At 32.3% G+C, this 72,089-nt stretch overlaps 1 protein-coding gene and 1 long non-coding RNA gene across 2 annotated transcripts; one reads left to right on the forward strand and one right to left on the reverse strand.

Annotated features, from left to right (window-relative positions):
* The first annotated feature begins 3,438 nt into the window (after nt 1-3,438).
* LOC139504854 (orexin receptor type 2-like) lies at nt 3,439-47,894 on the forward strand. Its single transcript, XM_071294772.1, has 7 exons — nt 3,439-3,985; nt 16,664-17,036; nt 25,590-25,713; nt 41,614-41,732; nt 42,651-42,731; nt 46,134-46,161; nt 47,675-47,894. Exons 1-7 carry the CDS (start codon nt 3,623-3,625, stop codon nt 47,757-47,759), a joined length of 1,173 nt encoding a protein of 390 aa, XP_071150873.1. The 5' UTR covers nt 3,439-3,622; the 3' UTR covers nt 47,760-47,894.
* Nucleotides 47,895-66,384: 18,490 nt separating this feature from the next.
* Nucleotides 66,385-68,903, reverse strand: LOC139520501 (uncharacterized). The gene is made up of 3 exons (XR_011663899.1): nt 68,384-68,903; nt 67,714-67,853; nt 66,385-66,582 (listed from the first exon to the last, which is right to left on the reverse strand). It is a non-coding gene; the product is annotated as an uncharacterized lncRNA (long non-coding RNA).
* Between the last annotated feature and the right edge of the window lie 3,186 nt (nt 68,904-72,089).

Below are 72,089 nucleotides of genomic sequence, written 5' to 3' on the forward strand. Positions count from 1 at the left end.
AGAGTAAAGCGTTATGGTAACAACGTTACTATAGCGTAATGTGTGTACTTTGCGTATTTTCCGACCAGCGGTACTGACTCGGGGATAACTATTTTCTAACAGCGGTACTGAATCGGGGATAATTATCTACTAACAGCGGTACTGATTCGGGGATAATTATCTGCTAACAGCTGTACTGACTCGGGAATAATTATCTACAAGCGGCGGTGCTGACTCGGGGATCATTATATTCTAGCAGCGGTACTGACTCGGGGATAATTATCTTCTAGTAGCAGTACTGACTCGGGGATAATTATCTACTAAGAGCGGTACTGACTCGGGGATAATTATCTTCTAGCTGCGGTACTGACTCGGGGATAATTATCTTCTAGTAGCGGTACTGACTCGGGGATAATTATCTACACATAGCAGTACTGACTCATGAATAATTATTTACAAGCAGTGGTACTGACTCGGGGATAATCATCTTCTAGTAGCGGTACTGACTCGGGAATAATTATCTACTAGCAGTGGTTATGCATTGGGGATAATTAACTACTAGTAGCGGTACTGACTTAAGAATGTTATCAACTAGCAGCGGTACTGATTCGGGGATAATTATCTACAAGCAGCGGTACTGACTCGAGGATATTTATCTTCTAACAGCAGTACTGACTCAGGGATAATTATCTATTAACAGCAGTACTGACTCAGGGATAATCATTTACTAACAGCGGCACTGATTCGTTGATAATTATCTACTAGCAGTGGTTATGAATTGGGGATAATCATCTACCAGCAGCGATATTGACTCGAGGATAATTATCTACTTACAGCAGTACTAACTCAGGGATTATTATCTACAAGTAACGGTACTGACTCGGTGATAATCATCTTCTAGTAGCGGTACTGACTCGTGGATAATTATCTACTAACAACGATACTGACTCGAGGATAATTATCTACTAGCAGCGTTACTGACTAAAGGATTATTATCTACTAGAAGCGGTACTAACTATCGAATAATCATTTACTAACAGCGGTACTGACTCGGGGATAACCTTCTTCTAACAGCGGTAGTGACTCGGGGATAACTATCTTCTAGCTGCGGTACTGACTCGGGGATAACCATCTACTAACAGCGGTACTGACTCAGGGATAATTATCTACAAGCAGCGGTTCTGACTCGAGGATACTTATCTACAAGCAGCGGTACTGACTCGAACATAATTATTTAATAACAGCAGTACTGACTAGGGGATATTTATCTACTAACAGCGGTACTGACTCGGGGATAACCTTCTTTTAACAGCGGTACTGACTCGGGGATAACTATCTTCTAGCTGCAGTACTGACTCGGGGATAACCATCTACTAACAGCGGTACTGACTCAGGGATAATTATCTACAAGAAGCGGTACTGACTCGAGGATACTTATCTACAAGCAGCGGTACTGACTCGGGGATAGTTATCTACTAGCAGAGGTACTGACTCGGGGATATTTATCTTCTAGCAGTGGTATTAAATTGGGGATTATCATCTATAGTAGCGGTACTGACTAAAGGACTTTTATCTACTAGCAGCGGTACTGACTCGGGGGTAATTATCTACTAGCAGTGGTAATAAATTGGGGATAATTGTCTTCTAGCAGCGGTACTGACTAGGAAATAATTGTCTACTAGCAGCGGTACTTATTGATATGTTCATAATAATAATTAAACTGTTAACAAAACTTTGAATTTTTGAAATACTTATCTTCCTCAGGAATAGATTCACCTTAGCTGTATTTTGGCAAATCATTTAAGAATATTTGGTGTTCAATGCTATTCAACTTCGTACTTTGTTTGGCTTTTAAACATTTTTTGATTCGAGCGTCACTGATGAGTCTTTTGTAGACGAAATGTGCGTCTGGCTTATATATACAATTTTAATTATGGTATCTATGCTGAGTTTATATACTACCACTGGGTCGATGCCACTACTGGTGGAGATTTATTTCCCCGAGGGTATAACCAGCCCAGTAGTCAGCAACTTTGTGTTGACTTGAGTTATCATTGGTATGTTCATAATAATAAATTAACTGTTAACAAAACTTTGAATTTTTGAAATACTAAGGCTTATCTACATCAGGAATAGATTATTTTAGCTATATTTGGCACAACTTTTAGGAATGTTTGGTGTTCAATGCTCTTCAACTTCGTACTTTATTTAGCCTTTAAACATTTTTTGATTCGAGCATAACTGATCAGTCTTTTGTAGACGATACGCGCGTCTGGCGTATTTTTAAAATTTTAATCCTGGTACCTATTATGAGTTTACTAACTCAGGGATAATTATCTGCTAGCAGCGGTACTGACTCGGGGATAATTATCTACTAGCAGCGGTACTGATTCGGGGATAATTATCTACTAGAAATGGTACTGATTCGGGATAATTATTTTCTAGCAGCGGTACTGACTCGGGGATAATTATCTACTAGCAGCGGTACTGACTCGCGGATACTAATCTACTAGCAGCGGTACTGATTCGGAGATAATTATCTACTAGCAGCGGTACTGGCTCAGGGATAATTATCTACTAGCAGTGGTAGTAACTCAGCGGTAGATTGACCACTAACAGCGAAACTAACTCGGGGATATATATATATCTACTAGCAGCTGTACTGACTCGGGGATAATTGTCTACTTACAGCGGTACTGACTCGGGGATAATTATTTACTAACAGCGGTATTGAATCGAGGATAATCATCTTCTAACAGCGGTACTAACTCTGGAATAATTATCTACTAGTAGCGGTACTGAATTATGAGAAAAATGATATGGTATTCTGTTAGAACAATGAATTTGTCTGCACGGTATATGTCATGCATTTGTTCCGGGTTGGATTGGAGGATAAGTTGTAAACTATTTTGATTAGTGCAATAACATATTTTGTTTTATTAAGTTGTAAAAGCTATAAATAAAATTTGATATGCAGATGCCGTAGATCGAATGCTAATTACATACATTCAATAAAATATCATACGTAAATAATTCGCATTACTTAGTCTTTAATGTAATTGAACATTGACATATGCAATTATAGTAATTTTAAAGCAACATATAAGAAGAAAACATTTTATAATATGTTTAAGATATTATTTTTTGTAAGATGAATCTCATTATGTAATGCTGGGCTCGTTTTATTTCAAATTTGAAACTACATTCCATCATATTGGGTTTTTATTCAAGCTTTTATAGCAATTAAACGGTTTTGTGTTTCTAAAGTAATTTATTTTACAGAGTATTAATCGAGCATATTTCAGTTCTAATGTCAGAGGTAGCCTCGATTCACATAATCTCGACTCCTTGTAGTAATAAGTCAATATGCGTGACAGTTTGAATACTTCTTTAAGTGAAGTATCAATTATCGCAGGGTTCTGAGAAGATACTCGGCTATAACATTTCTGTAATTTACAAAAACATCTGATTTACTCAGTTGATGAACATGCATGTTTTATAATTATTCGAAACAGAGGTAATTTGTTAATTAAATTCCTGTGAAGCTTAAAATGTGTTTGGTTGATTGATATATATATATATATGACGATTAGTGTGGGGGTATTTAAAGAAGGAAGTTAATCAATACGTAACATAATTCAGAATGAACGCCACGAATGATACCACGGAGTGTCATTACTTTGATCTTCTATGTTTGGACAGACATAATAAAACAGACCAGGCATACACAATTCTTATGAAATATATTTTTCCGAATTTTTATGAATGGATTTATATTGCCTTATTTAGTATAGTTTTTTTATTTGGTTTAATTGGTAACATTTTAGTATTTTACGCTGTATGGAGTAATGTTCACCTACGGAATACGACGAACTTTTTCTTGGTTAATTTGTCCATAGCCGATTTTTTAGTACTACTTGTATGCTTGCCACCAACCGTTATACATGATATTGCCCAGACATGGTTCCTTGGAGAGACGATGTGCAAGATCATTACATATTTACAGGTAAGACTTATCATTTCTCTCTCTCTCTCTCTCTCTCTCTCTCTCTCTCTCTCTCTCTCTCCTTACATATTAACCGGTAAGTAGTTGTTGTGTTAAAACAACTAATCTCTTTCTATGCAAGAAAAAAGAGGGACATAGCGTTGGGGAAACACCTATAACTGAATAAATATAACTTTGCTACTACCGTTTCGATTAAAAAATATCTTCTTATCGTTCTAAACGTATAGATTTAATTCTACAGTTTTTTTTACAACAGATGTCAACACAAAAGAGTAAATAAATTTCTTTTCACAACCTATCTTTATTACGGAAATGATTTTTATCTAAACATTTGTATATATTTCTTTAGTAATGGACTATATTTTTACAACAATGATAACTTGTGCAAATCTTATTAAAGGAATAGAAACGATCATTAGGAGGAGCAAATGTTTGCATATTATACAAATCCTTATATAGGGTATAAAGAAATGTACTAGTAATAGGTTCACTAAACACATTCGAATTTAACCCCAAGCGAGTCTTTTCTTACATATGACCCATGTAATTCCGTTGACCTTGCTGATTTTTTTTATTTTTATGACCATGATATTTTGCTGAATAAGTTCGACAGTGATTCGTATATTATGAAAAGTTCAAATTGGTTCAACTGTTTACACACATATTTAATTACGCCGAATTGGTTCAACTATTACACAATTCTTTTATGATATTAAATATTGTAAGAATATATTTAGAATATTTTCGTTTTGCTTAAATATACAGAGGGGAAAATTTTATCGGTTCTACTGCTACACATACATTTTGGAAGCTGAATTGGGTTGACTGTAATACGTATATTTTAGGAAATCTGAATTGGTTCCACTGTACTGTATATTTGGAAACGCAAAAAAGGTTAACAATTCTTCAAAAGTGATTTAACTTTTTTTACCCCGTGTATATAATACGCATTTTGGTACATTTTTAATTAGAACTTTAAAGACTTGTTAATTACTGTCACGTTATCTTTCACGTTAATGGTTGTCATATAAAATAAACAATCATTAGTTGCTGGCACGATGTTAGAAATAGTTCGTTATCAGTGAAGCCGGTTTCTCCAGTGTATTAGAAAACGGGTTGATTTCAGAGATTTGGAATTTAAACAAATTCTATAAGAATTTACAAAAGACACTCTCTTCCTTCCGGGTCACCTATATTTATATATTGGTATTGTATGTAAAAGGGTACATCTTATAATACTGCCAATAAGACCTCGATATGGCAAAGATATGATAAACAACAAGTCACCATACGGGTACAGGTTACATAACTTAACACACTTTTAAATGTATTCACTGCCGACTTTATATATTCTTTAAAGTTGTATATGTATGATTTTCCCATGACGCAACAAAAAAGGAAAAAAAACTTCCTTGAAATAGATATGTTTCACAATGAAATAAGATTTTGTTCATTTGACCTTACCCTATTTGATTTTCTAGTTATAACAATACTATGAGTATCCATTTACTGAGAAGTATGTGCATATTAACTGACATGCTTATAATTCATAACAGTAGACAATTTTTCTCCGACACATTTTTAAAGAAACGCAAGTTTTTTAGAAAGCTTCTGAACCAAATAGGTTTTTTATTTTTTAAAACCAAATGTCCGGTATACCAATTAATGCAATGTTATTTTTATTCCGTAACACATTTAGTGAATACACACAATTACTTACAAACATGTGTGTTTTCTGATGTTATAAAACTATTTATATGAAATGGTTCATTAATGCATGATTTTCTACAGCTTATTTTAAAATTCGTATCAGGAAGAAATTACCAACAACATGATTAGATATTTCCCTTTGATTTTTTGGAAAATCAACAACATTTCAGTTTAATTATAAATTTTGTAACATTCGAACACTTACACAGAATGAAAAGGCTGTGTTTGTTATGTGAAGCCAATTAATTGTCGCATCGAATGAATAACTGTGTTTTTTAAGTGAAGCCAATTGATCATCGCATCAAATGAATGCCTGTGTTTGTTAGGTGAAGCCAATTTATCGTCAAATAAACGATTATAGAGATTTGGATATGATATGATAATCACATTGGATTACGTTTGAAAGTTTTTAAAGTTTCTGAAACAAGCTCAACTGTTTTACTGTCATGTTTTATGTATAATCAAGGTAATGACCAGTAATGATGGCCATATAATTTTTCTCAGGCGAAAACAATGACCATTTTTATATGGTTAAGTGGTCACACATTGTTAGTGATCGAAGTATTATACGTTTATTTTACGTGTATTTCACTCTATTTGTTTTATTTAGTTTATGTCTTAGACTTTTAGCTTGGTAACAGCGTTCAGTAGAATACGTTTATAGATATCTAGTGGTTTTTCTGAAGTACGTCTATCTTTGAATTCAGACAGAAGTTGATTAAACTTGTGATTTGATGTCTTCGAAGCCATTGAAAATTTGAAAAGTCTTAATTGCAAAGTTTTGCTATTATGTTTCAAGATTCTTGTCAAAAGAATGTTTGTAATAAGTCCATTTCACATTACCTTCAGCTTGCAATGATGAAAACTTTGAATAATCTTCATTAAGAAGTAAGACTTCCAGGTCATGTTGAGATAACCAAATCAATTCAACAATTAAGGTATTACTACATTAAATGGCATTTGAAATATTGATTCCGATGCAAATTAGAACACATTTGATTCTAACCACAATGATGATTAATTAACAACATTTTCTTGTTACTTGCACTGCTTGTTAATGTCAGCGATGGTTGTCTGTCTCAACATGATAAACGTTTTGGTAACATTATATCCTTGAAACTACAAATACTTCATAAAAAGTAAAATCACAAAAAAAACTGAAATCCGAGGAAAATTTGAAACGGAAAGTCTATTTAGATATTCATGTCTCCTTCTCTTCGGCCTGTATAAAGCAATTTTAATTATAGCTTATTACGGAACTGAAAATAGAGAAGATGCTGTCGGAATTCCAACATCATCTTTTGTTCTGTTTGATACCCTTCATGGATTTGCTGGAAAAGTAATGTCTATATTGCCCTCTGATCACGTTCATAAGTTCCAAGCGAGAGGTTTAGCTAACTATAGAACCAGGTTTAATCCACCACTTTTTCGGTCCCATAATAATATTGCTGCTTGGTTCATCTTGCAGTTTGAATCTGAACCACGGAACTTGTTTTTAAGGTTCAATTACGACAATAAAAGAATTAGAAAATGAACTGAAAGCCACTAACATTTCTATGTACATGTTTTATTGCAATAGGTGGTGTAACCAAGCTTGAAACATAACCAGGCATATTAAATGTTTTCTATCTGCTACAAATTGTAACAATAAACATTAAAAAAAAGTATTTGATTTAATGTAAACTTGAACGATGCTTGTATTGAATCGCAATAAAAAATATACCCATATCAGTCAAAACCCTAAACATGCTTACATATAGATATGTAATATAGAAACGGCATCAACAAGTACACAAATTGTACTTCAAGGAATAAATGAACTATTTTTAAACGTAATAATAAAGTTTAAAAATTGATAACCTCCTTGTCATTTACTGGATTTGTTCGAAATTTGAAGTTTTTTTAAAATTGTGTTCATAAAGTTTGAATAAATTTTCCTTCAGATTCAAAGACAGCAATGAGAGTATTTTGTTTTGAGATTGCAAGGTCGATACGAGGAAGATATCTGCTTTAACTCAAGTGTCAATCAATCAGCTAATGATGAATAAAGCTTTAATACAATAAAATGTTGACAAATCCTTAGTGCTGATTGTTGTATACCTCTACTTATACTAGGAAACAATTAACTAGAAAATACTCTCATGTTCATTACACGCCACTCAAAGTACATTCCTATCATTGGTATTACAAGTTAATTTCTGTAAACCCGAGAAAAGTCAACAGCTATATCCTGTCATTTGGTCTAACAAAGTTTAAAAGTGAAAGAAAAAAAGTAGAAGAAGCCTGAAATAAATAATGGTGCATTGGCAACAACTGTTCAATTTGTCCGCCATATTTGATACCAGACATACGGTCTAATTGATTTAAGTGTGCTCGTTTTTTCACAAGTACCTAAAGTTATCTCATTATTACTGCATCAAATACCACGAAAATAAAACCAGCATATCATACGAACATTCTTAAAGATAAATAAAATATGAAAAAGAGACATAACATTTATTGAACACTTGTTGTTTTTCAATAACTTGTAATCCGAAGAAACACGTAATCCAGAAAATATAAGCTAAGTCTTATCAATATTTCATTATCGTAATGTTAAAGGGCAGAAACTATCCTGTTCATGTCTTTGGATCTTATTTTCTACGATATCATAACTGTACATAGGTACTTTTAGGCTGTAAAAAGATGATGCAGTATTTCTAACAAGATTATACTTACTTTATCATGGCTCTAAACAGAAGTTTTAAAAGAACTAGTTAAATTATGAGTAGTAATTTAGAACAATGAATATGAAGGTAACTCGTTACTTAAACTTATGTTATATTATAACTTGCGAACACCCATAACTGTTATTTAGGAAAGTTTTTAAACTAAACATACATTGTAGATTGTTAGTTTTTAGAACCACCTTAAGTATGATGCAACACAACAATGTCAGTTCATGGTACACTTCATATAGTTCGAGGCTGAAATGTTTTTATAAGTACTAATGTTTTATATGATTAACTCGGTCCAATTTAGAGTCTGAAAACTTTCTGATTTTCGTAGAAGTGTTCATGATATGTGCATTACAGTTAACCACTAGCATATAGTAATAGGAGTATTTGTCAAACATAACTGTGCCTACAACTAGCAAACATATGTCATATACTCGACTTTCATCATTAGATTTTTTGTATTCTCTAAATCAAAAACAGATTCATACAACTCAAATGTTTCTTCAGTGGTTCAATGGTGTGAAATTCACTATCCAGTTAAATTTAAAAAGTCAAAAACTTTTCGGCATTCAAATACCGTCACCAGTCATTATATTTTTTGACAACTTGTGAAATTTATAAGTTCAATTACAATGTATACTGCAGGTGTATCAATTTTGATATATATATAGTTTTCGTTTCGACATATTAATGTTGATAGTCCTTTTAAAATCTGTTCTAAAAAAAAAGTAGATTTTGAGGGAGAATTTCAATTTCTTTCTTATATTAAAGGTCAATTATAAGAAGAAAGTCAATTGATTTAATATTTTATACTGCAACTAGTTGTGTTTATTTCCTAAATATAGTAACAGTTATATTTTGTATAATGTCAATTTCATCATGGAACATTTTCTCCACAATCAGGGGTTCATTTAGGGATGAAAAAAAGTTTGACAGTTGTGTTACGATTTAAAAAGCTATCATTGTATTTCTTTAAGTTGCAGTATAAAAACGATATTAGGTCAATGTCATAAAAATATAAACTTTTTTGTACTCGGCTCAAAACCGTGGAAAAACTCGGTAGAACCTCGCCCTTCCCCAGTTTCTCAGCTTCATACAAAAAAAGTCATATTTTTCTTTCATGACCTAATATTGTATATATAATTAGTCATTTATAAGAGGAAAAGCAATTGATATAGTTTTATAATTTTGACTGTATTTTATAATTATAAAATATTTTTAATCGAATTAATAAACTTTAATCATAACTCATAAGTACAAAAATTTCAGATATTCTCAGATTAATAAAGCAATAAACAGTAAAATATTCCATTATGTATTCTAGCAGGGAAGGAGTACAATTACCCCATAAAATTATTTAAATTTCATTTTGTAATAGCTATCGTGTCTTTTTTTGTCATTAATCTTCCTATTTTGTCACATAAGTCATCATTATTTGTTTTACAGCGAATTCTTAGAAAATGTGTAAAATTTTCACAATCATTGATGCATTAAAATAACATGATCAGTGAGCTACAATTGTACAATTTTTATTTTATATTTGGAAATAGTAATATATATCATTATAATTTGGTTATGTGTCAAAAATTAAAATCACAAAGATACTGAACTCCGAGGAAAATTCAATCGGAAAGTCTCTTATCAAATGGCAAAATCAATTGACAACGAATGGACAAAAACTGTCATATTCCTGATTTGGTACAAAAATGTTCTGTTATATTTGGCTTAAACCAATATTTACTTTAAGATAGAAATACATTGTAGTAAGATGTGGTAAGAGTTTTATATAATACATAACCAATATCTCTTGTTATCCATGTATACACACAAGCAAAATGTATGGATAGAAACACTGAAAAAATGATGAAAACGTATAAATATTCATGTAATTGGTTTTGATGTTATATTTGTTATTCTCGTGGGATTTTGTCTGATGCTTGGTCCGTTTCTGTGTGTGTTAGTTACATTGTTGTGTTGTGTCGTTGTTCTCCTCTTATATTTATGCGTTTCTGTCAGTTTTAGTTTGTTACCCCGATTTTGTTTTTTGTCCATGGATTTATGAGTTTGAACAGCGGTATACTACTGTTGCCTTTATTTAACAGTTTGTATTGTAATCACCAGTACAAACAATTGGGGGTAATGTGGTTTTATTTAAAATGCTGTATGCATTTAAAAATATTCAAAATTACAACTTCGAGAAATAGAAATTAAAACAAATTATTAAATTTACATACCCCCCCCCCAAAAAAAAAAGGAAACACAAAACTACCTAAAATTATCTCAATTAAAAAAAAACACTTTTGGAATATTTTTTGTAATTGAAACGTTTCTAGATCGGTACGCCACAAATATTTTCGAGAATCTGTACATTACTTGGTTTAAAGTCTTGTTTTTTTCTGTGATTATTTCTTTATCCCAAAATATACTGATGACATATCAAATAAGCTACGTGAACTTCAAAACAACACAGAGGTTCGTATGAAAAGACGTGAAATTAACGGAGAGATATAAGGGTTAGGGCGAATACATACTATTTACTTTAAAAATACAATAAATAGCATTGATTCGTACTATCTCAAACTAAAATTTCTGGATCCCGTACGACAGTGTTGAATTTATAAAATGCAGCGACTTTTTTAAACGTCAAAACAAAGAGGGATTTATAGTGATGACAAAGTTTTTATCTCAGAGGTAAAAAAAACCAAACCAAAACAATCACATTGACCCCTTATATCTTAAATAAAGGCAATCAATAGTAGTATACCGATGTTCGAAATTCATAAATCGATTGAGGTCTCGTAAAAATATATGTTTTTGTTCAAAAGTCAATTTTCCTTTAAGAAAAATGTGAAATTTTGTTAGTAACTGCGATAACTCTCAAATCGTTATTTCTTGTTAATTTAACCTGTTGATACTATACGCAATGCCTTTTCGTTATTGAATGTTTACTTATGCAGGGGGTATATCTGTCGAAATATCAGCTTTGATAAGGTTTTGGCATTAGTGTAAATGTTCACGTCCTCATACTATGAATAACAAAAATATTTATTTTGTGAAACATATTCCGTTAAAACTGTATACCTGACAATACAAATATTTTTGTTGTGTATATAATAGTTATTTTGTTTTCTTGAAATTGAACATATCACAGCCGAATACTACTGTTTCTTTTATATATTCACCCCTTTTAATGATTTTGTATTTGTATTGTATCATAGATCATATTTATTCGTCCAGTGTAATATGTCTTTTGATTGAGTTAAGTCATTTCAATTAATATTTTATAGTGTGTATTTCTATGTTGAGATGTTACCCTATTGTTTCAGGTAAGGGTTAAGGTTGGTGCCTTTTTGAACGTTTAAACCTGTTTCAATTATTTGCACCTGTCATAAGTCAGGAATCTGATGTTCAGTAGTTGTCGTTTGATGATGTGCTTCATAAGTGTTTCTAGTTTTTTGTTTTTTATATAGAAGAGACCGTCGTTTTTATCGTTTGAATGGTTTAACACTAGTATTTGTGGTGGCCTTTTATAGCTTGCTGTTCGGTGTGAGCCAAATCTACGTGTTGAAGACCGAACCTTAACCTATAAAAACAATTTCCTTAATAAATTAGTTGAATATTGCCACCAACAGAAATGATTTTATTCATATGAATTACATAAATCATTTGTTTTATTCAACAGAAGTGAAATCATTTGCATATCAACAGTTAAACTGATGCAGACTGCTAGTTTATTTCCCTACATTGGAGATTTAGTTTTAGTCAAATTGTCGTATAAGTTATTATTTTATCCATTCACTACATAAATTGAACGATTTGTTGTTTAATCTTCGACATAATCATTAACACTTCACGAATAATGATATTTAATGTGTTATTTTGACAATGGTCCATTTGTAAACTAAACTGCATCGATATCCATTCTAATGAAAGCAATAAAAGTTGAAAGTTTTTTGTAATTACACCACATAAAAGATGTTATCTTATAAACTTTCATACTTTTATACAGTTGATTGTGATAAAATGTAAGTTTTAATATCAATAAAATCAATATAAGTTTCGTTTTAAACAGGTTATCAAATCACTCAATTAGAAAGTATTTATACAACTGACAAGTTCCTGCTGAAAATTGTTTTGTATCAGCAAATTGGTGATTTCGTTACCACACAGAAGTCCTTGTAGAAACGTATAACATTCAAATAATCACTGTGATTGTTTCTAAATATCTTGTCAATTCAGGTACGATTCGTTCAATTAACCAAATGTATAATTTCATTCGTACCAGATTTGATAAATCTACGCTTGCTATTTTTCATAAGGTCCTCTGACCATATTTATTTCTAAATAAAATTTATAAGATTACCGACTGTCTGAATATATCCTTGACCCATTTTCAAAAGAATTGCAGTTTACATTAGTTACAGAAAAATGTTAGCATAAATCAGTAATGTTTAACCAGGATTGCCAGTTAAACCATAAAAAATGACATGATTTAATGAGCTAAGTTTCTTCTATACAGTCAATAGTTATGTGGTCACAATTTCGATGACAGTTATAGCAAACCAAATAAGATTTCTGGTCTCAATTGATTATAAAAAATAACAGAGTGAAATGAACCAACGCCTGGTTGATTGTGTTCTAACTTCCCTAGAAGGGTATGTGAAATTCTATAATTCTACGTCTAACATAACTTTGGATTTTTTTAACCCTGTATACCACCATTCCCCATGTGAAATTATAATGTTTTGGAAAATACTTTAAACGACAAAATTTCTTTCTATGTGAAATTTACTTTTTCTGACGTCAAACACTTGAAACAATGAATATGGTTTTTTTAATTTGATAGATGATTGTTGTGCTTTTTTGTTGAATATGTGTTTGTTTTGAGAATGTGACACAGTGATGACTGCTGTACCAATATTTTGACTACTTTACTTATTATGTTTCTTTTGTTCACGCATCGTTGTAAATATAATGGAATTTGATGCGACTGTCATACATGTGAGAGGTTAAGCACTATAAAACCATGTTCAATCCACCATTTTCAACATTTGAAAATGCTTGTACCAAATTAGGAATATGACAGTAGTTCGTTTGATGTGTTTTATCACTTGATTTTGCCATTTGATTCGGGACTTTCCGATTGAATTTTCCTCGGAGTTCAGTATCTTTGTGATTTTATTTTTTATATGTATTATTTCCACGAAAAATAAACCATGGTTCTCTCATTCTATCACCGGTCACAAAAGTGATCTCAGATAAAATGAGAACCATTGTAGTATCTTAATTTAGAATTGAAAATGAATGAGTCCTAATGCTACCATTTTTCGCTTGGGTGATAGTTTCTTTTTTGTAAATGATTGTTTGTTTTGAGATTGCATCACAGTGATTACTGCTGTACCCATATTTTGACTATTTTATTTATTATGTCTGTTTTGTTCACGCATTGTTGTAAATATAACGGAATTTTATGAGACTGTCGTATAAGTGAGAGGTTTAGCGCTACAAAAACAGGTTCAATCCACCATTTTCAACATTTGAAAATGCTTGTACCAAATCAGGAATATGACAGCAGTTCGTTTGATGTGTTTTATCACTTGATTTTGCCATTTGATTCGGGACTTTCCGATTGAATTTTCCTCGGAGTTCAGTATCTTTGTGATTTTATTTTTTATATGTATTATTTCCACGAAAAATAAACCATGGTTCTCTCATTCTATCACCGGTCACAAAAGTGATCTCAGATAAAATGAGAACCATTGTAGTATCTTAATTGAGAATTGAAAATGAATGAGTCCTAATGCTACCATTTTTCGCTTGGGTGATAGTTCCTTTTTTGTAAATGATTGTTTGTTTTGAGATTGCATCACAGTGATTACTTCTGTACCCATATTTTGACTATTTTGTTTATTATGTCTGTTTTGTTCACGCATTGTTGTAAATATAACGGAATTTGATGAGAATGTTGTATAAGTGAGAGGTTTAGCGCTATAACATCAGGTTCAATCCACCATTTTATAAATTTGAAAATGCCTGTACCAAATCAGGAATATGGAAGTTGGTGTCCATTCGTTTGATATGTTTTGTCATTTGATTTTGCCATGTGATTAAGCTACCAGTCTTGTATTACAACTCCAGTTTCCGGTACATGTCAAAACATGGAGGGAAACAATCTTTTGGGGGATATCAATCCAGGAAAGTGGAAGGATATCATGTTAACTGGAAGTGGTGCGGCCTAGTAAAAACAGCAAACAGAAAGTAGAAAAAAAAGTTTTGACTTCAGGATTACGTAACTTTTAATTCTTCGTGGCATGACCCACTTTTTTTTCGATTAAATCACAATTTCACAATTGTACATACATGATATGAACATGAAAAAATTTCTATGTAACATTTTTTATTTTTTTTATTTTCAAAGATCAGCTGTTTTGCATGTAAGCCTATGGAGCAGTCAATTTACAAGACTGCAACCTTAAGGACTTTCTGATTTAATTTTCTTCGGTGTTCAGTATTTCTTGTAATTTTATTTGTATTGAAACATTATCTAAGTTGTTTTTAAAAGCCTGGCATCCTTATTTTATTGTTATATTCTATGGATTTTATAATTCTTTTCGTGATATTAATTACCGAAGCCTTGAAATAAGGATTGATGACAGATTAAACTTTTGTGCAGATTATATTATTGAAGTTTTTTTTTAAAACGGAGGTATAAGAAACATTACAAATTAATAAATTTCATTAATCTTTTTGAAGTTATATTTTTTAAATGATGATATTCAGTCTGCTCAATTCAGGAAAAGTTAACTTTAGCTGTATTTGGATAAATAACTTTCTGAAATTTAAGTCTGTGTTCCGCGTAAGTCTTCAAATGTGCATAAATAGATAATGACGATGTTAGAGATACTACCGACATAGATAAACCTGCTTCATATTTTAACCTTTTTCTCGAAATGACTACTGATGGTAGGTTTATGACAAACGCGATGATTTTAATTTTCCTGTAGTCAACTTTCCATTTCTGTGTAGCAACATCCCAGCGGCACCAGCATATGGAGTATATGTGTCTCAATTGATACGTTACTCTAGAGCTAGCTCAAAGTACGTTGATTTTGTTGAACGAGGTATATTGCTTTCTCAAAAGTTACTAAGACAGGGCTATGAATCAATCAAATTAAGGTCATCACTCTAGAAATTTTACGGTCGCCATCATGACCTGATTGGCCACTATGACAAAAGTGTGTCAGAAATCCTATCTGATATTCTTCCTCAGTCATAATAACCTTCCACTATTACCGAACTGTACAAAGAAATAACACGACGGGTGCCGTATACGGTGCAGGAAATGCTTACCCTTCCGGAGCACTTGATTTCACTCCAGGTTTTTAGTGGAATTCTTGTTGCATCTTATTTATTTTTTATAACTGTTGATGGAAATGTCCTTTGGTTTTGTGAGTCTTTTTTACTCCTTGGTTTTGATTGTTATTGTCTTAGTCTTAGAGGATTTTGTATTAGTTGTTATTGGTTTTGAAATAGCTGTCAGTAACTGTGAGTACTCTCAGATCTGTACTAAGTGTCTTTTTGTGGTGGGTATGTATAACTACCCTGCCATGTTCACTGTTTATTTTTGTAAAATGTATTTCTGGGTTTTTAATTTGATGAATCAAACCCTATTCTACTGATTTTTCTAGTTTGTTCTTTTGTTGTACTGTTTTTGTACTGTTACATGCATGTATGGGGAGGTTTGGTGCGTTCAAACTAAATGAATATAATGTGCCCGTCCTTATTCAGTGGTTATTGTCTGTTGCTGATAAAATATTTGTTTTTCGGTCATTATTTTGTATGTAAATCAGGCCGTTAGTTTTCTGAATTGTTTTACATTTGTCATTTTGATGCCTTTTATAGCTGACTATGCATTATGGTTTTTTTGCTCGTTGTTTAAGGCCATACGATGAACTATTGGTTCTGATTTCTGTGTCACTTGTGAAGAATTGTCTTATTAGGAATAACACCATATCTTCTTATTTTCATATTCAAAGGTTTAATGATTACTCATTTGATTTTTGTACAGAGTGAATTTTATTTTTTTCACATAGTGATCTTATCTTATCTCACTGTGTGGAATATCAAATACTCTCTTTTCTTTTTATTTACTTAATACTTAAATCTTGTACTTGATGTAATACACGTATATCTGCTTTGCAGGATAAAGAATACTGCCAATATGTACTAATACCTTCTTGTTATTTTTCAGTGTGTCAGTGTGCTAGTATCTGTTGTGACCTTGACTGCTATATCAGTTGAACGATACTTAGCTATCTGCCGACCATTGTCATTCCGAGGCTCCAGGTTCCGAACAGCTCTTGCTGTGATCATAATATGGATACTTTCTCTAGTGTCTTCGTGTCCATACCTGATGTTTATGACATCAATTCATGACGATTTAGTTCCTGTATCAATTGTATTGCTAACAAGTTGTGTATCATCCGATTTCAACCAGGAATACATATTCCAGATATTTTTGATGGTAATATTTTTCCTGATTCCATTCCTCATAATGACGTATACATACATTCGCATCGCTTTGTGTTTATGGAGAAGCAGTACATCAGGTTCTGTTGCTTTAGGTAAGTATGCATACTGTACTGAGAAACTTATTTATGAAAAATAACAGAATCTAAAAATTAGACTTGCTAATAATCGAAGCGAGTGAGTCTAAGCTATACATAAGGAGTAAAACGTCAAAATGTACGACAAAGATGAAATTGGTTAAGGGTTGTCAAAACAGAAAAAAACACCATTAGAAAAAGTTTCCTTAGCCATATTTGGCACACCTTTTTTGGAACTTACAATTTTGATCTGAGCTGTCATTATGACATTCCGTCTTTTAGAAATCCAAGCATAAGTATCCTTATACTTCGTTGATTTTACTAAAGTCAATTTTCATAACTGGAATGGAAGCATGTCCTGTACTTCCTTGATTATATTATCACCAGAAAATTAGTTTGAGTTTTAGGACATTTTGATCTAAACATTCCTGTTCTAAGTCAGAAATATAACAGATGTTTTCTATTTCTTTGATTTGTTACAGCTTTTGACTGGTATGTTTTGTTACTCTACTTTTAACTCGTCATCGGTCAAAAAAGAGTTATATTCCGTCATTTGAAAGGGTTACCTTTCTATCCTTACGTTTGCGATTAATAAGGAATAGTAAAACTATGTATCTGAATTGTTTTGGTTCCGAATGAGTCATAAATTAAAACACTTAATGAGGTAGTCACATTCTAGCTAGCTGATTGCAAACTTATCGTTATACGTTATTTGACATTATACTTTCAAATTTTCTGATACACTCTATAGGCATTTATTTTATCGAAGAGGGTAAATTCCTTATGCTGTGGTTAAACATACAAAATTTAGTCCTGGTATTTATTTACAACCACTAATTCGATGCCACTGCTGGTGGAGATTTATTTCCCCGAGGGTATTACAAGCCCAGTGGTCAGAACTGTTTGTGCTGAAATGAATTATCATGATATAAAATTGAGAATGGAAATGGGGAATGTGCCAAAGAGACAACAACCCGACCATAGAAAAAAACAACAGCATAAGGTCACCAACAGGTCTTCAATGTAGCGAGAAATTCCCGCACCCGGAGGCGTCCTTCAACTGGCCCCTAAACAAATATATACTAGTTCAGTGATAATGAACGCCATACTAATTTCCAAATTGTACACAAGAAACTAAAATACAAGACTAACAAAGGCAAGAGGCTCCTGACTTGGGACAGGCTCAAAAATGTGGCGGGGTTAAACATGTTTGTCAGATCTCAACCCTCCCCCTATATATCTAGCCAATGTAGAAAAGTAAACGCATAACAATACGCACATTAAAATTCAGTTCAAGAGAAGTCTGAGTCTGATGTCAGAAGATGTAACAAAAGAAAATAAACAAAATGACAATAATACATAAATAACTAGCAGTAAAATATAACTGACATGCAAACTCCAGACATCAATTAAACTGACTGAAAGATTATGATTTCATCATATGAACATCAGGCACAATCCTTCCCGTTAGGGGTTTAGTATCATACCATCATAACATATATGAGAAGAACATAACCCGTGTCATGCCAACATCTGGTTTTTGAATAAATGTGTTTAGTTCCGATGCAAAGACCCTATAAGTGAATCAATATTAACGCCAAAATATGCAATCTTTAATGACCTTACAACAGTATCGTAACTAGTTACTAATAAGTCTATTCAAAGGTTTTGTTAGTTTTTGAGGTGAATACTGACACCTTTGTGCTTTATAAAGAATATTTCCATAAAAATTGGATGTGAAATACCTGAACGTATAAGAAGTCTGCATGTTGAACTATATTTACGAATGATGTCCTCATACCGATGATAAAATTTAGTAAATGTTTTGACTAGTTTGTGATATGGTTATATTTAAAAATTAACTGTTTACGAAATTTTGAATTTTTTGAAATACTAAGGCATTTATACCTCATACATAGATTAAATTAGCTGTATTTGGCAAAACATTTAAGGATTTTGGTCCTCAATGCTCTTTAACTCCTTACTTTATTTGGCTTTAAAACTTTTTTTAAATCGATCGTCAATAATGAGTTTTTTGTAGACGAAACCAGCGTCTGGCGTATATACAAAAAATTTAGTCCTGGTATCTATGATGAGTTTATTTCCACATGTCTTCGCCATCAAAAATAAAAGCAACTATTACAGCACCGTTGAATTGTTAGAATCATTTTTCGGACACCACCCTCACATTTGCTTCCATAGCGGAATTAATAACGATACATGATAAATGGTATAAGTTATCTGTGATAAACGAGAAAAGGGTGAGACTTTACTGATTGCAATAAAAAGACAACCATTTTGATTATCATTGATTATTGACAGGCTATTGATAGAACAGTTTGACTGCTTAGACCACTGGACCAACGCTATCCGATTTTAATTGCGTTAAATTCCTTCAAAATTTGGCGAGAATCCTGCTGTTTTTCATTTCAACTTTTTGCCTTCAGTACAATCGTTTGACTTTATTTCTTTTAATAAAACTTATTTTAACCTGTCTTCAAGTTGGAAATCAGGAATATTTGTGTAAAGTATTAAGTGTGGAGAACTTAAATGTACTATTTTACGAGAAGACGGACTTAGATTGTATGCAAGATGTTTAAGAAGTCGTACTTTTTTAAAACTATGGCCGGGTTGTTGTCTCTTTGACACATTTCCCATTTCAATTCTCAATTTTATATGTAGTAGAGTTATTAAATAAGCTGGAATAATCATTTTCAGACCATTCCTAGAACAACGTTAATATTTGAACAATGTTTTGATTATATCAAAGTAAAAAGTTTCCTATCTTAAGTAGCGAGAAAAGTGTTTTTAACCAGTACTTTACCATGTGATTTTATTATCACTCCCACGAAGGCATCCATTCTGCTGTATTTATTAACTAATATGATCTAGCTACAGATAAATATTTCCACAACAATTAAAGTATTCTATAGAATTTGATAGCTATCAAGAGAAATCATTCAATTATGAATTTGATACCATTAAGGGTTTTTGATGTTAAATAAAATTATCAAATAATAGAAATCAGTTTTTGTTTCCAATTTCAGCAGTTAAAAATAAATTAACTTCAAAGATTCGATGTTGATATTTCAAATCAGATTTGAAAATTCTCCAACAGATGGAGATTGACTGTTTGTATTATTCCCTTTTGTGATAAAGTGAAATATAAGTTGTAATTATAATAGAATAAATCTCAAACAGATTGCTAAATACAGCGTTTTAAATGATAATTGCCGTGTGTAAACTTTTTCCCTAAATCAACCATTATACAAAAATGAACATGGATATAGGTAAAATCTTTAGTTTATATAATGTTGGATAATGTCTTAAAAATTAGTAAGTCACATAGTGTTAAAAAAATAAGGGTGAAATACAAATACATTTCTTTGCACAATATTATTCTCGATCATGAATATGTGTGCAGCTCTTCATAAACTTTTGTACATGGAATGTGGCTTGTTTGTGTGATTTGGCCAGCAACCAGTCTCGTTTTTGTATTTGCACGCGAGTATTTTTATGCCATAGGCCAACATTCTTTGTATTTAAAAAAAAACAACTAGTGCCTGCCTTTTGGTCGGGTTGTTGTCTCTTATACATATTCTCCGTTTCATTTCTCAATTTTATTTTCCTTATTAACTTTTAAATACACTTTCATTTATGTTCAATCATATACTACGTAAAATTAGTTTTTCTCTGGACATTATGTCTTTAAAACAGGTAGTGGATACCGCAATAAAAGGATATGTTGGTATAAAATAAAGGCAACAGTAGTACGCCACTGTTTGAAAGTCATAAATCAATTTGAGAGAAAAAAAATCCGAGTTACAAACTAAAATTGAGTTATACACATCCATTAACAAAAAGGAAAACATCAAAACAACAGAACGTTGAAGTGGAACGAAAAACAAATGACAATGCAACATACATAGAACGCACTATGAGATAAAAATAACCATATTCCTGACTTGGTATAAGATATTTTAAGAAACAATTATCGGTTTTATGGCTTCCCAAATCATGCGCTGTATGCCAATGTTTAATATACCGCTAAAATACAGTATAACATAACGGGAATACAGTATACATAAATGAAGAACACTCATGACATTAATAAATAGTACATTTCAACATCACAGATGTTAATCACAGAATAGCAACGAGCACTAACATTAATTTAGGATAGTTCACAAATATATAACACAACAGAATTAAGAACTGTGTGTCTGTCATATGAATGTAACAACACCACAAAAAGTGACGTCACAGGTAGATTTCTAAAACTGTAATTATGTTATTGTCAAGCTTTGTTTGTTGTCATGTTAAAGGTTTAATAAATAAGTTAAATTAAACGAAATATTGTTTGTGGATCGAATCTCTCAATGAAATTATTACTTTCGTTTCACTTTAAATGTTGACGTTCTTTTCCTTTTAATGGCTGAACACGCTTAATGTGTTAGATTGAAGGGCGCATGTATACTGATTCTATGAGGTAGTACAAAACTGGCTGCTGAAAGCGAATCAATATTTTACTATATTTCTTTTACTAATGAGTGTAAAAACAAATATATATTGCCCCTGTAAGGGCATACGATACAGTTACAGGGGAGGTAATGACGTTGCTCACGTAAATTGTTATTTTGGCGACGTCAAACGGTGACTTATCGGGAAAAGGTGCAGTTTTCGGCTGATTTTAATCATTCAAACAGATTCAACTTGAAAACGATTTCTTGACCCCTCTTTTTTAAAATTACATTTGGTTTGATTATTTAAGAAGATTATGTGTACCAATTTTTATGAAAACGTAAATAGTGCAATTGTTTTTAACTTTGATTAAAATTAAGCAAATAATGACGTTATTTCCTACATTCATGAACATTTGATAAATTTGTGTTATTTGTAAAAATGAAATGTACAAATTTATGCAATATGTATTTAACACATAAATTACATATAATTTAACAAAACACAGATCGTGTTTATCTTTTAAAACAAAAAAAAATCTATATTTCTATCGAAAAGAAAAATATGTCCAAAAATCCGTATTTTGAAGAAATATTTGAAATTTGAACCGGAATTTACTAAAAAAAAGTAACATATGAAGGTATATTTTTTATTACATATTTGATTTAATCAGGTAAAAAAAAAGCCTACATGCAAATTATCATCAACATTTAATACGGGATCAAAACTGTATCGTATGCTCTTAAAGCAAACTTTAGAACCAAATTGATTGAATCTTACCCTAACTCTAATCCAAACCAGCCTTTTAAGACAATCTTAAATACCTTCAAAATTTACAAATAGTCCATTGAACTATATATTACACATTTTGGTCGATCAAAAGCTAATCTTGAAACTGTACGTTTCTTGGTGTTATTATATAGTATACTCTGTGCTCTCTTAACTCAGAGTAACATGAAGACGATTTTGATTCCCTAAAAAAGATAAAGTTCATCGAGAAAGTTAAGCAGAAATGTGAAGCTTCATATGAGAACAAAGGAAATGGAATATATTGAAAACCAGCATGTTCAAGAATAACTTCCACTTTTCCGGATTTATGAACGATATTCGCCCCTCTAAACTCGTTCTGTTTAAATATCATACGGACTATAAAATTGAGAATGGAAATGTGGAATGTGTCAAAGAGACAACAACCCGACCAAATAAAAAACAAAAAAAAAAACAGCAGAGGGTCACCAACAGGTCTTCAATGTGGCGAGAAATTCCCGCACCCGGAGGAGTCCTTCAGCTGGCCCCTAAATAAATATATACTATTTCAGTGATAATGAACGCCATACTAATTTCCAAATTGTACACAAGAAACTAAAATTAAAATAATACAAGACTAACAAAGGCCAGAGGCTCCTGACTTGGGACAGGCGCAAAAATGTGGCGGGGTTAAACATGTTTGTGAGATCTCAACCCTCCCCCTATACCTCTAAACAATGTAGAAAAGAAAACGCATAACAATACGCACATTAAAATTCAGTTCAAGAGAAGTCCGAGTCTGATGTCAGAAGATGTAACCAAAGAAAATAAACAAAATGACAATAATACATGAATAACAACAGACTACTAGCAGTTAACTGACATGCCAGCTCCAGACTTCAATTAAACTGACTGAAAGATTATGATTTCATCATATGAACATCAGGCACAATCCTTCCCGTTAGGGGTTTAGTATCATACCATCATAACATATATGAGAAGAACATAACCCGTGTCATGCCAACAACTGTTTTTAGAATAAATGTGTTTAGTTCCGATGCAAAGACCTTATCAGTGACTCAATATTAACGCTAAAATATGCACTCTTTAATGACTTGACAACAGTATCGTAAAATATATCCCTTCTTAATAAGTCTATTCAAAGGTTTTGTAAGTTTCTGAGGTGAATACTGACACCTTTGTGCTTTATAAAGAATATTTCCATAAAAAATTGGATGTGAAATACCTGAACGTATTAGAAGTCTGCATGTTGAGCTATATTTACGAATGATGTCTTTATACCGATGATACAATTTAGTAAATGTTTTGACTAGTTTGTGATATCGAAAACCCTGGTGTAATAATTTTTCAGTAATACATAAATTTCTCTCGTTAAAATCTAAAACATTGTTACATACACGAGCGAATCGTACAAGTTGAGATATATAAACACCGTAAGATGGTGACAAGGGAACGTCACCATCTAAAAACGGATAATTAACGATAGGAAATGAAAAATCATCCCTTTTATCATAAATTTTAGTATTCAGCATACGGATTATGTACATTTGAAGCATATCATAATGGCAGTATAAATGAATTTCCATTGAATTTAGTTCTTGGTTCGAAAAAAGAAAAATCACAAAAATACCGAACTCTGTGGAAAAAAAAACTGAAAGTAGCGTATCAAACGGCAAAATCTAAGGTCAACAATTCTATGATGAGTTTAAGTATACCCATCAAATGAATTGATAACAGCTGTCATATTCCTGACTTGGAACAGTCATTTTTTTTATGTAGAAAATGTAGAACTCATGTCTATTTATAATTTGTTAGTCCTCCAGAAACTCTATGAAAGTGTCTACATCGTTAAATGAATATTACAACTGTTTAAGTGTTGATCGTTTTACCCTCTGGTTACTATGTTTTTATTTCGATTGTTGAACTGGCACTAGATAGTATAGTTTTTTTTCTTATTGTGTCTCGATTGCTTCATATCCTCTAGATTCTGATTTTTATTCGTCTCGATTGCTTAGTATCTTCTGGATTCTAATTTTTATTCATCTATCGTTTACTGTCTCTTGATACAGTGTAACCTGCCTAATATGACACCTCAGGACACCAACATTCTGATATACAGTGTAACCTGCCTAATATGACACATCAGCACTCCAACATTCTGCTTTAACCGACACATTCTCATGGTCCTCATATTACACCTCAGCACTCCAATATTCTGCTTTAACCGACACATTTTCCTGGTTCTAATATAGGCCAAAAATATATGCAGAAACACCTGAGTATACTATTCTATTTGTCTCGATTGTTTAATTTCTTACAGAAACTATTCTTATGTGTCAAAATTGTTACATTTCTCTGTATTCTAATTTTTGATTGTATTGATCGTTTAATGCCCTACAGTTACTTCGTTTATTTTGTCTTGTTCTTGAAATGTAATCTTTTGTTTTTTTCTTGTTTTTGAAATGTAATTTAATTTTTTCACTATCTTTTTTCTTCTTCGAACTAGTTGTTATGGTCTTTTAGAGTCCTCTTGTTAACATTACTTTGTCTTTCCTATTATATAGAGGGTTCTTTATTCCTATCTCTGTCGGTCTTTTTAAGTCATCTGGTTACTTTTGCCTTATATTTCTCCTTTATATAAAGGGTTCATCATATTATTAGTTATAACACATGGTTAATTTTGATCGTGACGGTTTAGCGATAGACATATTATAAAGACAATTGTTTTTGTTTTTGTGTTCTATTCTAAAGCCATCGTTAGTGCTGTATACAATACATCTGGCTTTATTTGTCTTGTTCTTGATTCGAATGCTGACACTCATGTGTACCTTATCCCATTGTAAGATAAATCAAGTAATTAAAGACAACTGCTAAAGCTTAGATAGGATGAATTACGAAACAATAATTGTAGTATTGATTCTGAGACTTTTACATACGAAAAACTAGTTTTCTTCTCTCATAAACAACACTAAACATCTACAAGCAAACTCCATCTTCCAGCTGTAAACAAGTACTGCCTAGTTATGTGAGAGAATCCAACGAAGTAGACTTGGTGTCTAATCAAACACCAATTATTAGTGCAAAATTCTCAACGGACAAACATCAACTGATAGCGAAAGCCACCAGCGAGATCCCTCAATATGATTCATACACATTTTTGTTACATAATGCACAGTTATGAAGGCAATTCACCAAAGAACATGGAATCTTCCTTACATATGATGTTCCGTGTTGGAAAATAATGACAGATTACTCTTCATCTTTACTATATACATCATAAATGAATTATAATGTGTTTGTAAACAGTAGCATAAATTTAAAAGTAAGTTATTGTCATTTCAGATAGTAGATCGGAAGCAGCAACGATACAATCCAGAGCGAGGCGACGAACTGCCCGGATGTTGATAGTTGTAGTTATTGTGTTTTTTGTTTGCTACATTCCGGTTTATTTGAGTAATATATTCAGGTAAGGCTACCAGTAAATAAGGTTCATGAAGAGTCAACATTGGCCTGTAAAAAATAAAACATTTTTTTTTAAATATATATATATATAAAAGAATACCTGTTGACCCTAGCTTGGTAATTTCGCAGATTTCGATTGGCTAAAAGCACGTCGTTCAAAAAACCCGTAGCACCGGGATGGTTAACTCATTTACCCGGACGTTGTTACCCATTACCCAACAGAGCAATATTTTGAATATTTGAATACATTTCGCATAGCTGCCATATAGTTTTTATCATTATGTCAGTCATTCTAATAGGAAAATACATAGCCAAACAATAATTATGTAAATATACCAATTACTATGTCACATGTTCAATTTGTTCGTATAAAAAGTAAAAACACAAAAATACTGAACTCCGAGGAAAATTCAAAAAGGAAAATCAAAAATCAAAAGGCAAAATCAAAAGTCCAAACACATCAAACGAATGGATAACAACTGTCATATTCCTGACTTGGTACAGGCATTTTCTAATGTAGAAAATGGTGGATTGAACCTGGTTTTATAGTAGATAAACCTCTCACTTGTATGACAGTCGCATCAAATTCCATTAAAAGAGGATTTTTTTTTGAATTTGTTTTTAATTTTGTTTGTTTACAAATGAACATTGTCTACTTTAAAAAAATATTCGTCGGCCTTTTCACTAAAAATCGAAACAGTAGTATAATCGCAAAGGAAAATGCATGGCCAACCAATAATTATGTTAATATGCAAATTACTTTGTCAAATCAACAATGTAATCGTATATAGGGGGATTGTCGATGTATTTTTTACTTTTGTTCTTGTGCAAAGGAACATTGCCTACATTAAAAACATTCTGCCTTTTCAATTGAAAATCGGAAGCGTTTCCGTAGTATAATTGCTGTATAAAAACCGAAAAATCTTTAAACGCTACAATTAAAATAGAAATGAAGACCCAAGAAGAGATTTGTGAAGAGGGTTGCGTTTAAGTATTGAATATAACAAAAGAAGATGTGGTATGATTGTACCTAATTCTTTTTTTAGAATGATGAATTTATCCTTATATGTCGAAAAGTCAAGTGTCAAGCATATTCCCTTAGAATAAGTTAACCTTATTTGTAATTATCAGTCAAAGGCAGTTTTCAAAAACGTGCTAGCTTTAGATTAAGTAAGAAAAAGAGACTTGATTATACGTAAATAAGATATAATTTACATTTGTATCAAAGGGTCAAAGTCGCGTGGTGCAAATCCAATTTAAATTGTACATACTATTCTACCTTATTCGAGTAACTTCATACGAGTTTATCTTAAGTTCGAGCTTGTTCCAAGTGAAAAAGTGAATGCTATAGATTTCCAAAGATGTCAATTATTATATAGGAAATTCATTTACAATTATATGCTTATAATTGGCTATCACGTCGTCAATGAATGGGACTTGAATTTATAATGCAAAAGACCCACTTTTACGTCACGCCACCTAGAAGGAAACGCTGAGCGACATATTTGATTTTAGCTTCTCCTATTCTGGAATAAAACATACCAAACTCAAAGCAAAATTAGAAAGGAAAATTTCGTAACAAATGCTAAAATCAAATGCCAAAACACGTCAAATAAATAGGAAAACAACTGTCATAGTCCTGACTATGTAATGACTATAGTAATGACTTGGTACAAGCATTTCCATGTGTGGAAAATGGTGAATCGAACCCGGTTTTATAACTAGCTAAACTTATCACTTCTATTACAGTCGCTAAACATTCAATTATGTTGACAACATTGGAGAACAAAGAGAAAGCAAAGTAGAAATGTAAAACATTTTGTCCTTATCTTAACCACTATAAAATAACTATGCCAACAAAGAAACACAACATTCAGTGTTAACACGTTATTGTTTGCTATTGAAACTGAAGGTTTAATGTTAAAATAGAATATGTAAAGTTGAAAAAAAGTATTTGAAAAAAATTGATAATAAAAAAAACAAAGGTTTAGAATCCAGCTTCTTTAACTTTTGTATGGATTATAAATGTCTCTTGGATTATTATTGCATGTTTACTTTGTTTTACTCTCCGGACAGCAAGTATATTCTTAATGTATTACATTTGCATGTTGAACAACAATTTAACACATCAAATTGAGAATGGAAATGGGGAATGTGCCAAAGAAACAACACCCCGACCATAGAAAAAAACAACAGCAGAAGGTCACCAACAGGTCTTCAATATAGCGAGAAATTCCCGCACCCGGAGGCGTCCTTCAGCTGGCACCTAAACAAATATATACTAGTTCAGTGATAATGAACGCCATACTAATTTCCAAATTGTACACAAGAAACTAAAATTAAAATAATACAAGACTAACAAAGGCCAGAGGCTCCTGACTTGGGACAGGCGCAAAAATGCGGCGGGGTTAAACATGTTTGTGATATCTCAACACTCCCCCTATACCTCTAGCCAATGTAGAAAAGTAAACGCATAACAATACGCACATTAAAATTCAGTTCAAGAGAAGTCCGAGTCTGATGTCAGAAGATGTAACCAAAGAAAATAAACAAAATGACAATAATACATAAATAGCAACAGACTACTAACAGTTAACTGACATGCCAGCTCCAGACTTCAATTAAACTGACTGAAAGATTATGATTTCATCATATGAACATCAGGCACAATCCTTCCCGTTAGGGGTTTAGTATCATACCAATATAACATATGTGAGAAGAACATAACCCGTGTCATGCCAACAACTGGTTTTTTAAATAAATGTGTTTAGTTCCGATGCAAAGACCCTATAAGTGAATCAATATTAACGCCAAAATATGCAATCTTTAATGACCTGACCACAGTATCGTAACTATATCCCTTCTTAATAAGTCTATTCAAAGGTTTTCTTAGTTTTTGAGGTGAATACTGACACCTTTGCGCTTGATAAAGAATATTTCCATAAAATATTGGATGTGAAATACCTGAACGTATAAGAAGTCTGCGTGTTGAGCTATATTTACGAATGATGTCCTTATACCGATGATAAAATTTAGTAAATGTTTTGACTAGTTTGTGATATCGAAAACCCTGGTGTAATAATTGTTCAGCAATACATAAATTTCTCTCGTTAAAATCTAAAACATTGTTACATACACGAGCGAATCGTACAAGTTGAGATATATAAACACCGTAAGATGGTGACAAGGGAACGTCACCATCTAAAAATGGATAATTAACGATAGGAAATGAAAAATCATCTCTTTTATCATACATTTTAGTATTCAGCTTTCCGTTAGTGATACAGATATCAAGATCGAGGAAAGTGCAGTGGTCATTGTTAGTATTAGTTTTATTTAAAGTAAGTTCAAATGAAAGGAAGGCTAAACAAACGTATGTGCGGTCATAGATCAGACATTAACCTCAATGCTAGCGACATTCTATACCAGCATTTCAATCAGCCCGATCATTCCATCGTTTCTATGACAGTTCGCATTATCGAAAAGATATACCATAGCTCTAACAATCCTAACCTTTCAACGACTCTCCGTAGACAAAAAGAAGACTACTGGATTAGACAATTGGGAACTGCAACACCGTATGGCTGCAATGACAAAATTGATGGTATAGGTATTTTAACTAGTCCTTCGTGTAACTCGGTGAATGTGATGAATATTTTCAACTCGACTCCTCGACGTAGACGCAGTCATGGTCATCGTCATTATACATCACCTTCTCTGCATGATGTCTCTATTAATGACTTGCTGTGATTCATACAAAAGCCGTTAGGCATTCATCACATTCGCACGAAACTTTATTCATTGCCCCTTTCAAAACTTCATTCTCTGTTCAATTTATGTTTGGAATCCACTGTTACAAACCCTCATTCAAACCAATACAAACTTCAAGCTATAATTTTGGATATTGCAAGTCACAGACTTTTCAAGCCAGTTCGCATTGTAAAAGATGAAAAAGAGAAAAGATCTTTTCTAAATCTTTCCTTTGCCAACAAAGGTCTCGATGGCGTTAACCTAGGCAATATCCTTCATCATAAATTAATTCAATCGAAAATACCTCCTTATTTCAAAGACCAGTCTGTACCGATAATTTCTTATACCTATACCAAACCTATTACAACTAAAATTTTCAATTACAAACGCGTTTTGCAGAATCTCGATATTGACGACTTCAAGTCCAAACCTCCTGATTGCACTTGTGCTAGTTCCCAATTCATATATAATCCTGCTGGCCACGCTATTACCGGTGACCTTAACATTGTTAACAACACTTCTCTACGAAATGTGTTATCGAAAGGTCCGAAATATCGCGAGCCTAAATCCATCAATTGGAAATACAACTTTAAAATTTTGATGGACTCAGTCGAGGATTATGCCAGGCAATGGGCTAAACGTGAAAAGGAAGACGTAGACACTCTATCCGAATGGATTAAGGCAGTGAGGTCGTTAATACATATCAGAATCAAGAAACTGAATGGGTCCATCAATGCTCATGCTACATCAATTTTTAAAGACCCAAATGTTGCTAAACACTTATCCGACCTCCATGATAAATATGTTCTTGTCCCCGCAGACAAAGCCCCAAATAACATCGTTTTTGTCTGTAAAAGTCACTACATGAATTGCTTGATAAACGAATTAGATATAAACAATTCACTTGGAAACTCAACATATACCCTCACGACACTTACCAAAGAGGAAATCCTGGATAATCATAGGTCTGTTCTTTGGTCCTTTGGTATTTCAACCAAAGATGAAGAACTGGATCTTCCATCACTGTATTGGATACCTAAACTACATAAGTGTCCTTACAAACAACGGTATATTGCTGGGTCTTCCAAGTGCTCCACGAAACTCTTTCTAAATTATTAACATCTATTTTATCAGCAATCAAAGACGGGCTTCAAAGTTATTGTGAAACTGCCTATTATAGAGGTGGCGTGAATCAGATGTGGATACTTAAAAATTCCAAAGATCTTTTAGAGTACATACAATCTAACTCTCTTTCATCTTGTAACAGTATTAAAACATTTGACTTTTCTACTCTTTACACAAGTATTCCACATTCCAAACTAAAAGACAAATTGAAAGAGTTGGTATTACTTTGCTTCATAAAAAAGAATGGCCAACGTAGATACAAGTATCTTGTCTTAGGGAGGGATAAATCATACTTTGTAAAGGATCACTCTGATTCAAACAAAAAATTCTCTCAAACCGATATTATCAAGATGCTTGATTTCTTGATTGACAACATATTTGTAACGTTCGGAGGACGTGTTTTTCAACAGACTGTCGGCATCCTCATGGGAACAAACTGTGCCCTTCTACTTGCCGACTTGTTTCTTTATTATTATGAGGCTGACTTCATGCAGGAACTTCTTAGGAAGAAAGATAAGAAGTTAGCAATATCCTTTAACTCTACTTTCCGCTATATAGATGACGTTCTTTCACTAAACAATTCAAAATTTGGTGACTATGTGGAACGCATCTATCCCATCGAATTGGAGATAAAGGATACTACAGATACAGTTAAGTCGGCTTCATATCTTGACTTACATCTAGAAATTGACAATGAGGGTCGATTGAAAACAAAACTATACGACAAAAGAGATGATTTCAGCTGTCCAATTGTGAATTTTCCATTTCTAAGTAGCAACATTCCACCAGCACCTGCATACGGGGTATATATCTCCCAATTGATACGATATTCCCGTGCTTGCATTTCCTAGCATGATTTTCTTGATAGAGGGTTACTGCACACAAGGAAGCTATTAAACCAAGAGTTCCAAATGGTGAAGTTGAAATCATCCCTTTGTAAATTTTACGGACGCCATCACGAGTTGGTTGACTGTTATGGAATAACCGTTTCACAAATGATATCGGATATGTTCCTTACGTCGTAACTACAATCCCCTTCCCTTTCATGAATGTGACCTACCGAATTAGACTATTTACCGGATTTGTAATCACATAAGCAAGACGACGGGTGCCACATGTGGAGCAGGATCTGCTTACCCTTCCGGAGCACCTGAGATCACCCCTAGTTTTTGGTGGGGTTCGTGTTGTTTATTCCTTAGTTTTCTATGTTGTGTACTATTGTTTTTCTGTTTGTCTTTTTTCATTTTTAGCCATGGCGTTGTCAGTTTGTTTTAGATTTATGAGTTTGACTGTCCCTTTGGTATCTTTCGTCCCTCTTTCAACAGGATAAATTTCTTTAATATACATACTGAAGTCGTCATTATTGAGAGCCAAAATATCATCCAAATATCTAAAAGTATTATTAAATTTGTTTATCAGATGTTGTTTCGATGGGTCTTTGCTGATTTTTGTCATAAATTGTAACTCATAGCAATACAAAAACAGGTCCGCTATAAGTGGTGCACAGTTAGTCCCCATTGGAATTCCGATAATCTGACGATATACGGAATCCCCAAAGCGAACAAAAATGTCATCTAGTAAAAATTCAAGGGCATATAGTATCAAAGCATGTCCAATTGACATAGTGTTTTTGTTTATTGCTACTAAAAAATGACCTTAAAGAGTTTGAACATATATATTCACATTCTGACTTTTTAAATGCCCATTTAATTAGGTGTGTGAATTATTTCTTAATGAGAATGTGAGGCAATGTGGTATACAGGGTAGAAAATTCAAAACTTTGAACATTTCAAAATCACCAATATAAGCATGCAATTAATCAATTTATCAAGTACTTCCAACGAGTTCTTGACACTCCAAAAGTAATTAATTTCACTATTAGGCCTTATTTGAACAATTTATTATCAGGTTTTTAATTGTACCAAGTGTGCTGGTAAGAAGAATAGACAATTTAGTAGTGGAACAATGGCTTGAAGACGAAATAAATCTATATTTGTAAGGTGTTTTGTGTAGCTTCGGAAGCCAGTACATAGTTGGGACTTTCATTGTATTTGGCTCTGCTTGTAAAGCGGTAGCTAAAAGTTTATGTTTGTAACAGATGTCGGTTTCTGAAAATGGAGTCAGTTGGAATGTTGGTGAATTGGTGATTTTTTTTTTCAGAACCTCAATGTAAAATTTACGTCAAACAATAATAATATTATTAGCAGCTTTATCGGCATGGACAAAAACAAATTTCTTGGTTAGTTCTTTTAGTTTATGTTTGATACGAGAAATTGGTTTTTTGTGGTTATTGTTAATAGTAAAATGTTCTTTAAAATGTTGAATACGTATATCAACTATCTTCATTACTGAATAAAAAAAAAAGAGTCCAAAGATTTTTTGTCAGCTTTTTCCCGTTTTATCCATTTCATACAGTAAGTATGAAGTGAGTCGTGGATGATATTACGACACTCATTCCAATTAATAATTGACGGGGGACGATATTTAGGTCCTTTACTGAGGAATGATTTTAACTCTCGGTCTTGGACGATGTTAAGATCTCCTGTTATAACATGGGAAATGAGTCCATAAATATATTCGGAGGTACTACAATTACATGAAGTAGGTGTATTTTCACTGATATTAGCATCTTTACACAGTTGACTATAATTAAACACACATTTCCGGGTAAATTTCTTGTAAAAAAAAAACAAATAAGAGGTAGCTCAGTATTGTCAAAATACCCAGGAATTTGTTCTTTAAAAGAATGGTCGTTAAATATACCGGTAATATTCACAAAATCAAAACCTTTATTGACATACTTTATTTTAATAAAATGTTTTGTATGATCTTCAGGGCGATCAATTTTGGGAAATAGTTTAGAATAACAATATGCCATAATAATTTGAACAATTTCATACTTAGGACTGTTATATGAAATTGTGTTGCAATCCTCCAAAATTTTATTTAACTTATTAACCGGTAATGAACAGATTTTTTTTAAAAAGAAATAAGGTCCGAAATATTGGTATGATTGGTTCGAAATTTTCTTTGTTGCGATTTGTTCTACGACCGTGAGAACGGTTTTTACCAACAGTTTTAGAAACTATATCCAAAATGTTAACGGAATCGGTTCTAGATATATTACCAATTCCCATGATATTATCATTAAGACCGAGAGGGTAGACTGTCTGTAATTTTTTAATCCAATTTAATTCAACTATTTTCCGTGATCGTACAAACTTTGAATGAGATTCACCAGGCTGCCTATTTACTACTTCTAAAGGTTGAACTGCTAAATATTTAAAAGGATGGTTGTGCTTCTTAAGGTGTTGGTAAGTAATACTTTTGAATTTATTGGGTCTTTTGAAACGATACAGATGTTCTTGAGTAAATAAATAATACTGTTTGTTTTTCAAGTTATATCAGTTTCAAAATTCAAATAAAATATGCGACCATTAAACGTTGACCTTACCGTATTGTTGGTGGAAAGACGGGGACATGTAAGTCATTTTTTGGCATGACATTTATCGATAGAAGGTAACCACAATTTTTGTTGTTAAAAATGTTAGTGATGGTAGCATTTTTAGAGAACCGATTTTGAAGATTGAGACGTGTAGATAGCCTTTGAACAAGTTAAGTATTTAATATTTTTCCATTTCTAAGCTTCATAATTGTTTTTTATTAGTGAATTATATTATAAAGGAGCAAAGACTGGCGTTCAGAATATGAACCAGCATACAATAATTTAAGTTATGTTATATTGATAAATCTGTTCGGCTAAAAATGTTGCTTTAATTTATACATATAACAAACAAACTCCTTAACAAAAAACGGTTTAAAATTAGCCTAAACATAATTGGCAATTATACCAAAGTCAATCTATATCCAATTATTGTTTTCCGTAAATATGCCTTATTAAAATTATAATAACTTTATAAACGTATATTTACTATATCTATTCTTTTGATAATTCAATAAAGAGAGCTTGAATAAGCTATCATTTCTATTTGCTATCTGACTATAATGATAATGATGGCTTTATCAACGGTTTATAACAAGTATAACTGTTTTGAACACAAACATGATGTCATAATTGATGGGTCGACTGTGGAAAAATTTGTCTTCAAGACTACTTCAAAAGAACTTGGGGAAATAATTATATACAATATCCTATTAAAGACACTCACACCACATTTTCCTATATCTGTCTATTGAAAAAACGTTATGGGTAATAATATAAACATTCATATAGTATTCTTATTATATAGTAATATGTTATTTAATTTGTCTTTTATGTTGTCCAACGATTACGCTAGCTTTAATAGGATATTGTATATACAGACCCTTCAAAAAATAACATGGATTCTTAACGTACCTAGAGCATCGTATATAACGCTGTTCTCATTCTGACAGGAAGTGGCGGCGTATCTATACATTTCTCACAACACAACAGACGCACCACATTTTACAAGTATTTAAATGCAGATCGCAGAACAATTGATGACCATGTTTGTATATTGCAGTCAATCATAAATTAAAAAAGTTGATTCAAGAACAAGAACTTAACAATATGTAAATACGTATTCATATAATTCACATCGGTCACTTCTATTTTCAACTTTGCTTGATGGCATATATTTAAATGTCTTTTATATTTAAGGAAAACTTATAAAGCAGAATTAACAAGCTCAAACACGCAATATTCTACGAAAACAAATTTATTCTAGTTTAAATACCTCCCGTTAAGCTTTATAGTCATGATGTATTCAAATATTTCCACTCCAATTCAGAACAAACATTATTATAATTGGGAACTATTAAGATGACAAATCAGTAATTCTAATACGTTTTTGTTAATTTCAAATCTATTTAGTTTTCTGGAATAATGATTAGATAAGTATAAAAAGAAAAAAACAATTTAAGTTTATAAAGTTATTATAATTTTAATAAGGCATATTTACGGAAAACAATAATTGGATATAGATTGACTTTGGTATAATTGCCAATTATGTTTAGGCTAATTTTAAACCGTTTTTTGTTAAGGAGTTTGTTTGTTATATGTATAAATTAAAGCAACATAATATTATAGTGGTTATATAACATTGATAATATCGCATGAAAAACAAACTTCAAAGAAACAGAAGAATATAAATATATTTCAAACAAAAAACACAATAAATTTCATTGTAATAAATATTATAGCTTTTAGCCGTCGTATTTGCTCTATAGAGCATAACTATAATTGTAGTTCTTTATTTCATTTCTCTTATGCTTACAATTTGACTATATATACAATTTGGTCAAGGTACAAATTGATCAGGTTTATGAATAAAACGATTTGATAATTTAGTAAATGAGTTATAAAAGAGGGACGAAAGATACCAAAGGGACCTCATAAATCTAAAACAAACTGACAACGCCATGGCTAAAAATGAAAAAAGACAAACAAACAATAGCACACATGACACAACATAGAAAACTAAAGAATAAACAACACGAACCCCACCAAAAAACTAGGGGTGATCTCAGGTGCTCCGGAAGGGTAAGTAGATCCTGTTCCACATGTGGCACCCGTCATGTTGCTTATGTGATAACAAATCCGGTAAATAGTCTAATTCGGTAGGTCACATTCATGAGAGGAAAGGGGACTGTAGTTACGACGTAAGGAACATATCCGATATCATTTGTGAAACGGTTATTCCATAACGGTCAACCAACTCGTGATGGCGTCCGTTAAATTTACGAAGGGATGATTTCAACTTCACCATTTGGAACTCTTGGTTTAATAGCTTCCTTGTGAGCAGCAACCCTCTATCAAGAAAATCATGCTAGGAAATGCAAGCACGGGAATATCGTATCAATTGGGATATATGTACCCCGTATGCAGGTGCTGCTGGAATATTGCTACTTAGAAATGGAAAGTTCACAATATGAAAGCTGAAATCATCTCTTTTGTCGTAAAGTTTTGTTATCAACCGACCTTCATTTTTAATTTCTAGATGTAAGTCAAGATATGAGGCCGACTTAACTGTATATGTAGTATCCTTTATCTCTAGCTCGATGGGATAGATGCGTTCCACATAGTCACCAAATTTTGAATTATTAAGTGAAAGAACATCATCTATATAGCGGAAAGTAGACAGCAGCATATGGTAGTAAGATAAGATTGATCGTCTCAAATACAAAAACAATTTCTAAGAAACAAAAGAATATATGTTACACAAGTACACCAATAACACATATGTTATGCATTAAAAAATCCTATTGGACATGTAATATCGGTCCGTAACTAACAGGAGAAAAGGCTAATTGAAGTACCAAATTTGAGATTGATCGGGAAAATGTAGGCCACTCAGAAATCAATGCTGAAGGATAATTTGAATTATTTTGACTAAAGAGATCAAAGACACCGTTATTTGGTAAAAATTTAAATGAGATATAAACCCATCATTTAAAATTACCTTAAACAGAATTTTTTTGTGGTAACCAGAAGTTTTTTGTGTATAAATTGTACACAAATATTGCCATTTGGACAAATTGTTAAGATGCTGAAGAAATCTTCCACTTAAATAATTGCATGCCAATAATAGCTATTTTATAAGGTCATCGTTCATTGTAATTCATAAACATTGACATATTGTTCCTGTTTCTCTGTATAAATTTCAACCAAATACCAAATATTATAGAATCATTGCACACATTTACAATTATCTATTTCCTTAAATAGATTAACGTTTATTTTTAGAACAATTTGTCAATCATTGTTATTCAATTATCACTAAGTTCGACGTCTTGAATGTTTCTGAAGTCGACTTAACTGTAATATTACCTACCACGAGAAATAAGCAGGTTTTTGTTTTTATTTTATATCTTTCTTCTTGCTGTCAGGTTTTTTTGCCAACATTTGTTTTTGCTTGCATATTTTACTTACAATTCTAACAGATCGTGCTAACACGAATCTTTAAATAAAACGATCTTAGGTTTCAACAGTCATTTGATTAGTCGAAACACGCTTATATGGGGACGAAGTCCCCTATTACGGTAGAAAAATCAATAATTTAAAAAAAATAGGGAAAATTTTTCAACTTTTTCAATATACTAATGAACTCAAAATCGTTAACTTTTTTTCAGACTTTTCCAAATCCCCGCATAAGCGCTGAAATCTACTTTTTTTCCCGGTCTTGTATGCATGGGACTTTGAATAAAATATATATTTATCAGTATAGTGAAATATAGGATTGTAACTCAATACAAATTCATTTTTAATAATTGTTTTATATGTAAAACACGTAATGCCTGCCTCATAATAATTTTATATACCGATGTAAGGTTTCTACAGGTATTAACACATCATAATACGACCAGGAATATTAAACTTATAATTAGAATAATTTGCATAACCTATAATCTAAACATTAGAACATTTGAAATGAAAGAATATAACTAAATATCTGAACTCTAAGGTTCAGAGTTCTTGGTTGTTTTATGTTCAGGATTTCAGTACCGTTAATGTTAAATAAAAAAAGTGGAGTCCAGAAAACCAGAAAAGGAAACGTAAGAAGAATGAAAAGTGACTGTCAATTCCTAACTTTGCAAAATTATGAAGAGGACAGATTAAAATTGACACTCCGTAAATTTTACGGACAACATCACGAATTGGTTGATCCATACGATGTGTCTTTGATCAATTAACTAAGGACATTTTACCACCTGTTAAATTGTGGTTTGTCATTATGTTGTCTTATCTTTTAATTACCAAATGTGATTTGTTCCCGATTGTGACTGTTTTGCTAAGTGTGAATTCGCATTGCTATAGGTTTCATTTCTGTAAATATTGACAATGCAATTTCCCATAGGAACTCCTTTTACGGCTAAAACTGTGCCACTTTTACTATGAAGTTTTGAAAAAAATCTTATCCTAGAATTGAAAGTTCACATGCACTACAATTTTTCAAAGGTCAAAATATAGAGCTATGCGGCATATTTTCAACGTTTATATGCCCATAACTTTTCAGAGTTTAAACACTAATTTTCTTTACTACCCCTACCTCGAATGAAGAGTTACCACATATTTCAACGTAAACAATATGCACATGTATATGTACAGGTAACATTCCCAAGTTATGTCTCTATGAGATGGAATACAGAGAGCATAACTGGGAACCAGTATGTAAACAAAATTAATTTTCTATGAATATTCTAAATCTCCCCGAAAGAGGTGTGGTTTGAGAAACAGCTGTACAAAGTACAACCTTTAAGACGTGTTACGGTACTTGTGTATTCCAAATTCATGTGTTTAGTTTTGATGTTATATTTGTAATTCTCATCGGATTATTTTGTTCACAAATGGGTGTCAATATAATGAAATTGTATGTTACTGTTATACTATAGGCGGTTAAGCTAGCTATAAAATAGATTCAATCTATGATTTTATACATATGAAAATGCCTGAACACATCAGGAATTTGACAGGTGTTATATATGCATTTATTGTGTTTGAGCTTTTGATTGTGTTGGTATGTTTTTTAACGTCCAGTGGCAAGTTTTCCGTTCATATTTTTACACATTTTTGAGAAGCTTAGGTTTTAACCCCTTAAAACAAATTGGTTATCGAAGGATGCTTGAGTCTTCAAGGTTAAGGTTAATCAAGAAAAGTACACCAGACTCACATAATTGATAAAGTCTTTATATAAACATGAAACTAGCTTTGAACTTGACCGACACGCTGAGCAGAATCATCTTATATAATTAACTTATTTGCTCTTTTTAATGATTTCTTTTCACGTAAAAATAAGTAGATAAGATTTGAAGGAAACGCGTATTAGATACTTGGAGGTAATCAAAGATCTGTTTTATGCTTGATGGTGTTATTGAAGCTTGGTATTTGTACTTTTTGAATATTTTTGTCTACCTAAAACAATATCTTTTAAGCCTTGATGTCGTTATATACCTAACACACATTATTACTGTCATAAGGTTCCGTTTGATTTAATTAATGTTACTTAACTCAGGATATAGGGCGTTCTGTGTTGAAATGAAATGTATGAAATCACACGTTTTGTTTTATCTATTTCCAAAATGTTTAACAGAAACGTAAATTGCTACTGGTATCACTTAAACTGCTTTTACAGAATAGCATTCAGCTGATTGAAACAGACATTAAGCTTAAATGAATATTAGACAATGTAAGAATAAAAAAAAATTATAGATATGAATATAAACCGTGATCATTTAATAGATCTATTTGAAATGAAATGACTACATAAATGTAACGGTAAACTATTTAAGGTATAATTAAGTTCTAGAATTATGAATTATGAAGCTTTTTTAATGTATAAGTTACAATACAAATCGGAATTCAGTAGTATTCAAGTTCCTCCTTGTAAACACTGGATTTCCAATATCTGAAAGAGGGACAATAGTTATCAAAAGTACCAGGATTATAATTTAGTACGCCAGACGCGCGTTTCGTCTACATAAGACTCATCAGTGACGCTCAAATCGAAATATTGATAAAGCCAAACATGAACAAAGTTGAAGGGCATTGAGGATCCAATATTCCAAAAAGTTGTGCCAAATACGGCTAAGGTAATCTATGCCTGGAATAAGAAAATCCTTAGTTTTTCGAAAAATTCAAAGTTTTGTAAACAGGAAATTTATAAAAATGACCACATTATTGATATTCATGTCAACACCGACATGTTGACTACTGGGCTGGTGATACCCTCGGGAACGAACCGTCCACCAGCAGTGGCATCGACCCAGTGGTTTAAATAGTTATCAAAAGTACCAGGATTATAATTTAGTACGCCAGACGCGCGTTTCGTCTACATAAGACTCATCAGTGACGCTCAAATCGAAATATTGATAAAGCCAAACATGAACAAAGTTGAAGAGCATTGAGGATCCAATATTCCAAAAAGTTGTGCCAAATACGGCTAAGGTAATCTTAAAAAAGATACCAAAGGGATAGTCAAACTCATAAATCGAAAATAAACTGACAACGCCATGGCTAGAAATGAAAAAGACAAACAGACAAACAATAGTACACATGACACAACATAGAAAACTAAAGAATAAACAACACGAACCCCATCAGAAACTAGGGGTGATCTCAGGTGCTCCGGAAGGGTAAGCAGATCTTGCTCCACATGTTGCACCCGTCGTGTTGCTTAGGTGATAACAAATCCGGTAAATAATCTAAATCGGAAGGTCACATTCATGAAAGGGAAGGGGACTGTAGTTACGACGTAAGGAACATATCCGATATCATTTGTGAAACGGTTATTCCATAACGGTCAACCAACTCGTGATGGCGTCCGTAAAATTTACGAAGGGATGATTTCAACTTCACCATTTGAAATTGTTGACATTGTAATAATCATATGTGTATAAGGAAAGGATTTTGGACTTTATAAACTTATACCCTGGATTTATAAAAATAAAATTAGAAGATTGTACAAATGTAATGCGTCTTTCTTTATTTATCTCCATAAAACACTTTCAAAGACAAAAAAAGTTATAACTACTTATACATATGAACATACATATGAGTAGAAGGTACACAAACTTATCGTCAATTCCATCTACACCGTTAAGGCGGTTTGGACGGTTTTTTTTTGTTTTTTTTTCAATTTTTTTCTCAATTTTTCAACTGGCAATTTTCAAAATAAAGTGTGTAATGTGACATGTCAGAATCCGAAACACTAATCACTGATGTGATCCTATCAAGGACTGCAGGTTCACCAACAGAAATATCCACCAATTCTATAGAAAAATTGAAATAACACTTTCTAAAAGTATGTTCTTGAAGATATTCAGGTTTAACAAATATAACCAATCAAGTTCTCATTGTAGTAACTATAACGTACCATATTATGTGTTATTGTAGATATGCGGGTTTGACAAAAACAACCAACCAAAATGTCATTGAAGCAACTATTACGTACCATATTATGTTTTATTGTAGATATGCGGGTATGACAAATACAACCAACCACAATGTCATTGTAGTAACTATAACGTACCATATTATGTTTTATTGTAGATATGCGGGTTTGACAAATACAACCAATCAAGATGTCCTTGCTTTAACAACTTTAACATCTCATCTCCTTTGCTATTTCAATAGTGCCATCAATCCTGTTATTTATAATTTTATGAGTGGTATGTATGATGTAACATAAGTAGTTCATCAAATATAAATTGGTTAGAAATCTACGATATTGCATAATGTTATTTTAACGGTTTTATATAAGAAAGGCAGCTTTGGTAGTTAATGTCAGAATTTATAAATAGATATTTGCTTGTTTTATATTTTATCCTGTAGAGTAATATTCTTCGTTTCAGTGGTTATAGTCGCATCAATATCTATTATTTTCGTATTTGGTGCAAAATGTCATAACGATTTCTCTGTAATATTTATATTGAAATATCATAGTTCTACAGCATTCTGTTACCTTTGTCGATATGATGTAGTCTGATTTGTTTTCATGTTTATAGTCAAAATCACATCAGTTGCCACCAAATTGCTTAACTTTCTAGTAATTGTCTATCATGTCATGATATATCATGCAATGTTGATTATCAGGAATTGAAATCAAAATTGCTTAGATGGAAATCAGGCAAATATAAGGAAAAATCATCTGCAACTGGTAAATATCTACACCACCACTAACAAAAACAAATGCAAATGCAAATTGAAATTACCAGTTGTACTAAAATAAGTTGGACTTCTTTGGTGTTAAAACCCGTAAAAACTGGAAAACACTCGTAGTACACACACGACCCTTGATCATAGAGATAGTCTACTACTGCGTCGATTGTGATACGATACTTCTTCACTTCTGACAACTAAATGTTCAAATTCACAAGGCCTGCGAAGCGTTTAAATAAATGATTGATATATTTTTGCAGTCGACTATTTAAGAACTGGGATCAAATGTACCACATGCTGATGCTAAACAAATAATCAACAGGTCTGGAATGTATAATCAGTCTTATGATTTGAGATAAAATACAGACAATTTCAAATTAGATCATTATGACATACTAGTATTATGAGAGTCGAATCTTGTTTTCCAGAAAAGTTCAAGAAAGAATTCCGTGTGGCTTGTAAACTTTGTAGCTTAGGACCGACACATGGAAGACACGGAACATTAACAGGTAGATTGTAGTGTTAAATTGACGCCATATATTGAAGATATTGTTTGATGAATGTATTCAATTGTTAGCACTATTTTATCATATTTATCACCGACCCACTGTTGATAACAGATACCTGGCATCATTCTTTTTGTTTCTTCATGATATTGTTACCGTTATGACCTCATATACATTGAATACATCGAGACAACGACAAGATAAAATAATGGACGGTCGAATTGTCTCTCTTCGATATTTTTGTTTTTCTTCTCAAACTCTCTAATACTCGTACTCAATAAATCATCATTTTGTCATGTTGGGCATTGCATAATTTACTATACGGTATGTGTTTTACTCATTCCTGAACACTATATAACTTGTTTACAAAAATCTTTTTATTTTAGCCATGGCGTTGTCAGTTTATTTTCAATCTATGAGTTTCACTCTCCCTCTTGTATCTTTCGTCCCTCTTTTTTTCTTCGTCCTTTTTGGCAAGTAATCACATTCGAAATCTTATTTTGTACATAACATGCATGACAATTTGTACAAAAAAGGTATAAATCATTTTTCTATAGTAACTGCAGCAAAACAAAAATAGAACTGCATTCTAGGTTAATGTGTTAATGTAATGATTTATTTATCGTAGTTGATCATGAATAGATTTAAACAACACTATATAATAGAAAATTATTTGCAGATGAAAATAAAACCAAATGTTCAAAATAACAGCAGATACTGAACAAAATCATCGTTTGAAAACATCTTAAAAAATCTGTGTTTTAATCATTTTGCGTAAAGTATTCCAAATATCATAGTTCATCTTAGTAACAAATAGTCATCAGATATAAACAGCGTTTGTGTCTGTCTTGAATTCAATCAAAGATTTTAAAATGTAGCGCTGTGTTAGGTAATCCTTTGTATTTGATGCCACTTTACAACACGACACTTTGGAAATTATCATTATATCATTGATGATTGATGATTGATCAATTAATTTATTTCATGAAATTCCAGAAAACTTTAGTTTGCTAATATAACCTTTCAATCTTTAGCTGACACTTGTGAAGAAAGAAGTCGAGTCTTGTTCCAATTAGGTGCTGTAATGATAGTTGATATATATAACGGGAATACTGAAAGATTGCTTTAGTTTCATTAAATAAGTTGTGTCAGCTGAACATGTTTCCATGTTTCCTTTGTTTGTTCGCAACAGTCACCCAGTTAATAAAATATGTTCTCTCTTGTAAACAATAATTGTTCGACACGTGATTGATATCTTTATTGTTTTCTTTCTTACAACCAGAATTACGAATAGATTATATTGTTCAGTTGAAGACAAAGAAATACAAGTCATTTACAAATGGCCATTTTCAATAATCTGAAACAACACGTCAGTCTTTTTCGATAATTACATGTTTATGAAGCTCAAATGATATCACAGATTACTATTCTGTATTTACTGAAAAACACTGCATAAATTATTTAATTCGTTTAAGAATAATTCAACATATTTGAATATAAAGGGTTGAATTATTTTAATCTTCATGCAACTTTAGGTGTCTAATTATCGGCCTAAGGGACTCGGGAGTTTACTCGACTGATATAAGGTAACATTTTCGAGAGACTACTTACCGGAGGAGTTAGGTTGATTAACATTTCCCACATGTGAAGTTTTCAATTAGTATTTCCAATGTTTTTTTCAACTAAGCAGGTGGAGCTTACGTTTTGATTTGCATAAAGACAGTCTTTTTTAACATGTTTTTGATTAAGATTATTCCCGTTATATTTATTATTACAGTTTTCTAATCACCAACCAGTGTCATTATACGGATGTACAACAGATCTAAAAAGTGTATGATATGAGAGGAAAAAAATTTTGAATAAAAACAAATTTGAGGAAATCAATAATAGTTAATTTTCGATGGTAATTTCTTTTGTCGGTTATTCTTCTAAGATATTAGACATTTTCCTTTTAAATATATGTGGAATTAAATGCATAGGGGAAAAGGTTCACAAAACAAAACATAAGTTAATAAATTTAGGATTTACACTAGGAGCTTTCTGTCTTCCTTACCATAACCTTTTTCGTATGTAACATGATTTATTATGAAATCCTAGAAGAATACAGATAATAAATAGTTTGTATTGATCATCCAAAAGGTTACCCTCCAATATTTGTACATAATGAATGCGTGTTTCTTCTCGTGTAAGTTATTTTACACTACACTGTGTACGTTCCTTAGTATAATGAGAATAATCACAAACATGGTAGTAAGATGACAAAAGGTATTTCTATTAGTAAACAAAATATTACATTTTTGGAAATAAAAGTCCGAAATAAACCTATAATAAACCGTCCAATTATTTAAGTATATCAAGATATGAAGCAAATATAAATGTGCCGGTGGTATCTCTAACTGCACATCTAAAGGGAGAATAGATGCTATCATCATTTAAACTAAGCTTTAATTATTGAATCAAAGACATCATTGGTATAGTGTAAAAATCATAGATAAAGTGCCTTGCACAAAACTTTAAGACATATCAACTGACGCTTTACTTGAATCTATTTCACAATTTTTTAATTCTAATTGCGGCATTACTTTGTCAATTATTATTTTTAACTATATTCCTGTCATTTATCTGTTCTGAGTTTTGACAAATGTCTTTTTGAATTGATTAGTTCAAAATTATTTTGAACTTGTTACAAGGATTTGTTAAAATAAAAAAGTTTGTAAATTAAAATACTTGTATTTCCCCCATCGTTTTGTTGATGTATGAGTATACAAAGGAGTAGGTCCGGTAAGGACTCATTTTGGCCTCAAATTTCAGTTTAATGTGACGAAAGATTTTGCCCACTTTTTAAAGACTTAAGTGTCCATTTCACTTGATTTAATTAGTATGAGTGAAAGATTTTAACTGATTTAGTCATTAAAAACGATCCGATCCAAGCTCAAATATGAAAAATCTCTCAAATATGCCAAAAAACGTCACTTTTGAGATGGTTTTTGTCAAAAATGAAAGTGGCCGCATCCGTGTTCATCCACAACCTTTATATATGTTATGTATTATCATAAAATACAACTTACATTTCAATATTAAGGATGAACACGAATGCGGCCACTTTCGTTTTACAAGGAAACCGTCTAAAATTTAACTAAAATGATAGAATTTTGAAGATTTCAGTAATTTAGCATGACTTAATGGTGCTACAACCCGATATATGTGCATTGTATTGTCAAAAACAGCCCATATTTATGTAGCAGAAGCATTCAACTGTCCAATAAATAACTAAAAGTTTACATTTTAACAATTTTGTAAAACTGTTATATTTTGGGGCCAAAAAGACGTCTTACCGGACCTATTCCTTTCCTTTGTATTTCGTTTAGTCGATACCTAATGTAATCTGTTTTATCTTCTATGCAGTCAATGTCAAAATGGACACTGTAACAGAGTAAGTATCAAATAATATGGTTTGGAGGGACAACGAGGGCCATTTAAGAAGCGTTTTATTAATAAGGTATGGAGGGACAACGAGAGCCATTTAAGAAGCGTTTTAATAATAAGGTATGGAGGGACAACGAGGGCTATTTAAGAAGCGTTTTAATAACAAGGTTTCCAGGGACAATGAGGGCTATTTAAGAAGCGTTTTATCAATACACTACAGTGGATTCATTTATTTTCGTCGGGATCAATTTTCGTGGATTGATGAGAACTTGCATCTTCGTGATTTGGCATACAAAGCCTATTGAAAATATGTTATTCGTTGAATATTTGAATTCGTGGTTCACTTGTACTCACTAAACTCACGAAAATTAGTATCCAACGAATAATAATGAATCCAAAGTATCATAGATAAACTCATTATAGATACCAGGATTAAAATTTTTGATTTGCGCCAGATGTGCGTTTCGTCTACAAAAGACTCATCATTGACTCATCTTAACTATTAATAGTTTACAAAAGATTAATGTCGAGAGGAATGTTAAAAAGTCTTAAAACGGATCGACTGCTCTTTATTTAGAGATAATTGTATATGTTCCAAACTGTTACATGTATTAGTTACGTGCAATTAACAAAACATATACGCCTGTCAGAGCCAAAGGCATATTTTTTAAGAGAAAAAAAGTAAAAATGTATTCCGATGAACGAATTAGGCATGATTTGCTTAAAAAATGAAAGACAGTAAATTGTTGAAACAGTTAGAGATAGTTGTTGTAATTACATTAGAAACATTTGTGATATGTGAATGCGTTTATTTTGGTTAATAATGACATTTAATAATTATGTGGCTCAAATTATGTAATAATGGATAAAACGGTAAATTGAAATTTCCTAAATTTTAGACCGTTCAACAGACCACACAAACCACTCACATCGTACTCCGAAGGGAAGTTATACGTACAAACATAGATTAATAACAATGAACATGTGGCCTATTAAGCTTTATTGCGGCTTAAACACAAACTACTGTGTAATTAAATCAGTTTAAACGTGCTCATAAACCTCTCCTTTTGATTACGTATCTAAACTTTGGTTCATCTACAAGGGGAAATATTGCAAAACTGTATGTATAAATACATAAATGTTGTGAACTATTTTATAGATTATGTCTAATAAAAAGAATATATTTGAAGGTAGTAACGGTTTACATATTAACATATTGAACATGACACAAAATTAAATGGCTTTGACTACAGAACAATACCACGGGTATGGAGGGATGAGTTTACCCTTTTGGGATAATTAATGTTATGCCTTGTTTGATTAGATGAAAGTCAATAAGTATTTTCTGTTGTTTTGATGTTCGTATGTCTGTGTTTATGTTATACCATGTCCTTTCTATTCCATACCATCATAATCTTTGGCGTTTTGATTTACTTTTATGAAAAAAGGTCGTTCAAACTGTTTTCCGGTCTCTGCATGTATTCTTGCAATTGACTGAATATTTTGTTGTTACATTCCAGGAAACTGTGCACTGATCGTTCTATAAAGAGATGTCCTTATCAGAATTCATATGAAGCATCAGAGGACTCAAAGTTTCTACATTAAATGGAAGGATCAATTGAAATATATACATGTAACTTTATAACAGATATGCTTTCTAAAAATATCACATTTATTTTATCTATTTATATTTGTGATGTTTACTGTCATTATGACTGTTCAATAAATTTTGAAACTTCAGATCTTTTTTTTTTCTCCAAATTTAAGACATTATTTTGATATTTGAAGTCATTAGGAGGACCACCATTTAAAGAACAAATCAAAACACATGAAGCATTAAAAGGGCTACCATCGTACATGTTGGTGACTAGCAAAATATTTTATTTATCAGATCAAAGTTATATTGAGTAGAATTAAGATAAAGATACACAATAAGATGAATGTAACCCTATATATATACATATAAAGTACCTATGCAAATGTAAAATACTTCAGCAGGAACTGACATGCTGCTACTAAAGCAAAATCTAAATTATATCAAATAAGATACCTATTTTATTTCATATACATTTATGTTTTGTAGATATATTTTGAATATTAAGTGTTATTAAGTATTGCCAAACTGTTGTATTGCTTACTGTGTCATTAATTTCCATGTAAACCTACAAATAAAATCTCGGATCAAAACCTTTTGATACCTAATTTTTAGTTTAAGGATGTGCTTTGGTGAGGTTAGGTGTCAAATGTTTGGAATCCTTGGCGTTTTTCCATACGATACAAGGTAAAATAGTTTGCCCCATATCCCCTATTTATCTTTTCACAAATGCCTTAATAGCTTATAAAGGTCAATTTGACAAAATTAAGCAGATTCTTGATTTCCTTTTTTTATATACACATGGAAAAAAGTATTGCAACACCAAATTGAAATTGAAATAAAAAAAAAACACTTTTTTATTTTTTTGTGATATTATTGGGAAAATAGAACAACATTATTTAAGTATCACCTGAGCTTAATTAATAAATATCGAATCGATAAGTTTTTATCTGCACATGCAGCTACTGTACCCGTAAACAACAAAACAGATGTTGTCATCCTCATTGTTTTCCACACTTTAAATAACCAAGTTTTTAAAGTTATGTGATTGACACCTTGTAATGGGTCTTCGACAACTCTAAACTGCAGCAAGATGGCATATTATCAGCAATGAGAGAAGCAGGGATGTCGCTGTAACAACTACACGTATTGTTGGTCATCACCATTCCACTATAAGTGCAGCAAGATGGCATATTATCAGCAATGAGAGAAGCAGGGATGTCGCTGTAACAACTGCACGTATTGTTGGTCATCACCATTCCACTATAAGTCGTTTTGAGTTAAAAATAAGGCACTAAACGATGTTCAAGACCTTCCGAGATTAAGAAGACCCCCTATACCATTTGCTAGGGAAAATCAATTATAATGAAGGTTGGTCAGAAGGAAACCCATTGCATACAATACAATCCTAAGAAGAGAGTGGTTGGCATACAGGAGCTTTTTAACAAGAACTGTTCGTGATCTACTCATCGCTACTGGTTATCGTGCGATAAGACCATTTCAGAGACCTTTGCTTACAAACAAACACACAGTTTTCCGTATCCAATGTAGTGCAGAGCTCGCTGAAGTTGAAAATTAGCATCGTCGAGGAAGATCCATTGTTCCAATGGAACTCGGTTCATCTTCCTTGGACGGATCGTAGCCCAGATTTGAACCATATCGAGCATATATGGAACACTATTGGGCGGAACGTGCGCGAAAGGACACTCCAGTTCAAACACATCATGAAATAAACAATGCTCTTCATCAGAAATGGTTGCTGCTACCTTAGCAACAAATAAGCCGATTTTTGGCAGGAATCAGAAAACGTTTAGATGCGGTTATCCGTTTGAATGGAGGCTGCGCACACAGTACTAATTCTTTGGCGTATAACGATCAACCATGATGTGAACAGTCATCTGAAGATTAATTTTGAAATATCTGACATTGTAAGGTTCGACTACAGTAAAAGTTGTAAAATGCATTTTTTTGTACAAAAACACTTCATTTTGTTATTAAAATTGTGATTATATAAATCAATTTTTTTTCAAACATTTTTTGTTCGTTTCAATGCCAATGTTATCATAAACTATCTTTCAATAATATTATACAAATATTTTATTATATTTCCTCCAAAAAAAGAGGCTGATTTTTCAAATTTTAAAAAATCAAGGTATTGCAATACTTTTTTCCATGTGTATATTTGAAACCCAAATAAAACCAATGCAAATATAAGGTAAAAGTCCGTGTCAGCCTTTTTCCCGCCATTATTTATCTATCAATTATCTCGAAAAGGAGATCAAAGACCTATCAATATTTTTAGCTTATTTTGATCCTAAACCAATACTCTCTCGGCTTAAATATCAATTTTAAATTCATGATTTATTTAATTTTACCTAAGATCATCTAAGTACATCTTTAAACGTAAAAAGTCACATACTTAGAAAGTTTGATTGCATATTTGTCCATTTTCTCTTAAATTTTATATCAAAAGAAATGACAACTGGTTCATTTCGCCGTTTTAAATTATTCTCGTCTGGTTTTGTAAAATTAAGACGACACTTAATAAAATACATGTCTTTTCTGAACACGCTCAAATCCCGAATAATGTACACTCTGCCAAACAACACTTTGGTTGCAATTATTTCAAGAATTGAACGCTTCTTCTTATAATATTATTGTAAAAGCTTTGACCGAAGTACATTTTGTGTTAAGCGCGGAAGCAATATAGACTTAGTGCTGAAAAACTTGAACGGACAATTTCAAAAGAACTGATAGTTCCTAGTTAGATAGTTCTAATTCAGCGGTATACACTCTGTGCTGTAAAACTTAAAAACAACACTAAAACTATTAATTACATGTGTCTAAAACGTTTTCGAGATTTGCCTTTAAAACCTCAAGGCCGAATATATAAAAGCCAAGGATGTATAAGAATTTAAAAATGTAGAAGTCATACTGTTCAACTAAAATATTTATAAAAGGGCGCATTTCGAATATCAGCAAAGGTCTATTAAGATTTTCTTTTTGGTTCAGTGAATAACTGAAATTAAAGAAGTTATTTCCAGAAAATAATCGCATCCGCATACAGACTCATACACATTATAAGTTCAAAATTTAGTGGCTTAGACCTCCTGTTCCCCCAAAATTCACCTCTACGTTAAAAAAAAAAAAGCGTCATAATCTTTATTTTTTTTACGAATCAAACTTAACACTCGATCATTGGCGATAGAACATATTTAACATTTGAACATGAAAAAGTTTGATTCAACTTAATGATAATGTTTTATCTCATTATTTTATAATTACAACATAAGAATTACCAGAGTTCTGGTCAGTGGTTACGTAACCTTTCACTTAAAGCTGCAGAGGGAAGTAATTCTGGGTAGGTATTATCCACAACAATTTCCCTAAAAACCGTCGTGGCATTCTAAAAGCAGTAAAAGAGGGACGAAAGATACCAAAGGGACAGTCAAACTCATACATCTAAAATAAACTGACAACGCCATGGCTAAAAATGAAAACGAAAAACAGAAAAACAATAGTACACATGACACAACATAGAAAACTAAAGAATAAACAACACGAACCCCACCAAAAACTAGGGGTGATCTCAGGTGCTCCGGAAGGGTAAGCAGATCCTGCTCCAGTAAGTTAGCCTTAGATAGCTGCTTGTAAGCATCAAATTTGTAAATGTAATTGACTGTTCATTTCCGCTCTAGGCCAACACCTATGTGTCGATGCTCGGTTTTTTTTATGCCATGTTTTTAATTGAGTTCATTTTTAAACACATATCTGGCATTAACACAAATCGCATTCATATTTGTTCTTAAGTGCTTTATTTTGAATGTTGAAACACGCTATATTTTGTCACATTTAAAATGTGTATTGAGATAGGAATCACTTTATACTAAAACCTATGTATTGCATTTGCTGGCTACTGAAAAAAGTAAAAACATAAAAATACTGAACTCCGAGGAAAATTCAAAAAGGGAAGTCCAAAATCAAAAGGCAAAATCAAAAGTCCAAACACATCAAACGAATGGATAACAACTGTCATATTCCTGACTTGTTACAGGCATTTTCTAATGTAGAAAATGATGGATTGAACCTGGTTTTATAGCTAGCGAAACCTCTCACTTGTATGACAGTCTCATCATATTCCATTACATTCTCAACGATGCGTGAACAAAACTCAAAGAGTAAAAATGTCAAAATTAGGGGTACAACAGTCAACATTGTGTTATCATCTTAATCACTATAAAAGCAACAAATGTAACGAAGTAACTGAACAGTTTATTAAACTACCATTAACAATTAACATTGAATCGATGTCGTCATAAACGCTTGAAATGTCTGTGCCTGGTGTTGAAGTTGAACTGGACAGGCTCACTTCTCTTGGAATGTCTGTGTGTTGATGTTGAAATAAAACGCGAATCTGACAAGAAGAAACCGTTGGGGAAGTAAGTGGATTGAAACGCTTACTAATTCAGTCTGCTTTTTTAAATACGCATGCGTTTAAGTATATAAATATACGTAGATTATGGTTTTTTGCTTCTCTTACATTGCTCTGTAATCGTTTCACAATGATTATTTAGTACTGTCTTGGTTTGAATATCATTGGAGGTGTCTATTGGGGCGTTCAAAAGAGAGACATTACAAATACTTTACTAATATATCGGACTTAACACACTTAAAGTCTCTTCTGGTAAACGGAAGATAATTCTGATATAAAACATAATCATTGTCCACTTCTAATTTATTAAACAATATCATCCGACTTTTTAGTTAGGTCATCCTTAATGACTCGTGTATGGTTTGAGTATGTAAACCTATTGCATGACTAATTCTGCATGAACTCATGTTTTCTTCTGTGAAGTGATTTACTTGTGTTTTTGCTCCGTCTAATTGTTGTAGTCTTTGTATTATTGGGATTTGTGCATATCCCATCACAATAGGTATCAGTGATAGCTTTATCATGAATGTATAAAAAGTCAAGTCAGTCATTTTACTCCAAACAATATTATTGATATGAGGACATAAGGATAACGACTTGTGTGTAAAGGTATATCCATATGAGCAGTAATGTTTTGAAATTATACGTTTTTAAAAGATGTTTTTATACCAGTATTTCTATGAATTGTGCAAAGGAACGAGCATGGTAAAAAGAATTGGACTTGTATGAAACTAAAAGTTTCTAATCTAATAAAATGTATATATGAATGATATTTGGAATAGTTGATATATTCGATCTCACTTCCGACTGCATCTGGGGACTGTCATTTCGAGATAGTATGTACAGTACTTACAATGCTATACGCATACTTAATATAAAACATCTATCTACTTTTGACAATGTAAGATTTTGGTTTTTGGTGAAGTTTATTCTGGAAACACATGTGCATGAAAATCAGTAACATATTGATCCTTTTTAAGTAACCAAAGCGAAGATAAATAGCGTAACCAAACGGAGGTGTGACGGACAGTGATCAATCCGTTACAGAGATGTAATGCCTAGTCTTCAAAAAGTCATTTACAACTTGCCATTTCCAAACAGATTTTAAAACAAATATTTATAATTTAATCATGAATAAGTCATTGTTTTCTTTTATTATAGAGTACGACTCTCTGGTATTCCAGATAAAGACTCAAAAAGAAACTAAGAGAAGCATTTTGTAGGTTTTACAATACACGTTTTAGTATGAAAAACAGGAACTGGGCAAGCGATTATAAGTATATATGGAATGCGTAACCGGTGTGATTTATTGTTTGTTGAATGGTTGTTACAGTTTTTAATTATTGAATTAAATTTGTTTTATTATTCGTTTTAAATTTTTCTATAATTGTCCACGCATTCTAACTTGTACTTCATACAGTATGTTTAATGCGCGTTAATGACTTACTTCTTTTTTTTTACAAGATAAAAGTAAAATCACAAAATACTGAACTCCGAGGAATATTCAAAAAGGAAAGTCTGCAATCAATTGGCAAAATCAAAAGCTCAATCTCATCAAACGAATGGACAACAACTGTCATTTTCCTGACTTGGTACAGGCATATTCTTATATAGAAAATGATGGATTAAACGTGGCTTTAAAGCTAGCTAAACCTCTCACTTGCATGACAGTCACATCAGATTCCATTATATTGACAATGATGTGTGAATAAAACTACTAGTAACAGACATAATAGGAAAAAATGTCAAAAAAAGGGGTTCAGCAGTTTACATTGTGTTATAATCTTAATTACTATGAAAACAAACAAATATGTAATAAAGAAGCACACATGGCATATAGACCAAGTATATAAGCAAAAATTAAAGACAAGAATACACAAAGTTACCATAGTACAATACCACAATGACGGGATGTATAAGTACAAAGCCACGTCATATATGTATCAAAGTAACATAAAAAGACATATAGACAAAGCACATTATCAAAAATGAAAGAAAAGCATACCAAAATAAAAAAAATAATCCACCGATCTCTCCAGTTAGTAGTAGATATTGCAGTGACATGTTCATGGGAAGGTTTGGGCTTACAAAAACATGTTAAACCACGCAACATTCGTTATGTGCGTGTCCCATGTCAAGGCATTTTATAGCCGACTATACGGTATGAATTGCTTGCATTTATTTGGACTTGGGTGGATAGTTGTCTAGTTTGCAATTATACCACATCTCGTTATCCATATACTGTTGATTAGGAGCGCGTTTCTTGAATTTCTATTTGGAACGCTGAAAACAAAAATATGTAACAAAAAAAAGTCGTAACACTTGAGAAACAAAGTAATAATAATAAACCTAAAAGAATAAAAAAAAAAATGCAAGATCTACTTTTGCTTTAGGCGTTAGAACTTTCGTTTCTTGATCTTTTTTTAATATTTCTTTTAGAAATCTAATGGTATAAACAATGTCAGTATCAAAGTGGTGCCTTACTTTAAGTGTTTTCCTTCTGTAAATGACAAAGACATAAACTGCAACTGTTTCAGATGTTGTTGAACTTGGTTAAATCGTCTAGATAAGGGTTTCGGTGAGAAGTCTTACAGAAAAAAAACACCCTTAAAAAGTTAATTAATCAAAGCTCAATTCAAAAAGAGACAGTCAACACCTTAGGTAAAAATAAAAAGCTCAAACACATTTCAAGCATGTGATGAATGTTTTGTAGATGAAACGCGCGTCCGGCGTAAATACACAATTTCAATCCTGGTATCTATAATGAGTTTATTATCAAACGAATGGAGAAAAATGTCATATTCCTGACTTGATACAGACATTTCCTTATGTAGAAAATGGTGAATAAAACCTGGTTGTATAGCTATCTAAAAATTCTATGGAAATTTATCCCTTTCCGAACCCATTGTATAAAAAAATTAAATCAACGTGTGGTTGCCGATGATCTTAAAAGATCATTGGATGATTTTAAGGGTCATTACCTTTTTAGCTAACTGCATGAATCAGAACATGCTATCAGGTGTTAATGAAATTGACAACTTCGTAGAATGTGAAAGGCACTCGAATGGGATTTTCGTTTAACAAAAAAAGAAAATTTATTTTTAATCATTAGAGAAACAGATTCTTACATAGTTACTCGTGGATTATCAGATTTATCCAATCTCGATAGTTAAATTATCATTTTAAAGTTCTCGCCGAGGCTCGGACTTAAAAATCGATAATTCAACTATATCGATTGGATAAATCCGATAATCCAATGGTATCAATGTAAGAATCTATATTTCTATAATTGTTAGAATACTTGATACAATCACTCTGAACAAGTCCTTGAAGTAGATATCCATGTTTATAGGAGATGTCAAAATCGAAAAAAAATTATATCCTTTTTTCCTAGGATATTTACTAAAAAAACAAAAAAAAATAAACTGTGCTTGTTAGTCACTGGTATTTGAAAATATAAGCAAGAAACTAGTAAGGCATTACCGAACTATTAATTCGGTGTTTATAGACATTACGACTTGTTGAGATGTTACGTAAGTACGTGAAATAACATTTATTAACAAAGTCACGAGAAGCAATTTTCATAAAGCCAGGTATTAAGGCCTGTGGAATAGGATTTACCATAAAATAACAATAACGTACATCTACAGATAAATAGTATTATGTTATTTATAGGCTTAACTATCCACTAACTGTCAAGAGAGAATAAAAAATATTTCATTCTACTTGAGACTTTACAGTAGAACACTTTGAAGTCAACGTACGCTTTTGGACATATGCCAAGATGTCAGACTCAGTATATATATACAAGATGTGAACAGATTCCTCTGTAAACTATCTGCAATTAAGATTCAAAACCCTCTTAAGCTTTCTTCTTTTATTATTTTCTTTTATACATTTGTTGGGGTTTAATTTCCACAATCAAGATTGATTATTTTTGCTCTCGTTTTTGATACATTAATAAACATTGACGAGATCTTGGTTTGGGACATAGAAATTATGGAGGATATTTTTGGCTTTTAAAAGACGTAATTTTGATGCTTACGATCGTCCATATCTTCATGTAATATATGAGTTATTCAATCCACTATTCAAGGCCTTATATAATTATCAAGAATTTCTCTAATTGTTGTATGATGTTCATTTAATTTACTTTCATTATTTTAATATCAATCCCGATACACTTAATGCATAGCCTTTATTTTCAGCTAATTGCTATTTACCATATTCTTGTCTGGTATATTTTACTTCTAAACCAAATAATGAAATTTCACAATAAACTTGCCCGACCTTTATAAATATACAGGCAATATACTACTTCTTTCTTAATTAGCGTAAGAGATGTGACTAGACAACATTAACGACAAAACTATGATTAGTCTTAAAGTCACGAGTTATTTTATCCCCAATAATTGCATGGTCGCGCAGTACACTTGATATTGAGATCAACCCTTTTTAAAGTGAAAAGCGACCTAATTCAAACATAACCTTGTTGACTTCATTTTTAAAATTTTGTTTTTGGTGGAAGAACTTTTAGCAAAGGAAAATTACTATGTAAAGCGTACTACCAATTCTATATCGTAGGAGATTTATATTTAAATGAGTCAGTACTAACTTATAACATGAACGATAATATTTCCCTTTGATTGTCGAGTGAGCATAATTCTATTATTTTTAGAGAAGTTCATTAACTTAGTTATGTTTTAATTATTGTCGATTTGTACTTCCAAATCCCGTCGTTGGACTACCATAATACTTGTCAAACTAGTAAACTTAATCCTTAATTTGAAAATGATTCCATGGACGTGAAACAAATCAATGTTCGCATAGATGTACAAAAAGAAATAATGTGCTTTATAAACACTTTTCAGAGATATATCTGTGAAATAAGCATGCCTAAAATATGTGTCACTGGACCTTAGTTAAAATCAATCATCAGTAATCGATCTGTATCCTGATATTTACCTTCACAATAAATTTACATAACATTTCCTTCTTATTACATAATATCTATGTAGCAGCTAGGCTAGCAACACGTTCTATAGTCATACATATACTTAGCCATATGAAGCCACTACGATATTGAACACAACCAAGGCAACATGGTATACATCGAACACATAACAGGTATACATCAAATAAGGTTTTGCATCCATTCCCTCAAGAATGTATTTGGGGAAACACTTCATTAACACATCAATCGCTTTGAATTGCTTTGATGAAAATCTCATGGCAACAATTCATTTACCTGTAAATTTAAATGTATCATCTTATCAAATCCTACTAAAGAATAACATGCATGCGTTCAATTTCTGAAGAAAAAAAGAGACATTTTGTCATAAAAAGTGCCATTAACTTTTGAAATGTGTTTTTGCCCTTTAATGCTGAAATCATATATAACCACGCTTTAATTTTAACATATTTGATCCACTAAAAGCTATTCTTTACGGCAATTCAATACGTTTATTCGAAGGTGCTCTATATTTAACATGCAAGATATAAGGTGCATTTTTGTGTAGTTTCGAGTTACAACTTTCAGTACAGTATTGTACAATTGTGGGTTATAATTCTTGGTTCATACGTGTACAATAGCGGGTTACAATTCTTGTTTTTTAAGTGTATAATTGTTGGTTACAATTATGGTTTGTTCAAGTTACAGAGTTATCTAGACTTCATTGTAATTGTTGGCCTGTTAATTTAGCATCAAGTGGATGCATACATTTTAGAAGAGTGGCGAAAAATATCATTCAAACTCATAAATCGAAAACAAACTGACAACGCCATGTCTTAAAAAGAAAAAGACTAACAGACAAACAATAATACACAAGACACAACATAGAAAACCTTAAGACTAAGCAACACGAACCCCGACATATAATGGGATGATTTCAGGTGCTCCGGAAGAGTAAGCAGATCCTGCTCTACATGTGGCATCCATCGTGTTCCTCATTTGTTTTAACAAACCCGGTAAATGGTCACGTTAAAATATTTGAATGATATATTGAGTCATTATTTATATCTTTTGTAATTTCGAACTTCGTTTACGGTTTTGCCACACGATATCTAACAGTAATATAAAGATGTTTCCAAACAGATTACAAATGGGATATGACGATTTATGATTTTTCGAAACGAAAATATCTTTTTTTTTTTAAATATGTTATCATTGTAAACCGCGCTTATTATTTTTTACATAATTTCTGTAGATAAGTTATAAGAGTAGAGGAACATTATAGACTATGAGGAGTCATCCAATGATTTAAATTTTGATGAAAATGTCATGTACGTAAAGAAACAAGTTTTACAGACACTTAGCTGCAGTACTTTAAATTATTGTTTATGACCTATCCTACTGATAAAATACCATTATGATCATGCTGATGAGATTTACAAGAACTGATTTAGAATAAATCACGACAGTATCATAGTTTGTTTACCATAAAATTGAGAATGGAAATGGGGAATGTGTCAAAGAGACAACAAATAAAATAAAAAACAACAGCAGAGGGTCACCAACAGGTCTTCAATGTAGCGAGAAATTCCCGCACCCGGAGGCGTCCTTCAGCTGGCCCCTAAACAAATATATACTAGTCCAGTGATAATGAACGCCATACTAATTTCCAAATTGTACACACGAAACTAAAATTAAAATAATACAAGACTAACAAAGGCCAGAGGCTCCTCACTTTGGACAGGCGCAAAAATGCGGCGGGGTTAAACATGTTTGTGAGATCTCAACCCTCCCCCTATACCTCTAACCAATGTAGAAGAGTAAACACATAACAATACGCACATTAAAATTCAGTTCAAGAGAAGTCCGAGTCTGATGTCTGAAGATGTAACCAAAGAAAATAAACAAAATGACAATAATACATAAATAACAACAGACTACTAGCAGTTAACTGACATGCCAGCTCCAGACTTCAATTAAACTGACTGAAAGATTATGATTTCATCATATGAACATCAGGCACAATCCTTCCAGTTAGGGGTTTAGTATCATACCATCATAACATATATGAGAAGAATATAACCCGTGTCATGCCAACAACTGTTTTTAGAATAAATGTGTTTAGTTCCGATGCAAAGACCTTATCAGTGACTCAATATTAACGCCAAAATATGCAATCTTTAATGACTTGTCAACAATATCGTAATTATATCCCTTCTTAATAAGTCTAGGTTTTGTAAGTTTCTGAGGTGAATACTGACACCTTTGTGCTTTATAAAGAATATTTCCATAAAAAATTGGATGTGAAATACCTGAACGTACTAGAAGTCGGCATGTTGAGCTATATTTACGAATGATGTCTTTATACCGATGATAAAATTTAGTAAATGTTTTGACTAGTTTGTGATATCGAAAACCCTGGTGTAATAATTTTTCAGCAATACATAAATTTCTCTCGTTAAAATCTAAAACATTGTTACATACACGAGCGAATCGTACAAGTTGAGATATATAAACACCGTAAGATGGTGACAAGGGAACGTCACCATCTAAAAACAGATAATTAACGATAGGAAATGAAAAATCATCCCTTTTATCATAAATTTTAGTATTCAGCTTTCCATTAGTGATATAAATATCAAGATCGAGAAAAAGGTAGTGGTCATTGTTAGTATTAGCTTTATTTAAAGTAAGTTCAACAGGATAGATTTCATTAATATACATACTGAAGTCGTCATTATTGAGAGCTAAAATATCATCCAAATATCTAAAAGTATTATTAAATTTGTTTATCAGATGTTGTTTCGATGGGTCTTTGCTTATTTTTGTCATAAATGGTTAATCTTAATAGGTTTAAATATTGTAATGTTGACGGCTGTTATTCCCCTGTATCAAATGTCACTATGAGTTAGATTCTCAGATCCGTTTGGCCTACTATTCTTCAGATATAGTATCATACTCGGAGATGCCCGCGAAATTGTTGTACAATGGGGCAATTGTCGAAACAAATAGTTTTTACATTTCGCGGGCAGTACGCCGACTAGTAGTATAGATATATAAATAAAAGGAGTCTATGTCAGGGAAGCAACTTATGAAAACCACATGTCAATTAGATAAAGATAGACGATAGTAAAATCACCATTGGTTTCTCTTTGAATTATTTGTTATATTAAAATTAAAAACGTAACTGAACAACCATCACTTCAGGTTAGGATGAAGGTTGTCACCTTTAAACATTAAAACCTATTTACTTGTACTTATCCAAAAACTAAAACCTGTTGTTCAGCGGTTATCGTGTGCTGATGTTGTTTCATAAGTGTTTCTCGTTTTATGTATATATTAGTTTGTTGGTTTTCCAAAAATAAATATCACATGTTGATAGATTAGAGATAAGGAATAGTTTTACTTATTCATAAATTTGGATCTATAATTAAAGCTTGTCAGCGGTCCTTTATTAATTTGTTGTTCATTGTTCGCCAAGGTTCCGTGTTGAAGGCATAATTTGAACTATAATGGTTTGTTTTTTACTAATTGTGACTTGAATGATGAGTTGTCTCATTGGCACTCATACAACGTCTCAAATTTCTTATATCTATTTAAACCAAAATATATCGAAACGATTTGAGTTTGGAAGTCGCAAACTAAGTATATCTGTTACGATCATCTATTTCATGTAAAATAAATATCACATGTTGATAGATTAGAGATAAAGAATAGTTTTACTTATTCATAAATTAGGATCTATAATTAAAGCTTGTCAGCGGCTTGACCGCAAGTATTTATGTATCCGGTATCTTGTTTATTTTAGCCATGTGCAATACGAATATGTCAGGATTTCCTCATAGTTCTTCTTCTTTAGTTACAGAAAACCTTCAACATTTTGAAGATTACTTTCTGGCGCATGCCTGATTGAGGTTGCTTTTTAAAATTTATTACAATTTTTATTGAACTTTTAATTTTTACATTTTTTATTCTATTTTTTTTTTTAAATTAAGATAAAAACAATAGGTACATTTAGTTTAAGTGAGAAAAGGTTTTAAGGAGTACTTCATGGGTAAGTGCATCCTTAAAGTTGTCTGTAGAAGTTTTGTTTGAAATTTCAGGTGGTAGTTTATTCCAGTCTTTGATTGTTTGGCTGAAGAATGAGAACTTAAAACTGTCTTTATTGCATTGGAGCTGTCTGAATGTTAATTGATGAGTAGATCTTGTTTTGGACTGGCTTTTTATCAGAATATCTTGTGATGGTATAGCAATTTCGTTATTTATTACTTTGTGGAACATTTGTAATCTGGTTTTAAGCCTTCGTTCTTGTAGAGTTTGCCATTTCAGATTTTGAAGCATATCAGATACACTGCTGGTGTTGTGAAATCTGTTGCATGTATATCGTGCAGCTCTTCTTTACACTTGTTCCAGTCTGTATATATTTTCTGATGTGTATGGGTCCCAAACGGTACAACAGTATTCGAGTTTTGGTCTTACTATAGTTTGATATGCTCTTTCTTTCATTAATTTTGAACTAATTTTTAGATTGCGTCTGACGAAAGATAAAGATTAATTTGCTTTTGCTGCTGATTGTTGTATATGTTTGTTCCATTTGAGATCTGAAGAGATTGTAATGCCTAGATATTTAGCTGATTGTACTTGTTCTAGGATATGACCGTGCATGTTGTAATAGAAGTGTATTTGTAATTTCTTTGTTGAGACTCTTAAGATGTTACATTTGTCAGGGTGGAATGACATGAGCCAGTCGTGTTCCCATTTAATAGCTGCTTCTATGTCTTCTTGAAGCTTAATACAATCGTTTTGGCAGGTAATAGGCCGGTAGATAATGCTGTCGTCTGCAAAGAGTCTTATTTTGCTGTGTTTAAGGTAGTCAGGTAAATCATTGATGTAGATAAGAAAGAGTATTGGTCCTAGTACAGTGCCCTGAGGAACGCCTGATGTTACTGGAATTTTTTCAGATGTCGTGTTTTTGAGAAGGACTGTTTGAGTTCTGTTAGATGAAAATGATTGGATCCAGTTTATTGCCTGATCAGAGATGCCGTAGTGTTTTAATTTGAAAAGTAAGCGTTTGTGTTGCACTTTGTCGAATGCTTTGGCAAAATCCATGATAACTAAGTCAGTTTGTATATTTTTATCGTTGTTTTGAGCTAGTTGGTGTATAAGAGATATTACTTGAGATTCGCAAGATCTTTTTGCTTTAAATCCGTGTTGTAGTTCATATAGGATGTTATTTGCTTCAAGATGTTTCATCATATTGCTAGCTAGTATATGTTCAAGTAATTTACATGAGATACAGGTAAGTGAGATTGGTCTATAATTACCAGGATGATGTTTGTCTCCTTTTTTAAATACTGGTGTAACGTTTGCATGGTTCCAGTCTGATGGTACTTTGCCTGTCTCAAGAGATTTGTCAAAAATGATTATAAGTATGTCTGAGGTTATTTCGATGTTTTCCTTCAGCATTTTGCCAGCGATAGTATCTGGTCCTGTAGCTTTATTGGTGTTTATGTTTTTTATGAGTTTGTATACACCTTCCCGACTGATGTTAATTAGTTCCATTTTAGGTTGTGTACTAGCTTCTTTCGTTGGTATTTCTGCGTTAGTTTCTGATGTGAAAGCAGATTGAAATTGTTGGTTTAGTATGTTGGCTTTTTCAGAGGGGTTTGTATGGAGGGTGCCTTCGCTTCTTAAGGATGCAATGCCGGTGTTTCTTTTCTTTGGCTTTTTATATAAGAGTACAGCTTTTTTGGTTGTTTGTTGAAGCAATGCTGATCTGGTTCTTTTAAATCGATGTGAAAGATCATATTTTCGATGTATGCCCAGTATGCTATTCTCATCTCTTTTTGGAGTTTGGTCTTTATCTCTTTGTATTTGTTTTTGTATTTAGAGTCATGACTTTTCTTTTTATAGAGTTTGTTTTTCTTTCTTATGAGTCTTTTCATGTCTCTATTTACTCATTGTAATTTTGATTTTTTTCCAATTACTTTAGTTGGTATATTTTTGTTGATGGTCTGTGTTGTTTTGGTTTTAAAGGTGGTCCATATATCATCGATAGTCATATTTGTCTTGTTTGCTTTTAAATGATCATGTATAAGAATAAGGTCTTTCTTTATGTTCTCCCAGTTTGCTTTTTTGTATATTAGTGCTTTATGTGGTTGTTGTTTTGGTGTTGGTATAGCAAAGTTGATTTCACAAAAGACAATATCATGGTCGCTTCCTCCTATTGGTGGGAGGGTCTCAACTCTGTTGATAAATGATGGGTTTGTCATGCACATTAGATCTAAAGTTCTGTCATTTCTGGTGTTTTTGTCAATTACTTGTGCTAGGTTATTATCATCCAGAATATTAAGCAGTTGTTGGTGTAGTGCTGGATCAGGTTTGTTTGATATAGTTGAATAGTGAACATCAATAAAATGTAGTCTCTTTACAAAGTCTGGATTATTTAGGTTCCTAAAGGAACCACAGTTGTCCCCAAGTTATGACCAAAAGGTGCCACGCAATATCACTCTTCCTCAACTCTGATGGTCTTATTCTTACTATTAACAAGTCATATTTAGTGTACTAGAGGGGCTAATATATAAGGTTCTAATTTGAAATTAAGTACATAAACAAAGATGCATGTATTCCTGACCAATCTTTCAGGCGAAGAGGTCATATTGTCTATTGAACTGTTGTTTTTTTTTTTGTGTCTAGGATTTAATGGAAAAACAAATTTGCCATGATTACTTTCCTTTGTGTGTTAGATAATAGTTTTGTGACATCCAGTTATGTGTTACACAGAACAGTAAACAATTTATACAATGGGCAAATGTAATACATCCTATTTACAATTACCTTTTTTCCATGTAGACCAAAAAAAGGCAACACAAAAAAACCGCAAAAGGAATATTGATGAAACATTATCATCTTTTTGAATGTAATCTCCAGGCTGATAAATATAGATATGTATGTTACTTGTAGTGCACAGTGTTATATCAATAATTTAGATATGTAGATATTTAGAATGTATAGAAATATTTGTTTATATCAAAATAGCAACCAGCTGTAATAGTGACAAAATATCAAGCCATGCAAGCCTTACAATATAATATTTATCATCGTCATTTCTTCTCCTTGATATAATAACCAATCATTTTGAACGTAGTTATATTAAAAAAATATTTTAGAATTAATATTTGTATAGTAGATATTGCTTCTTTATATTTAATATTGAAGACATTTTCTCGGTACATTTTCAGCTGTAGGTCGTTCATACATATAACGTTAGTGATAGGTCTGAAATTCCTCTAGCATTATTCGACGCTTGTGTAGCATATAAATAGCTCTACACTGATATGTTTATTGTTGTAAAAATATAGAATGTTTATAAATGTTATATGGTTTTTGTTACAGCTATTGATTTAAAACAGTCCAAATGTTAGTAACTTCACAACTAACTTCAGTTATATACATGAAGTGTGAATATTGCTAGAGTGTGCTGTGTGCCTTTTGATAACGTTTGACTATTTTTTGCTATTTTACTGGCGTTTCGTGAAAGGAATATTTGAGTGCTGTGAACTAATTTTCTATTATTCTCTTTTCAATAGAACGTTTACAGTTATGATTTTACTTATATGTTCCTGTATGAACCAACTTATTCATGTTTTTTAGATAGTCCTATGAGCTATTTAAGTCCTAAGTTATGTTTTTGATAGTGTCTCTAGTTAGGTATAATTTAGTAAGAATATACAAATTCCTGTTTCGAGATGGTCTCAGAACAATAATACAAGTGTTTTACTTTTACTATAATATGATACAACAACTATTTACTAACAGTTCTAATGTATTATTAAAGTAGACATTATAATGAATAGAAGACTTTTAGTTTTGTCAAATTTATCAACTAAGTAGAGTACATTTAATGAATTGTTATACTAATTGGAAACTTTAACATTTGAAGAAAAAAATAAATGCGAGCCAAATATGAATATTACTATTGATTTATGTGAAAAGGTCACATGGTAGACGTAATTACGCTTCATATGGAACGGGGACCCAGTTATTTGCCCCATTGGAACGCATTGAAAGTCATAGTAAATAAATGGGGTGCTGTTCGTTAAATAATTTTGATAGCCACCTTGGGACTTCTGTTTCATGTTAGGCATTAGGTTCCAAGTTTCTGAGTGCAATCTCAGTGCCTCATGACCGGCATTCCGTTGCAAAATTTTGTTTTGATTGACAACAGGGTCACTCAGTCTACTTCCGGTGAAGAATAAAGGCTAGAATTTAGACAATTTACTCCATGCACTGACGCCAGATTTTATTTAAATCAATCATTTTGTTTACAGAAATTCAAACTAGAAAGCCTACCCTTTCAAATAAATCTACATTTAGTTTCAGAACTTGTGTAATAATGACACTACACCATTTTAGAAAAAAGTTATAGTTTTTTTTTAAGAACTACATTCGTGGGTACTGGACTGGTTACCGTAACTGGGATCCTATTCCTGTCAGACTTTATCTTTTGTTCCAGACTTAAAACCTTACTTTTAAAATAAAGATATACATCTCAGTAGTTATTCTGAAAAGTTTTAATAAATTTCATCGAACAGTTACAGAGTTATTGATCCTTATCTATAACGTCTCATTTCTCCTCAAATATCAGAAAATTGGTCGCATAAAATCATATATTCATGAAATAAATTTGCTTAAAATCAGCACAACATTTTTATTTGAAAAGATATTTACATTCTGTAAATTGCACATGGTAGATAAATTCATTCATTGTATGAAAATTTAGTAAAAATTAAATTTTAATGAATTTTTTTTTAATTAAAATCATTTTTTAATTAAAAAAATAAAAAATCCTTATTTTTTTTATAGGAATTACAAAAGGAAAGAAGTTAAAAGTTAAAAACTTACAAAAAATGTATATCTATGAAGGCAAATAAGTTCCTTATCATATATAAAAAGCAGTAGTTTACATGGTAATGCAATTAGTGGTAATCCAATAAAATGTAAGCCCTACTGTACACACACATGATCTCTTAGAATACACTGTCCAGCACCTGTAAATCCCCATAAAAGTGTCACTGTCAGCAATTAGTGGCAAAATTGTGTCAAGGAAGCTGACAGCATCTTCCAGTGATATAAATAATGCAAGAAAATGTAGAACAGCATAAATTATCAGTCAATGGTACTGTAAATTAACATGAAAGGTGGCAAAAGTCGACGTAAATCTTGCTTCAAAGCGGGAAACAGACCCCATAACAAGGGAATAAAGCATGAAACACAGTCTTCAAACAGTCAGCCAAGTTCATCTAATACACAATGGAAGAGGCTAGATGCAGAGAAGTTCTCACTTGTAGCTAAATCCGGTCAAGACGGCACCTCCTACAGTTTACCAGATGTCGAGGGAAATCCTGGATCTGCCAAGTTATTACGTCCACATCCAAAATGTTTGAAGGTTCTGAAAGAAGAAGCTAAATCTGAGTCTCATGATGAAACACATGTTATAGATGAGTCATATAGAGTTGTTAAGATGAATAAAGTTACTCTGCTACTTAATGTAGTTGTTAAATTTCACAATTTACAAGACATTAAATGTGATAACCCGAACTTTGAACTGACAAAGTTAATTAAGTATGGATCTTGTGTAAAGTGCATATATAAATGTACAGAATGCAAGTTTACATCACCATGTGTTAACCTGTTCGATGAAATTAAAACTCCAAAACGTGGACCTAACCCTGGAGAGTTAACCCGCATGCTTGTATCTGCCTTACAGGAGACTCCTATTGGAATAAAAAGAGGAAGATTTCTGATGGCCGCAGGACTAAATATACCACCACCCACTAAAAGAACACTGCAGAGGCATTCTAATTTTGTTGCGAATGAGATTAAAGAGTTAAATGACAATGATATGAAGAAAAAACTTGAAACTGTGAAAGAAGTTAACAGAATTCGTGGTGTAAAAGAGCCGTCACATATTCCTGTAGCAATCGACACGCGTTATAACAGTATGCATATAGTAAGCACAAAAAACCCGGACAAAATGCTTCCCAGGCAATATCATTGGCATGTGAGCAAGTGACTGACCAAAAGTTCATTGTTGCATCAGTTTTTCACAATAAACTTTGCTGGACAGGTTCTTGGCTTAAAGGGAAGGGACTTAATGTTACCTGTCCAGATGGACATGCTGGTACATGTACAGCCAATGTTAAGCCAACCAACCCTTTAAGTGAATATCTCATGGGTAAAGAAATTGGACTTCAGATTGATAGGCAAAATGTGCTGGTAAAGTATGCAGTTACAGATGGAGACGGACGTGGAGCAGAAGGTATAAATGATGCACTCAAAGTTTTACACCCGTTGTGGAAAGTTGAACGCCAAGCTGACCCAATTCATCTCGGAAGATCACAGTTTCGACAAAGTAATTCTGCAAATTTTAGTTTGAACATGTTTTATGGTTCGACACGTGAAAAGAAAAAACAAGGACAGAAAGTTTTAAGTCAAGATTTGAAAGCCAGATGTAGCTTAGTTTTCAATGAAATGTGGAAAGAAAACTGTGGAAATTTGGAAAAGATTAAAAAATGCTTACCTAGAGTGCTTGATGCTACTGTGCGGTGTTATACCGGCGACTGCTCTAAATGTCCCACTAGCTCATACGTGTGTGGTGGTGGTCACACAAACTGTTGGTGGCTGAGATCCATGTACTTAGGTGCAAACAAGTTAACCAACCTGAATATGGATGACAATGACAAATTAATAATGCAGGAACTTTTAAAAATGAAACTTAGTGAGGAAGCATTAATGAAAATGAAATTTAATTTCAACACTCAAAAATGTGAAGCCGTTAACAGAGCACTAAGTGTATCCTTACCAAAAAATGTGAACTTTTCTAGAAATTTTGAAGGGAGGGCATCAGCAATAATTCACACTTTGAATAATGGTATAGCTAATTCCTGGAAACAAAAAGCAGAATGTATTGGTTTTAAAATATCACAAGGTTCATTTAAACACTTAGAGCAGATGCAAAGGGAGTGTGAAAGGAACAAAGTATACCAAAATACTCCAGAAAGGAAAAAGAAAAATTTACAACAAACCGGACAGAAAATTAAGGATCATGTGGAAGAAAAGGAACAAAGTAAATTTAAAGACCGATATCAAAAAGGACAACTTGATCCCAAACTTAATACGGCATTTGTTCAAAGCACAAAGGACGATCATTCATATGGGAGAGTAATGCCTGCTAAGAAGAATATACCTACCAGAAGCTGTACTTCAAAAATTCCAAAGTCAAAGAAGACATAGCTGCATCCATCTACATCTGAAAAAGATAAAGACAAAATTAAAGGTTCTTTTAAGGACCACCAAATCTTTCAAAAAGAGTCTAAAATTGTTGTACATTTAGTCAAAATTCTTTATATATAAGCTATAGCCCTACCCCTTAAATATCTTCTAAAAATAAATCCAGGCGGCAATCTGGATAATTGGCATGGCCCTGGCAAGAATTGCGGTGCTTACAATAAATCCTGTTGTTATTTATGTGATGCGGCTCTAAATTAATGTGAGCCGCATTCACACACAAACTATTATGACACAAATGACTGGCATCAAATGTTATATTTAACTCTAAATAATTGTTATAAACCATGTAACTGAATCTATGGGCCTTTTTCTTTTTCCAGGTACCAGAAATAGGATCTAGAAAAGAAATAAGCCCATATTTTCCATCTTTTGTTGTTCCCTGATCCCATAAAAAGCATTCATGATTTCTTGCCAGGTGGCTCTTTTCTATTTTTTTTGCCTATATTTTTCAAAAAATCCCTCCATTTTAACTTACAAGTGTATGAATTTAAATTTCCAACAAATGACCTCACTGTGACCTCTTTTTAAGCTTTCAAATGAAAAAAAAACTTTTTTAAAATTTCATAAATTTAAATTTCAATTTAATTTAAAAAGTTTAATTCAAATTTAAAAAATAATTACACCATTGTTTTCCTTATTAAATTTTGAAGTTTGTAGCCAAATTTCATCCATGTAACTCGAAAAATAAGTGTTCAATATATGCCTTCTGACAGGAACGGGGACCCAGTTATTTGCCCCATTGGAACGCATTGAAAGTCATAGTAAATAAATGGGGTGCTGTTCGTTAAATAATTTTGATAGCCACCTTGGGACTTCTGTTTCATGTTAGGCATTAGGTTCCAAGTTTCTGAGTGCAATCTCAGTGCCTCATGACCGGCATTCCGTTGCAAAATTTTGTTTTGATTGACAACAGGGTCACTCAGTCTACTTCCGGTGAAGAATAAAGGCTAGAATTTAGACAATTTACTCCATGCACTGACGCCAGATTTTATTTAAATCAATCATTTTTTTTACAGAAATTCAAACTAGAAAGCCTACCCTTTCAAATAAATCTACATTTAGTTTCAGAACTTGTGTAATAATGACACTACACCATTTTAGAAAAAAGTTATAGTTTTTTTTTAAGAACTACATTCGTGGGTACTGGACTGGTTACCGTAACTGGGATCCTATTCCTGTCAATATAAGAACATGCACTCACACCACATCTTTCTATATATATGTGATGTGTGCAAAATTTGTCCTTTGATTTATGGAAATCCACATACTCAATTTTGTTTGATAAACAACTGATTCATTATATGATAATGTTGAAATTAACAACATGATGACGTTACATATAATTAGATATTATGTATCTGCCCTGCTTTGTCGAGATAATAAGACCAAATTGTTGATGGATAACCTCCTCCTATATTAAGGCAACAGTAGTATACCGCTGTTCTAAATTCATAAATCGATTGAGAAAAAAACCAAATTCGGGTTACAAAAAATACTTGACGGAAACACATCCAATATAAGAGGAGAAATACGACGCAACAGAAACACAACACTAAAAGTAACATACACAGAGACGAACTATAATATCGCAATGGCCATTTTCCTGACTTGGTACAGGACACTTTAAGAAAAAATGGTTGGTTGAACCTGGTTTTGTGGCTAGCCAAACCTCCCGATTTTATTGCAATGTTAAATATAATTAAAATGACAACATTACATGACAGGACTATCATACAAATAAATGGGAGAACACATAAGACAGAGAAACACACAAATAATAGCTATCAAAAGGTAACAGGTTTATAATTTAATACGCCAGACGCGCATTTCGTCCACACAAGACTAATCAGTGACGCTCCTCGAAAGCGAAAACAAGTACGAAGTTTGAGAGCGTTGATACCAAAAGCTTCAAAAAGATGTGCCTAATACGGCTAATGTTTGCCTTGCAGAAAAACATCCTTAGTATTTAGAATAATTCATACTATTTCTAACAATAAATTTATAAAAATGACTATATAATAGATATACATGATAGCACGGAGTGGTGACTTACTCCAGAATAAAAACGTATATATAAAACAACCTGAACCCCGCACATAAAAACTTACAGCCGAGTTGGCAGAAGAGATCAACGCACGAAGTGAAGTCACATTTCAATTTCTAAAAAATTCCCCCAAAAATAGGATAGAATTAGGATAAAATTCAAGATTAGGTTTGAAATACTGATATAACATTTATTAATGACAACGAAAATTACAATACTTAGTAAAATCAATTGTGGTATTAAATAAATAACTAATTGTATTATCTAGCTATGTCGGTTTTTCTTCTAAATCAAACTGTAAACCAAATACATCTTGTAAATTTAGTTGACCCAAACTAAAATCTAAGAATTCAACTGGGTGATTTATTATCTTTACAATAACACGAATCATGCGAATAAAACAAAACAAAATAAGACCTACAACTACAAACGATCATCTTGCCTTAACCATAATACCATGATGAAACAAATATCTTTCTGTTGATTAATTATTTTAATCAATATGATCAAAATAAAAATGTTGTTTCCACTTTTTTTTTTTATAATTATGATATATAAATCATTATTTGACTTATTCTTATCATAATATTTGAATTCATAAAGTAAAGTAAATTAAAGATAAACATATTTTTACCACGATGAGGAAAGAAACAATGCCTTGTAATTTAAAATATCTGATAATAATTTATAGAGGAAATCTTAACTTAGTTTTTTGATTTTGCAGTCTATAAGCCCTGGTCACAACGAACCCATGACACATCTATGCAGCTCTACGACATGAAATTATGGCAAATCTCGGGTCATCAGTGATTGTCGTACAACAATCGCACGATAGTAGCAAGATATTTTGAGCATCGTGGCGCTGTATTGTGTCGTGGGACGAAATTGGATATGCACCTTTTTTGCTCTACGATGTTTTGTCGTATCGCTGTCTTGTGGCTGTCTTGGGAGTGTATTACCACAGTCGTGCGACTGTTGTGTGATAAACACATTGTTGTAGGTACCAACATAAACCATTTTGATAAAACAATCGTCTCAGTACTGTCGTAGGACAATCTCATGACTGTCGCAATACACTCGTGATACAGTCGCACGGTTGTCTCACGAATATCAATTTCGTACGATGCTCGCACAGCATTGATTGTCAGTGGTACGTTCGTCGCACAGCATAGTTACGTGTTATTTAGAAGAATACAATTCGGCGGGAATAGATGTTTGGAAAAACATGCCGTCTACCGTTTAAAGAGGACGGCTTTTCAACCAGAACGATTATGTTCGGCCATGTTGAATATGCGCCTTGCCGGACTTCAACAAGAGCAAAATATAGTCCTGTAAGCGTTGATTCGAGCCCGTGAACAGAATAGGAACGCCCGACGTTGGTAAGTTAAGCCATGAATCGAACGGCGCCTGATGTTTGGGCAATATAGTACACTGATGCAAGAGTTGGAATGGAAATCTGCCGCTGATTTCGTTGGATTCATGCGAATGAAGCCTGGTATGTTTCAAGAGCTTTGCTGCGAGTCGCCACTCGCATTACAGTTGCACAGCAATCGTAAGATAGT

The sequence above is a fragment of the Mytilus edulis genome, chromosome 1 (assembly GCF_963676685.1).
Source record: "Mytilus edulis chromosome 1, xbMytEdul2.2, whole genome shotgun sequence".
In the NCBI taxonomy this organism is placed as follows: Eukaryota; Metazoa; Mollusca; class Bivalvia; order Mytilida; family Mytilidae; genus Mytilus; species Mytilus edulis.

Excerpts from the sequence above, each read along its gene's own strand:
- LOC139504854 (XM_071294772.1), top strand. The coding sequence starts at position 3,623 with ATGAACGCCACGAATGATACCACGGAGTGTCATTACTTTGATCTTCTA. Across the intron at positions 3,986-16,663 it reads AGATCATTACATATTTACAG|TGTGTCAGTGTGCTAGTATC; the intron begins GTAAGACTTATC and ends GTTATTTTTCAG. Across the intron at positions 46,162-47,674 it reads AAAATGGACACTGTAACAGA|GAAACTGTGCACTGATCGTT; the intron begins GTAAGTATCAAA and ends GTTACATTCCAG.